General features: G+C 43.7%; 3 protein-coding genes across 3 annotated transcripts in view; 2 read left to right on the top strand and 1 right to left on the bottom strand.

Annotated features, from left to right (window-relative positions):
* The window catches only part of LOC311243295 (uncharacterized protein), an 11,222-nt gene extending 8,783 nt beyond the window's left edge, over positions 1 to 2,439 (bottom strand). Inside the window, exons 1-3 of the mRNA XM_084332469.1 lie at positions 2,261 to 2,439; positions 1,332 to 1,684; positions 1 to 85 (exon numbers count right to left, since the gene is read on the bottom strand). The exon at positions 1 to 85 is cut by the window's left edge and continues 190 nt beyond it. Coding sequence (XP_084188595.1) covers positions 1 to 85; positions 1,332 to 1,635 — 389 coding nt within the window. The 5' untranslated portion in view covers positions 1,636 to 1,684; positions 2,261 to 2,439. The remainder of the gene's footprint in view (positions 86 to 1,331; positions 1,685 to 2,260) is intronic.
* Positions 2,440 to 3,345: 906 nt separating this feature from the next.
* mif (macrophage migration inhibitory factor) lies at positions 3,346 to 8,441 on the top strand. Its single transcript, XM_084332493.1, has 3 exons — positions 3,346 to 3,572; positions 7,214 to 7,386; positions 8,181 to 8,441. Exons 1-3 carry the CDS (start codon positions 3,465 to 3,467, stop codon positions 8,245 to 8,247), a joined length of 348 nt encoding a protein of 115 aa, XP_084188619.1. The 5' UTR covers positions 3,346 to 3,464; the 3' UTR covers positions 8,248 to 8,441.
* Positions 8,442 to 32,200: 23,759 nt separating this feature from the next.
* Positions 32,201 to 57,716, top strand: LOC311243292 (uncharacterized protein). Its single transcript, XM_084332466.1, has 5 exons — positions 32,201 to 32,367; positions 36,762 to 37,159; positions 41,678 to 41,817; positions 44,393 to 44,450; positions 53,029 to 57,716. The coding sequence occupies exons 2-5, from the start codon at positions 36,814 to 36,816 to the stop codon at positions 54,489 to 54,491; spliced, it is 2,007 nt and encodes a 668-aa protein (XP_084188592.1). The 5' UTR covers positions 32,201 to 32,367; positions 36,762 to 36,813; the 3' UTR covers positions 54,492 to 57,716.
* Positions 57,717 to 72,089: the final 14,373 nt, after the last annotated feature.

Raw genomic sequence — 72,089 nt, forward strand, 5'->3', positions numbered from 1 at the left:
CCACCACCTCCTCCTCCTTCCTCCCACACACCTCCAGGCCAGCCCTTGCCATAGGCTGATGCCGGGCCCTGCTTCAGCTTGCCTCCTGTGGAGAGGAGAGGAGAAGAGAGGAGAGGAAGGAGGAGGGGGGGGGGGGGGGGGGGGGAGGAGTGGCAGGAAGGAGAGAGAAAGAAAGAAACGTGATGGGGGGAGGTTGAGGCACAGAGGGGAATGGGAAAGTGAGAAGTGGGAGGAGAGGAGAAGGAGGAGGAGGAGGGGGGGGGCAGGGGAGAGATGAAGGAGAGAAGGGGGCGGAGAGTTGGTGGTGGTGGGGGGCAGACAGAAGAGCAGGAGGCAGTGGGGGAAGGGAGGAAGGGAGGGAGAGAACATGATGAACGAGTGAGGAGAGAAGGGGGCGGAGAAGGACAGACAAGAGTGCAGGAGGGAGGAAGGAGAGGAGCACACGTGACAAGAGGAGAGGAGCGGATGGAGAGAGAGAGAAGTAGAGGTGGTGGGGGCCAGGGAGAGGAAGAGAGGAGAGGGAGGACGTGATGAAGGAGAAATGGTAGGGGGGGGGGGGTAAGTGGAAGTGGAGAGGGAGTGTGTAATTATGGAGGGTGTGTGTGGAGGGGGGGGCAGAGAGGAGCGGAGTGGAGGAGGTGGGGGGAAGGGAGCGATGGAGGGGGAAGAGGGAGTGTGTGCAACGTGATGAAGGAGAAGAGAGCAGGAGAGGAGGAGGGAGGTGGGGGCAGGGAGAGGACGGATAAGGAGAGAGCGTGAAGGAGAGAGGAGCGGGGAGGGGAGGAGGTGGAGTTGGATCAGGAAGAGAGCAGGAAGGGAGAGAGAGAGAGAGAGAGAAGTGGAGGAGGTGGGGGTAGGGAGAGGGAGCGCAGGGAGGGAGGGAGGGAGAGAGGGAGAGTGTGCAAAGGCACAGGAGTGGGAGGGACAGAGAATGCAGCGGAGAGAGGAGAGGGGGAGGTGAAGGACAGAGGGAGCGAGCATGAAGAGGAGGCGGGGGAGGAAAGGAGGAGGGAGAGAGGAAGGAGGGAGGGAGATAGCTCTTGCCAGATGGTTTCCAACAAAACAAGTGCGTCTTCACATAAGCATACAGTCTGCAATGCACGATTCCAACTCTATATTTCTCCCATTTAAAAAAAAAAACAGTGAAGATAATGACGATAATCTCACATTCATATTAAAATGAGGATCATTTGTATTGAGGGCTCTGAGCCTGCTGCAGTGATAGATATAGGACACAAGCCAAAGGTGAATTGTGTGTGTGACGATCTTAGATGTTTCTGAGGCCAACAACAACAACAACAACAACACACTCACAAAACATAAACACTTACGAGTCTCGAGTTTTCGTTTCTTTCTCCCTCCACCACCACTGTCCTCGTTGTTCACAGCCAGCCCGGCACTGCGGCGGTTCGCAGCCCACCCCATGCCGTACTTGCGCTCGCTCCTCAGCTGGTTCTCGGTCAACCTCAGGCGGAGCTTCACGGCCTCGTTCTCCTTCCTGTTCAGGGACAACTCCACCAGGTAGTCGTTGACCGTCTCCTGGAAGAGCTTGGTGATCTCGCAGACAGACGCACGGATGAGACTGTCCATGACAGCTGTCAGGTGGGTCTCGAACGTGTTCACCGACTCCTCCATGGCCACACGGTTTCGGCTGACGATGATGATGACGATGACGGGACTCGATCTATAATGACGGTTGCCAACAACGACAATGCATACTTTAGCATAACAACGTCAGCTAATCGGTTTGATTGATTGATTGAAAACTGTATTAACAGATTGCAGAATGGGTACAGTACAGCTCAATACACACAATTGTTAAGGGGATGCAGACCAGAGAAAGACTTTCGTCTCGTTGTTATTCACGTAAATAACACATGCATAACAATCACGTTAGTGTGGAGGCGTATTTTGTTCTCGACTAATATCTGCTACTTACAAATAAGCGCCAAATACAACAAGCAAGTATGGCAGGTCTCAATAATAACCCAATACATACTCTATTCACGTTAGCTATCATAACTTATTGAAAAGACTGCAGCTCACGTGGCTGCTGTATTCACTCAGCACTAAAGCAGTACAATAGTAGCGATAGCTAAATTGTCAGCCCATGTAACCTTAGCTAGTTAACTTGCTGACTTGTTATATATTGTGATCGACAGAAGAGGCTAAAATGAAGGGGACAGTAACGTCCTCTCCGTACTAGAAAGTGGTGGTGCTAGCAGTCTGGCTAATTTAGCCTGGGTACGTAGCCGCCTACCGTTTTGTTGGTTGAAATCGGGCGATCTAGAAGTCAAATAGCGAAATGTCAACTGGTTTCAAAAACCGTCGATGCGTCTGGCCGTTGTTGATGAGCCGAAGGACGAAGTAACAAAGGGGGGGGGAAACATCCAACTTATTATGTCCGCTCCCTTCGAAGCTACTGTTTTCCACCTCCTCGCCTCCTTCAACACGGCTTGAGGATGCTTGAGGAGACCGAGCTGCGTGCGCAGTACCGTAATTACCCGAGACTCGAGAGCAACCGCACCCTGAATCCTTACTAGCCCCCTTTCGTGACTGTGATGCACCGAGTCACAGTCACTTGCTCCTCAATAGGAAACCAACGTATGTTGACCATGAAGGACTGGTTATGCCCGAACCGTTCGTTATACAAGTATCACAGAGACATTTTCAAAAGGTACTCCCAGTTGCACGAGGGTTTCGGACAGAAATACGTGATGGTTTGAAAGCTCGGCGTTGCTAATAAACATTTTAAATATTTTTTTATAAACTGGTCAACACTGCTCAAAACGGCATTATTTCCGGCGTTGGCTGCCTGGTGTGATCACAGCGCATGCGCATCATGCACCCAACGCCGGAAATTAATGCAGTGTTGATCAGTTTATAAAAAATATTTAAAATGTGTATTAGCAACGCCGAGCTTTCAAACCATCACGTATCTCTGTCTGAAACCCTCGTGCAACTGTGAGTACCTTTGACACTTATCTGTGATAGTTGTATAACGAACGGTTCGGGGCCGGGCAGAACCAGTCCTTCAGGGTCAACATACGTTGGTTTCCTATTGAGGAGCAAGTGACTGTGGATTCACTCGGTGCATCACAGTCACGAAAGGGGCTATAAATCCTTCCGTGAGGGCTTTCTCGCTCGCGCACCAACTGCCGTTATTATTCTTAACATTATGAAACGCTCGGATAATTTGTGTAATTTCCACGAGGGTAGCGTTTTGAATAACTTCTATCAACAACGTTGGGTTACTCTTTAATAAAAAAAAATAAATAAATAAAAATGTATCTTCCAGAATGGAAGGAGGAGGCGCTGTGTTCGTCATCAGTTGTCACATGATCTCATACGCGAGGAAGACAAGTGGTCCCTTTTCAGCTTGCAAGCAGAAAGCAACACTGCACCGTGCACTACATACGTCTGGTCCTCTTGCGCAAAGAGAGAACACTTGAAACGGAGCAATCATGCCGATGTTCACGGTGAATACTAATGTGGCAAAAAGTGATGTTCCACCTGCACTGCTCTCCGAGGCCACAGCAGAGCTGGCCAAGGCAATGGGAAAACCGGCACAGGTAGGCTAAATTTATTATAAACATTAGCAACCGTAACGGTAACAAAAATGCGTCAACGGTGTACTATTCATTCTTGAAATGGTTAAATAACGTTAATATTTGTGTGGAGATATTGACAATAAATTAAGGACTCCCTCCAAAACAAATCCCTTCGATGAGTTTGAGACATTTGAGCATGCGCAGACAGACTCTAGTATGCTCCACTTCTAATGGCACGACCAGACCCATCTTGCAGCCTACTGCAATGATTAATGCATCTCCAATAGTTAAGCTGTACTAGCTGCGCCTGCTATGGCGGTATTATTTTGTCTCATAACTGTTACATTGCAGTAATGTTTTCACTAAATTAATTTGCAGCATGGGGATTTTCTATCAGACAGATGTTTATCTTCATCAAATGATTGAGCAGTTGGTGGAGAGTATCACTACTCAACTGTACTCTGTAGGGTACATTTTAGGTACTTGCACTTAACCCTTTCACTACCGCACTACCAAAGGGTTAACCCTTTCACTGCTACAATACAGACGGTTCACCCTTTCACTACCACACTACAGACGGTAGTGAAAGGTTAACCTTCTGTAGTATGGTAGTGAAAGGGTTCATTTGAGTATTTCTACAACATAGCAAATACCTTACATTTTACTTAACATGTGACACGTGCAGTAATCAGTTGGTTTGAAGAGAATAGAATAGAATACTGTTCCTAATTTATGCAAATGACATGTCGTCAGCTTGTGACTGCAACTTGTTCTTGTTTGCAGATGACTCAGCCCTGCTGGTCTCTGACAAGAACAAGTTACAGGTTGAAAAAAAACCTCAGCTCGGAACTAGGCAGAATCTGCATATGGCTCGCTGATAACAAACTATCATTACACATGGGCAAAACAGAGTCCATTCTCTTTGGTTCAAATAACAAACTCAGCAAGACCGACGGCTTCTCAGTTACAGTGGGTGACAATATTGTCACAAGGAAAGATGAAATTACCTACCTGGGCTCCATCCTAGAGGCTAATCTTTCCTGTGACAAAATGGTATCCAATGTAATAAAAAAAAGTCAACCAACGAACTCGATTCTTGTACCGGATCTCCTCTCTGGTAAACAAGAACACCCTGAGGACTCTGGCAGGAGCACTCATACAAGGGTACTACGACTATGCTTGCACCTCATGGTACCAAAGCACCTCAAAGGCGCTAAAAACTAAATTACAAACATTGCAAAACAAACTGGTCAGACTACTGCTTGACCTTACTCCTAGAACCCACCTCACCCCTGCCCACTTTGACAACCTAGGATGGCTTAGAGTAGACGACAGAGACAGTACAGCAACTTGCAATGGGCCTGGTCTACAAGATGCACTACACGACCAAGGTACCCATGTACATGTCAAAATACTTCCCAAAGGTCAGTGAATACCACGATCACAACACCAGAGGGAGCTCCACAAATCATGTTAAACCCATATTCGGCTCAAACAAGGGACTAAACAGTCACGTTTCGCAATTATGCCACATCAATGTGGAACGCCCTACCCAAAGCTGTAAAGGAATGTGAATCACTACCCCCCCCCCCCCCTCAACCCACCCACCGAACCACCTCCAATGTACAGCCACCACCCACCCCACCTACCCAACCTCCCCCAATGTACAGTTTTTACGTCAAATGTATATACTTTTTTCTGGACTCTTTTTGTATCACAATGTTGTTGTCATAAATGTATAGATGTAGCAGTACTGTATATCTGTATGTCATGTATGTCATATATGTCCTGATGAATTGAAAATGGGGGACCCTGATGTAAACAAGACGAAAGTCTTTCTCTGGTCTGCATCCCCTTAACAATTGTGTGTATTGAGCTGTATTGTACCCATTCTGCAATCTGTTAATAAAGTTTTCAATCAATCAATCAAACTGTTCCTAATTTATGCAAATGACATGTCGTCAGCTTGTGACTGCAACTTGTTCCTGTTTGCGGACGACTCAGCCCTGCTGGTCTCTGACAAGAACAAGTTACAGGTTGAAAAAACCCTCAGCTCAGAACTAGGCAAAATCTGCATATGGCTCGCTGATAACAAACTATCATTACACATGGGCAAAACAGAGTCCATTCTCTTCGGTTCAAATAACAAACTCAGCAAGACCGACGGCTTCTCAGTTACAGTGGGTGACAATATTGTCACAAGGAAAGAAGATATTACCTACCTGGGTTCCATCCTAGAGGAAAATCTTTCCTGTGACAAAATGGCATCCAATGTAATAAAAAAAGTCAACCAACGAACTCGATTCTTGTACCGGATCTCCTCACTGGTAAACAAGAATACCCTGAAGACTCTAGCAGGAGCACTCATTCAAGGGTACTACGACTATGCTTGCACCTCATGGTACCAAAGCACCTCAAAGGCGCTAAAAACAAAATTACAAACATCTCAAAACAAACTGGTCAGACTACTGCTTGACCTTACTCCTAGAACCCACCTCACCCCTGCCCACTTTGACAACCTAGGATGGCTTAGAGTAGACGACAGAGTACAGCAACTTGCAATGGGCCTGGTCTACAAGATACACTACACGACCAAGGTACCCATGTACATGACAAAATACTTCCCAAAGGTCAGTGAATACCACGATCACAACACCAGAGGGAGCTCCACAAATCATGTTAAACCCAGATTCGGCTCAAACAAGGGACTAAACACGTTTCGCAATTATGCCACATCAATGTGGAACGCCCTACCCAAAGCTGTAAAGGAATGTGAATCACTACCCACTTTCAAAAACACTCTCAAAAAACACCTAAGGGAGACTGCAACCCGAAACTGGCCCCTGTAAATGTCCGAACACAACCCCCTCCAATGTACAGTAAATTACCAAGTATGGTCTTGTCAATAATCCAATGTACAGTGTTGTTTGTACAGTTGTACAGTGTCCCCCACCCACCCCTCCTACCCAACCCCCCCCCCCCCACTCCTACCCAACCCCCCCCCCCCCTACTCCTAACCAACCCCCCCCCCCCCCCCACCCACCCAACCACCTCCAATGTACAGTCCCCCCCCACCCCCACCTACCCAATCCAATGTACAGTTTCCACGCCTAATGTATATACTCTTTTCTTTCTGGACTCTTTTTGTATCACAAACAGTACTGTAATTGCAAATCTGGTATGTCATAAATGTATAGATGGAGCAGTACTGTCTATCTGTATGTCATGTATGTCATATATGTTACGATGAATTGAAAATAGGGGACCCTGATGTAAACAAGACGAAAGTCTTTCTCTGGTCTGCATCCCCTTAACAATTGTATGTATTGAGCTGTACTGTACTGTACCCATTCTGCAATCTGTTAATAAAGTTTTCATTCATTCATTCATTCATTCATTCATTCATTCATTCATTCATTCATTCATTCATTCAATCAATCAATATAAGTACTTGATTGATCCCGAGGGAAGAGAGGGCTTAGTTACACATAAAACATTTGCCATTTTGAAAAACGTCTGCAATTGTGCTTCGCCCATACACCGGCATCCATTTCATGCCCCATTCAGTCAATTATTATCAATTATAAATTATTCTAATTTAGCTATACAAATTAAGCGTATGTATAATTGCTCATTTATCATAATTTTTCTTTCTATTTCAGTACATTGCCGTGCATGTCAACCCTGACCAGATGATGATGTTCGGGGGAAAGGGAGACCCCTGTGCTCTCTGCTCCCTCCACAGTATTGGCAAGATCAGCGGGGCTCAGAACAAGCAGTACTCTAAACTACTGTGTGGACTGCTCAACAAACACCTGGCTCTGTCTCCTGACAGGTGGAAAACACACACACACACACACAACACCACACACCATTCACGATATTTATTTGTCATATGCACAGTTAAACAGTTACACCGTGCAATGAAAATCGTACTTTGCTAGTCCCCCCCCCCTCACCCAGAATCACAAAATATAGACTTAAACTAGAATAAAAATATATAAAAAAAGGGATAAATAAAGTAGAAAAATAAGGCATGAGTGACAGAGTAACAGTATTCCATATTCAGTTCACAGTGTAGGAGTGACAGTGGCTCGGGAGGTAGAGCAGTCGTCGGGTAATCCGGAGGTTGCCGGTTAGATTCCCGCTCCTCCCGGGTGGCATGTCAAAGTGTCCTTGAGCAAGACACTTTACTGATTGATTGATTGAAAACTTTATTAACAGATTGCAGAATGGGTACAGTACAGTACAGCTCAATACATACAATTGTTAAGGGGATGCAGACCAGAGAAAGACTTTCGTCTTGTTTACATCAGGGTCCCCCATACTGATGGGCAGGTTGGCACCTTGCATGGTTGCCTCTGCTGTCTGTGTGTGAATGGGTAAAATGTGAGGAACAAATTGTAAAGTACTTTGGATAAAAGCGCTATATAAATGCACCATTTACCATTTAGTGGTAGAAGGATATAAAGTGCACTATGCATTGTTGCAAATAATGGTAGTGGAGGTGACAGTGAAGTCACAGCAGCAGTCAGAGTGTCTTGTGTCGACCCCTGAATCTCATTACGCTTTGCCCATCATTCGTATTCCGTAGACGATAACCCCATTCACTTTCCATCTCTGTTACAGGATATATATTAACTTCACTGACATGGATGCAGCCAACGTGGCTTGGAACAACTCCACCTTCGGCTGAACCGGAGGGCCGTCCACGCGTCTTAAAGGAACACCGTTCTAATATTTCCCTACATTGTAGCGTCATCATAGTTGGAAGGAGGCTAAATGGAAATGTAATGAATGCACTTAGGCTGGACCCTTTGCTTTACAATGGACCCTTATTTTGCACTGGACCTTTTGCTTTGAGCTAGAATAAAGTGACCCGGTTTTGATCTCAAATTCTCTGTTTGCCTGGTACTCTTATTGCTTCCCAAGGTTTCTTTGAGTTTGTTGTGGTAGCAAGGCAGGATTAGTAAGTAAGACTGTACAATATTGCAACACGAGCACTGTAAATGTGTTACTGTTGGGGAGATCTATCTGGTATAGAATATAAGTACTTTATTGATCCTGAGGGAAATTCAGCACTACAGATCACTCACAATAAACATTTAGGTAGTAAAAAAAAAAATAATCAAATATACAGTATGCAGCCTGATAGGGAAATTCACAGACACACTTTTCTCTTTCTCGCTCTCTCTCTTTCTAACACACATGCACAAACACATTATCTCTGTTTCTCTTACTATCACACAAACACACACATGCACAATTGCATCACTCCCAGACATCTATCTACCCACACTATCAGATATCATTCACGCCTTCATATCATCACAACTTGATTACTGTAACTCCCTGTACCTGGGGCTTAATAAGTCGACCATAGCCCGCCTACAGCTACCCCACAACGCCGCTGCTAGATTGCTCACAGGTACTCGGAAGAACGCTCATATCACCCCTGTTCTTGCCTCCCTTCATTGGCTCCCAGTATGCTATAGGATAGAATTAAAAGTTATTTTATTTGTCTACAAAGCTCTTAATGGTAAGGCCCCCTTTTACCTAGCAGACCTCCTCACCCCCTATACGGCAACCTGCAGCTCTTTAGCCACTCAGGTGCGGCTCCCTGGTCAAAATATATAATATTTTTTTTTGTATCTCTTATTTTGTAGATCGATGTCATACTGTGACACTGAAATAAAAAAATATTTCATCAACTAAAATATACAGTACGTCACACCCCGAGCCTCTCCCTGCCGTCTGCAAGTGGCTAATCTTGAGTTTCCGACCCCCCAGTAAGCTAACCATGCAGGATAAATCCAAAAAAAGGAAAGTCTGAGGAAAATAGAGGGTTTAATTCAGCGTGGACAGATTAATTTGCTTTCACGACTAACGATGCAGGCTTGCCTGTATGCCTGATATGTGGTGAGAAATTGGCGAACAACAAAACATTTACTTTTTATTTTATAGATTTTCGACAAATAAGGGAAGGACTCAAATAGAGCTGCATAGTTCAGGGTTTTATTTCAAAGTAGGTCTACAGATGCCTCTTGATGATGAATAGATGATGAATCGTTTTATTTTCGGTCTTTGTTTACAGATAAATCAAAAACACACATGCAGACTTTCAAAAGGAAAAGAAAAAATCACAAATGTACATATTCAAAGTAAGCTCACACACAAAATCCAAACTCAATGACCGAAAAAAGGAATAGGCTGAAGCACATGCTTATTTTTGCCTATCCTTTACAATTCTTAAAAACTAAATATACTTTAATATAAGAAAGAAAGATTTAAAATATGCTGCAAGATATACCTTTTTTTTTTCTTTAAGAGAAAATAAATGTTTGATGTTTTACTCAACTGTACTCCTGAATTATGTTATCCTTCAGGGCCTTTTTTTTATTTATTTTTTTGTAAATGTTTTTATTTTCACTTTCAAAACACATAGAACAAGACATCACAATACAATAGATTTACGGTAATAATAATAGAGACACTAACAACAACACTAACAATAATAACAGAAATGATAGTAAAAATAATAAAGACATAATATAAACTATAAAAGTACATTATCAGACATGACAAACAACAAAGACATGGCTCAAATATTCACATGTACTGTATATACAGCAGAAGTGGCGGTTAGGGAGTCAACTCCTGGTCCACGATAGCACCCAGTGTACTGATAAACTGTGTGTGTGGAGTGTGTACGTTTATTTTGTATATGTGTGTTTTATATGTGTGCGTTTACATTTACATTTAGTCATTTAGCTGACGCTTTTATCCAAAGCGACTTACAAGTTCTGTACGACAAGCCATCAGGAAGAGCACAACTCTATCAGCTGAGTAACAATGTTCATCAAAGTGTTGAGTGCTACAGTGTAGGTTAGTTTATTAGGACAAGTGCATGACAGTATGGTTAGTTAGGGTTAGATTTTTTTTTTTTTTTTTTTAATTCAGATAATGGTTGAAGAAGTGAGTCTTTAGTCGACGGCGAAAGATTGGACGTGTTTCGGCTGTCCTAACTGGGGTGGGTAGTTCATTCCACCATTGTGGGGCAAGGACTGAGAATAGGCGACTTCTCTTTGATGACCCTCCCGGAGCTTGGATAGGAGTAGGTCTGAGGCGGCCAGAAGATGCAGAGCGTAGGGGTCTTGAGGGTGTGTAGTTAGAGACCATTGACCGGAGGTAGGCGGGAGCAGTTCCCTTTGCCGCACGGTATGCTAGGTCAAGGGCCTTGAAGCGGATTCGTGCAGCAATGGGGAGCCAGTGCAGGTCCCTAAGAAGTGGGGTGACATGGGCCGACTTCGGTAGGTTTGAGATCAGGCGGGCCGCTGCGTTCTGAATGAGTTGAAGAGGCTTAGTGGCAGTGGCCGGGAGGCCAGCGAGCAGTGCGTTGCAGTAGTCGAGGCGGGAGATGACTGTTGATTGGACGAGGAGTTGGGTGGCTTCTTTTGTCAGGAAGGGGCGTATCCTTCTGACGTTGCTCAGGAGGAATCGGCAGGTTCTGGTTGTCGCTGCGATGTGAGCAGAGAAGTTCAACTGGTCGTCGAGGACAACACCAAGGTTCTTGGCGGTCGGGGACGCGGTCACAGCTGCATTCTCGACTGTGATGGAAAGGTCGGTCAGGGGGGAGGATTTGGCCGGCAGGTGGAGCAATTCTGTTTTGCTTAGGTTCAGTTTGAGGTGGTTGGTCGTCATCCAGGCGGAGATGTCGGACAGACAGGCCGAGATCCGCTCAGAGACGTGGATATCTGAGGGAGGGAAGGAGAGGAAGAGTTGAGTATCGTCGGCATAACAGTGGTAGGAGAAGCCATGAGACGTGATAATGTTACCCAGTGATTTAGTGTAGAGGGAGAAGAGAAGGGGTCCTAAAACCGAGCCCTGGGGGACACCCGTCCGCAGGGGGCGGGTGGCCGACAGGGTCCCTCTCCATGACACTTGGTAGGAGCGGTCATTGAGGTATGATGACAACCATGTCAGCGCAGAGCCAGCCACTCCCATTCCTGCGAGGGCCGCGAGGAGGATCTGGTGGTTGACTGTGTCGAAGGCTGCAGATAGATCTAGGAGAATCAGGACAGAGGAGAGGCCTTTCGCTTTTGCTAAGTGAAGTGCCTCTGTGACCGCAATGAGGGCTGTCTCTGTGGAGTGACCAGTCCTGAAGCCTGACTGATTAGGGTCTAGGAGGTCATTCTGTAAGAGATAAGCAGTAAGTTGGTTGGATACAGCACGTTCAAGTGTTTTAGAAAGGAAGGAGAGAAGAGAGACAGGACGGTAGTTGCCTATGACGGTAGGGTTCAGGGATAGTTTTTTTATGAGGGGCGTGACTCTGGCTTAGTATGGATGTGTGTTTTATGTGTGCATGTTTTATATGTGAGTGCACGTGTTTCGTGTGTGTGTGTGTGTGCAAACAGGCATGCACTTCTAAGTACATTATGATACCCTCTGCAACGACCCAAAGCATCTACACACAAGACATTAGTGATCTCTAGGGAGGCTAAGAGTAATGGGGAAATCCGGCGAGTACAGTGGTGGATAGCGCAGGTCCAATATGAGATAGATATGGGTCCCATATTTCATAAAAAGTGTCCGACTTGGAGTGCAGCATACACGTGATGTATTCACAAGGAATACAGTCCATAATAATGTTGTGCCATGACCTCTTTGATGGGACCTCGTCCTTGATCCAGAACAACAGAATGTTTTTCCTAGCAGCAAATGTCAACAAATTGAACAGTCTCCTATGTTTGAAATTGGCAATATGAATATCTGGGAGGCCTAGTAAGAGGCAGAGGGGATCCAGTTCGATGGGGGTCTGGAATATATCAGATAGTTCCTCTACGATGTCGAACCAATAGCTCTGGAGCTTTACACAGGACCAAAAGCAGTGGACGTGCTTTCCAATCTCTATCTTGCATTTAAAGCAGAGTGGGGATGCATTGGGATCCATTTTACTCTTAAGGGCAGGGGTAATATGAATGCGGTGTAAGATTCTAACTTGGATAGACTTGGTGCGGTTGCAAACAGAGATTTTTTTTGCGTAGGTCCATGCATCCTGCCAGTCCTCGTCCGTGATCTCTATGTCCAAGTCTTTTTCCCAGGACTGTTTAGTGACAAGGGAAGATAAAGATGAATTAAGGTTTAGAGTACTATAGAAGATAGATATTTGTTTTTTAGGAATCTGCAAGGAGAGGGCTTTCTCCACCTGCGAGGTGGAACTGTTAATTAACAGTGAGGTGTCCTCGGTGATAAACTGCCTAATTTGTAATTATTTAAAAAAAAAAATCGTTTTCAATAGGCCATACCGCTGCTGCAGCTGTAGAAAGGACATTAGGGTCTGGCCATCAAACAAGTGGCCAAGATCAGTTATGCCCTGCGTATGCCAGGTCTTGAAGCCGCCGCCAATTTGGTCTGGCTTAAAGTCAGGATTGCCTACGATCAGGGTGAGAGGTCAGCTTGGCCCTCCACCTTACGGACAGTCTTCCAGGCCTTGACGGAGCATAGTGTGATGGGGTTAGAGCATATTTTCCTAACAGACTTAAAGTCTTTGATAAATAGTAGGTTCCACAGGAGGGACTTAGATTGTGAGGATTCAATGTCTAGCCAGATTGATAGTGGGTCTGATCTGAACCAACCGACAAGTACCCTAAGGTGTGCTGCTAGTTGGTAATGTCTTATATTAGGTAGGTCTAGACCCCCATCTTCACCATCCATCTGTAATTTGGCCATTTTCAGACGCGGTTTCTTCCCATTCCAAATGAATGAGCTTAGCCAGCCTTCTAGCACCTTGATAACCTTGTTTGTCAGCAGCACTGGAATCATTTGGAGAGGGTATAATAATCTGGGGAGTACGTTCATTTTGACGAGGGCTATCCTACCCAGCCAGGAGATTGGTAAAGGGGCCCATCTAACTAAGTCTGCCCTTATGGTGTCTAAAAGGGGCGGAAAGTTGGCCTTAAACAATGTATCATAGGTGGGTGTCACAAATATTCCTAAGTAAACAAAGCCGGAGGGCGACCAGCGAAATGGGAAGGGCTCGGGCAGGATCGGAATGGATTTAAGTGTCCCAAGTGGCATTGCTTCGGATTTGAAAAAGTTAATTTTGTACCCTGAGAAGGTTCCGAATGTGGAAATCATGCGGGTTAGACATGGAATGGAAGAGTCAGGTTTAGATATAAAGATCAGTACGTTGTCTGCGTAAAGAGTGATTTTGTGCTCCCTCTCGCCCACCCTATTACCTGAGACCGCGGCTGACTGCCTAATGGCCTGAGCGAGTGGTTCTATGGCCATGTCAAATAGTAAAGGGCTAAGAGGGTCCCCCTGGGGGTTCCCCCGTTGTAGAGGAAAGTTGTTAGACCTAAGCCCGTTAGTCAGAACCGCCGTCATCCGTGAGTTGTAAAGAACCTTGACCCAGTCAATAAAAGTGTTTCCTAGGCCAAATTCAGCGAGGGTTAGAAACAAATACGGCCATTCTACACGGTCGAATGCCTTCTCCGCGTCGAGAGACAGAACCACCGCGGGGTGGTCTATCTCACGAGTCATTTGGATGATATTAAGGAGCCGTCTCATGTTGTCGGTAGAGTTCCTACCCTTAATAAAACCAGTCTGATCTTCGTTAATAATGAAAGGGAGCACTTTTTCTAGGCGCATGGACAGGATCTTGGAGAGCAATTTTTGGTCCGAATTAAGTAGGGCTATAGGCCTATAGGAGGCGCACTTTTCAGGGAATTTACCCTTTTTAAGGAGAAGGCAAATATTAGCCTCCCGTAGGGACTGGGGTAATATCCCAACCTCAGAGGAATGATTAAGCATTGCCAGCAGGGGATCCAAGAGAATATGACCGAATTCCTTATAGAATTTACATCCGAAACCGTCCGGGCCCGGAGCCTTACCAGATGGCATACCCTTAAAGGGGAACTCCACTTTTTTTGGAAATTAGCTTATTTAACATCTTCCCTGGAGTTAGACAAGAAGATGCATACCTTTTTTGTCTCTGTGCGTGCATTTTAGCTTTGGGAATAGACGCTCCGTTAGCATAGCTTAGCTTCATCACTGGAAGTGAGGCAGGACAGTAGCCTTACAGTGCCTTACAGTGTATTGCAAGGTCTGACATTGACCAAACTTGATATGCATGACCTTGGTGGGCTCTAGGTCAACTCCTGAAAAGGGGGTCAATGTCAGACTTTGCAATCAAAAGTTAGGGGGCTAATAACCCTTGCCATAATTTCAGTGCGCCCCCTAACTTTTGATTGCAAGGTCTGACATTGACCCCCTTTTCAGGAGTTGACCTAGAGCCCACCAAGGTCATGCATATCAAGTTTGGTCAATGTCAGACCTTGCAATACACTGTAAGGCACTGTAAGGCTACTGTCCTGCCTCACTTCCAGTGATGAAGCTAAGCTATGCTAACGGAGCGTCTATTCCCAAAGCTAAAATGCACGCACAGAGACAAAAAAGGTATGCATCTTCTTGTCTAACTCCAGGGAAGATGTTAAATAAGCTAATTTCCAAAAAAAGTGGAGTTCCCCTTTAAGGGCGCACAGAGCTTCTTCCTTCGTAATTGGGGCGTTAAGGAGCAAGTTCTGATCTTTCGATACCTTAGGGAGGTGCAAGTCAGCAAAAAAAGCTTGCATGTCAGAGAGAGCACCATCGGGTCGTTCAGTCCTATAGAGTTGGGCATAGAAAGAGGCAAACTCTTTATTAATAGTTTTGGTGTCAAAGGACCTGACCCCGTTTGAGTCCGAGATTGAGACTATTACTTGGGTGTCAGCCCTCTTTTTTGCCAAGTTAGCTAGGCACCTGCCAGGCTTGTCACCGTGTTTGTACATTCTCTGTCTGGCAAATTTAAGAGAGTATTCGGCGTCCTGGATCAGAAGAGTGTTTAACGCAGTTCTGGTGGCCGTAAGCTCTATAAGCACAGCCGGGGCTGGGTTTGAAACATGTTGATTCTCAAGGTCGGCTAGTTTGGATTCAAGAAGTTTGCATTGTTCATTTTTCAATAAAACAATACTTCCGATTGTGCAGGACGATACTAGAAAGAGCTTAGAGGAAGGGATGAAGAAATAGTCTATTCTACTGTTGCTCTTATGTGGGCAGCTAAAAAAGGTGAACTTCAGTTTGGCTGGGCAAAGGGTTCTCCAGACATCTGAGAATCCGATGTCTGTACATAGGGAGGAGAGCATCTTTGCTTGCCTAGAGGGGGAGCCAAACTGGGTGGGAGTTTGTCAAGAGATGGTATAAGGTGACAGTTAAAGTCTCCGCCCACAAAAGCATTCTCAGAGGCCAGGCCATTAAATTCAGTAAATACTTTGGATAGAAAGTCAGGGAAGTAGCATGGGGGACAGTATACATTCATAAATGTAATGTCTTTACCCTTAAGAACCCCTTTGATAATCACATAGTGACCTTGGCTATCTAAAGAGGAAGTTATGAGTCTAAAGGGGAGATTTTTATTGATCAGTATGGCCACTCCCCTACTAAATGTAGAATAGTTTGTGGCGAAGACCTGTCCCACCCAACTCTTTTGGAGTTTAGCGGGTTGGGTCCCATATGGGTTTCTTGTAATAAAGCAATAGAAACATTCTCCTTTTTTAAAAAGGTCAGAATCGCCTTCCTTTTCGCTAGTTTCTGAAGACCTCAAACATTCCAGGAGCAGAGCTTAAAGCTCTCAGAGTTAGCCATAGCCATAGAATATTAGGGGATGTGTAGACAGGGCAGACCTAAAAAGGCATGTGGGCACACCAAATTCACCTATTTTAACCACTAAGCATATGTACCTAGAGCCATACCCTCAAACCTACCATAAGTAGATTACTCTCTCAGTGGCTGCTTGCCACACTCCCAAACATAAACAAAAAAAAGAAAAAGAAAAAGCCTCAAAACGTAGAGTAAATGGAAAAGTTCACATTAAACCTTATAAAAACATGGCTAGGTTTAAACAAGAAACCTAGAACAGGAACCATAGCAAGAGAAAAAGGGGGAGTAAATAACCTGTGTACTGCCTGATAAACGTGTGCAGTACGTCCACCAGGCCGGAAGAGGGCGATACTCTGCTGACAGGTCCGTTGTTTCCTATGGTTCACACAGAGTAGCTTGCTGCCTTGTCATAGCGCAATTAGGCCGGCGTGTCAGGAGAGGGCGCTGTGCAAAAGTTCGTCTGACATTTTAGCGGCCTAGCAGGTCAACAGCAGATGATGACGCCTCTGGCCGCAAACGCGACCATTTGCCATGTGTGTGGCTAGCAGAACGTAGCTGGAAGAGGGTGGCTGATGGATCCATGAGACCCCAGGCCAAAAAAATATGTACACACACACAAAAGAGAAAGAAAAAAAAAGCATCACAGAGGCATTAAGCCAAGTCGTGACGAGGCGTAAGTGACACGCATAGAAGTCCTAGGTCATTTAAACAAAGCTAGCGCTTAGCTCCCTGGCATATAGTGGATGTAAAAAACAAACAAAAAAAATAAAGTGGCATTATGTAATAGTTATACCAGACCAGGCCAACCCCCCCTTAACACATTAACTGCCACGGAGTTTGATCATCTTATACCATTCTCTGCCAGCACTCTATGGAGATGTTCACCTTCTTTGCAGGGCTATTTTTAAATTGTATTGCTAAATTGACATTACTATGGCCCATTCAACATCGATTATCTATTGTTCAGGATGTAGGAACGTTTAACTTTTTCATTCACACATTCATACGAAAATACCGTCTAGAATATAAATATGTTTTTATCGTTTTCTGCAGTAATTCCTAGAACGTGAGATATAGGCATAAATGCATATATAGATTATCAAATGCCGTTTGATACCGATCCACGCTATATTAAAAATTTCAACTGTACATGGTCCTAAACGTTATGACTGATCATGCGCGGGTGAACGGGAAGGGGGGGGGTCGTTTATAATTCCGTGATCGTCGTTAAATGCTTTATGGAGTATGGGTGATATATAGATCAGAGCAGTTTGTATGGATAATAATAAACACTCACGCTGAAAATGACGTCAGCCTCCTCTTACCGTTGGGCGATGAGACTGGAGCAAAAAGATCCCAGTTATTTGATGGGGATCGAGTAGATCAATTTCCGGTTTGTATAATACTAATACATGCCCAAATCATGTCGATTATTGAGTTATGGCAGCGATCCATATCCACGGTGTGTGGCTAGAGTCCTGCGACGATATGCGAGTGGCCGGACGGATTTAGGAGACGCACCGATATCTAACCGGCCATTTCCGGTTTGGCAACTCGCCGATCATCCACCAGGGGGCAGTATTGAAGCGTTGCAGAGTTGTGTCGAGTCCCACTGCATCAGACAAGGCTTGTACGCCGTGATCTGGCAGAATTAGCATGAACTTGAAACACCTCGTAAGCCGTTTCCAGCGTGGGATGTGTTAAGTTAGACGCAGAGAAAAATAAAGCATCCAGGCGATACCTAACGTCACACAGTCAACCATATTTATAAGAACGAAGAAATATAGAGTGATATGACGCTCGGCGCGTTAGCCATAGCGAGGTGCTAACGGCCCAAAATCAAGCTACTACCGCGTTTGGTACTGGTGAGGCCAGTGTTGAGGCCCCTCTACGCCGGGTTTTCAAGAAGTCCACGGCGTCCTCAGGCGATGAAAGATGTTTTCTCGCCCCGTCCTCGGTTGTGATGATAAGTCTCGCAGGGAACTGCAGAGACGGCTTGAGTCCTAGCTTGTAGAGGGGGGCCATGACGTCTTTGTAGTGGGAACGCTGCTGCACGACTTTGGGACAGTAGTCTTCAAAGATTAGGACTGGTTTCCCTCTGTATTTCAGCGTTCCCCTCCTCTTCCGTGCCTCCCAGATAATCCTCTCTTTTATTCGATAGTGATGTAGGCGAGCAATAACCGCTCTAGGCCTGGAACCGGGTGCTGGCTTGGCAGTAAGGGCCCTGTGACACCGGTCCAGCTTGGTGGCGTAGGGAGGACCTCCTTCCCCAGAATTTCAACCAGTACCTCAGCAAAAAAGTCGCTGGGCCGGTCGCTATGAACGGACTCATCCAGTCCTAATATGCAAATATTAGACCGGCGACTCCGGGACTCGACGTTAGTTAGCTTAGCCTTTAGCTTGTCATTGTTCTCTTCTAGCGCCGTACACCTAGCCTCTAGCTCGTCCACCCTGCCAGTCCAAGTATTCAAGCCGTCTTCCACAGAGGTCAGACGCTCTGCATGGTCGTTAACCGACGTCCAGAGGCTGTCGAGTTTGGTTTCGAGCAAAGCAGCGGACGCTCTGATTTCGTTGGTTAAGGACTGCCTGAGCTCTTCAATTAGCCCAGCAATGGCGGTTATATCAGCGGGAGCGTCGTCCTTCTTGGATTCATTTCTCAGTTGTCTCGTCGCCATTATGGTTTTTGCAGCCAAAATAAATAGGTAGAAACATAAAGGGGGTATATACAAAAAGGTTTAACCGAGTTGAAAATATAAAAAGAGGCTTTTAGGACTAAATATAAAAATACGGCAGTCACACATCGTGGCAATGAGCGACTACTCCATCCTCGACCCAGAACCGGAACCCCCTTCAGGGCCTTTTTAAATCTCCCCTGGTACACAACTTCAACCCATCACTAAGACTATTCCACAATTTAACTCCCAAAATTGAAACACATCTAGCTTTTACATTAGTTCTTACCTTTTTATATGTTTTAAGAATACACAACCCTCTTAAATTATACTTTCCTTCTCTTGGTTGAAAGAGACATTGAATACAAGCTGGTATACTCTTAGCACGAAAAATTATCTCCAAGGTTTTTATGTAAACCATATCTACACATTTTAATGTGCAGGACTTTATGAATAATGGATTTGTCGATTCAAGATAACTAGCTTTATTTTTTGTAGTTTAATAATAGGATCTACATTTGTTTTATTTTTATTTTTTATTTTTTTTATATTTTTTGTACAAATCTCTCCAATATTCAACACATATCTTTCCACATCACAATATGCAACATCCAAGATTAGCCCTTTTCTTTTTTGTAAGAACATACAAAACATGTAAAAGACTCATACAAATACATTAAAAACTGACATGGAAATTAAAAAAATACTTACGAAAAAAAAATACTATACATTGTGCATATATCCCTGTAACTGAGGGGTACAATTCCCTGACTGTATTGTTAGATATGATATTTAATACCACTACCTCATGTACTTTAACTTCTGGCCACCCAGTACAAGATATAAGTATGATGAACACTTTCCCACCTGATGAAACGAATCCACACAAATGTACCAAATCGAAGGTTTAATACAGCAAAAGGTGTATACAACGATCACTTAATTACATTTATGATTTGAAATATGAAATATGCACTTTTATGGCAAATGAGTATTCGTAGGTAAATCAACATTGAATGTCCAATCTCTGGTTGCGCAGGGAGTAAGTATACAACCTGGAATATTTAGGAAACGATAGCGATGGTACTTAAATGATTATAGCTGGATACACTAAGGGGGGGGGGGGTCCCGCTGGTTGTAAGACAGTAGGAGGGGGGGGTTAGAGAAGCCGCTGGCGGTATCCCATCTGGCCGACGGTGTCTTGGGAGAATCCAAAGTCTTGGACACGGTGCCCACAGAACCTCGGACCGCAGACGAATACAGCTGGACCCTCTGTGGAACGGTATCTGCCGGTCCACAACGGAAAGACGTGAGGCGACCTCACGTGTAGAGCGCCGTCTCACCTGGAGTCCTCTCCGGGGGGTAATTCCAACACTCCGCAGTGTTGGCCTTTATCCATGGAATAATCAAAGCACACAAAGCATAATCCAAGCCGTGGAAGGCTCGCCGTCGTCCGGGTAGAGTAATCCAATATACAGGTCCAGTCGCTCTTGGCCCGGAGCTCCTCGGATGCAATCACCACTAGGGGTCTGACCAGCCTGGTTAAGCGTCCAGATAACGTCAGGAACGATGGGGGTACTGATAACTTTAGAACTCTAACCGAACGACGCACCATACATAAATAGACTACTATTAGCTTAATAGAATACGTCCAACTCGACGGTATAGTGCCAAACTATGACTATTCAACTATTAATCTACACGATATCTCAATGCCTATTCTGGGCCAAGTAGGCCTTACTACACCGCACGTGCGTCGTGGGGAGGCTTTGCGTCTGTCACTCTGTTGGAGGGTAAAGAACTGGACTAAAAGGAAGTTCTACTTTACTTGCGCCATATATATATGCGCTATGAACAAATAGTACCATTCGTATCTCGCCCGACATATTACTGCGCGGAACCGGGGGTTGCCACGACATGTTAGGCGGCACGATTGAACTTGGACCTAGGGGTATGGCAACCTGGCGCCAGGTTCTCGTCCAATGGTAGAATGAAACTATTATGGGCTGTTTAGTAGAAACGGGGATATTCAATGCATATTGTACAAGGAATATACAGGGGATATCAAACGATATACAAATACAATTAAATATATATATATAAATAAATATACATATTCGGTTTAATCTGATCCTTCACAACAATCCCTGATGCACATACTTTACATGTAGACCGATCTACCTGCGAGCAGGTATGTGCTGCATCTTCTATCGGGATGCCATCCTTCTCCATATTGCATGTGAGAGAATGCGTCTCAGATATATGTAGGTGTGCATGAGAGCATGCATGCATGTGTGTCTCAGATATATGTACGTGGGTACGTGTATCACGTAAGTATGTGTGCATGCCTCATACGTGTGTGTGTGTGCATCTTTCTGGTGTGTGACTGTACTCCTACCTCTTGTGTGTGTCTCGTATTCCATGTGTGCCTCTGCCCCCTATGTGAGTGTGTATCTCAGGTATGTATATGTATGTGCGTCTCAGCTACGTATGTGTGTGTCCCCTATGTATGTGTATATCCCCCATATGTGTAAGTGAGAGCTTATGCTTCAACTATGTGTATATGTACGTGTGTGTATGCCTATTTCCTATAAATGAGTATGTGCATGTATGTGTGCCCCTGGCATGTATATCTCAGCCTTGTGCATATGAGTGTGTGTAAATCTATTATGTACACATACGAATATGTGTATCCTAGATACGTGTATGCGGCTAAACATGCGCATATGAGAGTGTGATAGAGACGGTGGCCATTCTATATTTGTTTTATAAACATTCTCCCAGACCTCAACACAATATGACTGGCACCACAAGTGAAAAATACAATATATGCAAACATTTCTGGTTTAACAGCTCCCTTGTTTTGTACAGAATGCCAACAGATTTGGCTAATTTACCTTTGATATATTGTATATGTGGCTTCCAACAGAGTTTGTGATCTATAATCACACCTAAGAATTTTGTTTCATATACTCTTTCAATTTCGGTTCCATTTAAATTCAGTTTAATTTCACAGTCGGTAGGAACACCACCAAATACAACAAGATACAAGATACAAGAGTTTTATTTGTCATGGCATACAAGTATACAATGAAATGCGGGGGGTCTTGCCCGCAACAATGTGCATAATTACAATAGTAATATATAATAAGAATCCAATAGAACGACATTGTGCAATAACAAGTAACAAAGTAGGGCATATCGGTATCTGTACAAGAGTTATTTACAGAGCATGGTAGGACATGCTAGGTCCTGTGGTAGTGCAATACACTGTTAGCTACGGATGAGGCACTGGGTCTTACTGCTATACAATGCTATATTTTACAATCTCAAGCTATACTATAATATTCTTAAAGTGACCTTTCCTTCTGTAAAGTGACCATAAGTGTGAGCGTGTGCAGCATGAGTGTGTGTGTGTGTGCTCATGTTAAAGTGGCTGCTAGTGTGTGAGCGTGTACAGTGTGTGTGTTGTGTGTGCTGTGCTCATGTGTGCTTGTGCGTGGAGAGTTCAGTGTTCAAGGCTCTGATGGCCTGGGGGAAGAAGCTGAGCCGAAGTCTCTCTGTCCTAGTTACTGGTGTTTGCAGGCGTTTGCCTGACCGCAGCAGCATGAACAGGCTGTTGTTGGGGTGGTGAGGGTCTTTCATTATCCTGCAGGCTCTGGATTTGCACCTCTTGTTGTGTAGGACCTGCAGGGTTGGTAGTGCAATACCCGTGGTACGCTCGGCTGAGTGCACCACTCTCTGTAGGGCCTTCTTGTCCTGTGCCATACATACCATACATACATACCATACATTTTGTTTTGTTTTCATTAAGAGACAACTTATTCCTATCAAACCATTTCTTTAACTTTATCAATTCCTTTTCTACTGTTTTCAATAATTCTTTTATGTCCTCCCCTGAACAAAGTAAATTAGTATCATCAGCAAACGTAACAATTTTCTAAATATTCGATACTGTAAAAATATCATTTAAATAAAGTATAAATAACTTGGGTCCCAATACGAATGAATGAATGAATGAATGAATGAATGAATGAATGAATGAATGAATGAATGAATGAATGATTGCAGAATGGGTACAATACAGTACGGCTCAATACACACAATTGTTAAGGGGATGCAGACCAGAGAAAGACGTTTGTCTTGTTTACATCAGGGTCCCCCATTTTCAATTCATATCGACATTTATGACATACACAACATACATGACATTTATGGCATAGGGACATACAGGTATTTAGTACTGATACATTTGTGACATAAACAGTATTCAAATATACAGTAGGCCTACTGTTACCCATAGATCCTGACAGAGTATATACATATGATGGGGAGGGAACTGTACATAAGGAGGGGTTGGTGGGTGGGAGAGAAATATACATACGGTGGGGTGGAGACTGTACATTTGGAGGGGGTGGGTGGGTGGGAGAGAAATATACATACGGTATTACGGCGGGGAGAGAATATATACATGCGGTGGGGAGGAGACTGTCTATTAGGAGGTGGTGGGGGGTTTGGGCATTTACAATGGCCAGTTTCGAATTGCAGCCTCCCGTAGGTGCTCTTTAAGAGCGGTTTTGAATGTGGGTAGGGATTCACATTCCTTTACAGCTTTGGGTAGGGTGTTCCACATTGATGTGGCATAATTGCGAAACGTGTTTAGTCCCTTGTTTGAACCGAATCTGGGTTTAACATGATTTGTTGAGCTTCCTCTGGTGTAGTGGTTGTGGTATTCACTGACCTTTGGGAAGTATTTTGACATCTACATGGGTACCTTAGTCGTATAGTGTATCTTGTAGACCAGGCCCATTGCAAGTTGCTGTACTCTGTCGTCTACTTTAAGCCATCCTAGGTTGTCAAAGTGGGCAGGGGTGAGGTGGGTTCTGGGGGTAAGGTCAAGTAGTAGTCTGACCAGTTTGTTTTGTGATGTTTGTAATCTTGTTTTTAGCGCCTTTTGCCCATGTGTAATGATAGTTTGTTATCAGCGAGCCATATGCAGATTTTGCCTAGTTCCGAGGTGAGGGTTTTTTCAACCTGCAACTTGTTCTTGTCAGAGACCAGCAGGGCTGAGTCGTCCGCAAACAGGAACAAGTTGCAGTCACCGGCTGACGACATGCCATTTGCATAAATTAGGAACAGAACCCTGTGGAACACCACAAGTTACTCTTCTAAGATGTGATTCTGTATTATTAATATTTACATATTGAAACCTATTATCTAGATAACTTCTTAACCAATGATGAGTGACACCTCTTATTCCATAACGTTCCATTTTTTTAAAGCAGGGAATGATCAATTGTGTCAAATGCTTTACGTAAGTCAATAAATACACCTATTGAGGGTTGTTTTTCATTAATTGCTGTTGATATATTTTCCACTAAATCTATTACTGCTAAGGATGTTGATCTATTGCCCCTAAAACCATATTGATGGTCACTCAATAATCCATATTTTCCAATAAAGCCATCAAGTCTATTTATAAATAATTTTTCGAGTACCGTATATTTGAAAATTGAGGTAGCAATGATATAGGTCTATAATTTGATATATCCGCCTGACAGGTGAACCACCCACAGTACCACTGAATTCATTCAATTGGCTATACAGATAAATCATAACATTCCCATAAATCATATCCTTCTATTGGAAATAATAATAATAATAATAATAATAATAATAATAATAATAATAATAATAATAATAATAATAATAATAATAATAATAATAATAATAATAATAATAATAATAATAATAATAATAATAATAATAATAATAATAATAATAATAATAATAATAATAATAATAATAATAATAATAATAATAATAATAATAATAATAATAATAATAATAATAATAATAATAACCAAAACACTCATATGGCCTTTACAGTATGTATGTCACCACTTTTAAAGATTGGAACCACCTTGGCCATTTTCATTTCATCAGGAAAAATACCAGTCAAAAAGGATTTGTTACATATATAAGTGAATGGTTTGAGGACTGAGTCAAAGACTTCTTTTATAGTTGACATGTCAATAGTATTACTATCAGTGGATTTCTTTTTCTTAAACTTTCTAAACACTTCTAGCACATCACTCTCACAAACTCCACCAAGGAACATTGAGTTGCTGTTTGATGGTGAATCAGAATAAGTTTCACCATCTGTAGGGAGGTCAATTTCATTAGCCAAATTTGGGCCCATTAACAAAATACTCATTGAACTCATTTACAATTTCCTCTATACTTTGAATAAATGTATTGTAATTTTTTTTTGAAGTATATTGGAAATTCCTTTTTACTGGACTTTTTAATGATGTCACTAAGCACACCCCAAGTAGCCTTAATATTATTTTTATGCATTTGCAACAAATGATTATTTATAGTAGTCTTTTTTTTGTGATCTCATAATATATGTCAATCTGTTTTTATAGTTTTTGTACTTGTCCTCCTTATCCTTTGTTCAATGTTTGATAAATTCCCTGTAGAGCCTATTTTTCTTAGTGCAAGCTTTTTCCAGACCCTTGGTTAGCCATGGTTTCACCCTCTTTTTAGGATTTTGTCTGCACTCCTTCAATGGACAATGTCGGTCGTAATATGACAAAAATGTACCCAAAAATGCATTGTATGCCTCATTGGTATCCTCTACATAAACCTCCTGCCAATCATGACTCAAAAGGTCTGCCTTCAGAGCCAGAGCTCTTCTGTGTTTTATTTAAAAGTTGGTCTACACAGCCAGTCTTTTTTCTCCTCTTCATAAGAGGTTGAGGTTTTCCTTTGTTATAACAGGTAAAAACAGCAATAAAAAGTATTTTTTTTCTTTTTGTTGCTATATAATTCCATTAATGCAACAAACTGTGTGCTATAAGTATAAAGTATAATCAATCACAAATTACTTTAAGTATGCAATCGTCAGGCATTTTATGCTAAATGGGGGGTATGCTTGGGGATAACTATATATAAAATGTTATACACTGTTATCTTCATTTTAAGGGTAAATTGGTTTTGCGGCTCCAGAGGAATTTTATTTTGTCGGAGGGGGGGGGGGGGGGGGGGGAATTGCTCTTTTGATAGTAAAGATTGCTGACCCCGGCCTGCCCTATACCAAAGTCGGGGCCCTCAGATCTGCTGATAAGGGTCTCCTAACCACCCGTAAGTCCAACTTCAAGTTTAGGAGGGGCGTGCTTTTGCTGTCACAGCCCCTGACCTCCGGAACAGCATCCCCACATCCATCAAATTTGCCCCCTCCATCGAATCCTTTAAACTCCCCTGTATTCCTTCGTTCCCTGACTCACTCTGACTCTTGCCTTGTTTGTTTTGACGTGTTGTTCTGTTTCTTTGTTTGTCTGTTGGTTGTTTATTTTCTGTTTATTTATACTTTAGGAGTACTTTTTTTTTTTTTTTTTTTTTTTAGCTATACGCGACCCACTGTAAAGCACTTTGGTTGACAAATGTCATGTTTAAATGTGCTATATAAATAAATTTGATTGATTGATTGACTATCCCCCTCTCGCTCTCTCTACACATAGCCTTCAACTTCTACACACATGCACACACACAGCTGTCATAAGTATACATCATCATCCAGATATCTCTACATCATATCCATAATTCATATTATGCACGTCAATGCCCCATTGTTTTCTCTACTCCTGTATAAATACTTTGTTAGCTCGTCATTCTTTAGATGTCTATAGGCTATAGTATAGGGTCCATTGCTGTAACTTAGGTCTCTCCATGTTGCAACATGTAACTTAAGTAAACTGACCTTAATCAAAGAATCCATTGTCCGCCTCCGTGGAAGATGGTCAAATTATTCCACATCACAGCCAATGAGAAACACATTCAAAACACTGATGTTGAGTGAGAATCCCTGCCTTAATAATTTGCTACACAGTGTAACCCGGTTAAAAAAATTTAATCAAAAACTATTCATACAAGTGAGCATCCATTTTGGAAGTGTTTTTCAAGACACAAAGCATCTTATTGGTTATGTGTGCTTGAAAATGCATTTTGATGAATAGGCTTGATGTATATCTCGGGAATGTGACAATCGACTGAACTTGGAAGTTGACTGGCCCCATTTGTGTGCTATGTGTCAATTTTGTTTTCCAATTGCATCTTATCTGTATTTATTAAATTAAAAGTGGAGCACCAACTGAAATATCAAGTTACAGTAAGTTTTAAAAGTTATTGATAAGGTATTTTATCGACCCATCTTGTATATATATTGATGTATATCAAAAGGGTGTGATTCAAACCCTTAACCCTGACTGGTAGTGCCACGTCGGACCCCTGTATATTCACACACATTCTTGAAGATCTGATTCCATCTGTTGATGGAAAATACATTAGTTGGAACTTTCTTAAAGCTTCAAATCAACTACTATGAAACATGTCTCCATTCCAATTTCTTATTTTACGCTTGGATCAGTGATTTGGCCTATAAGACAACAAATATCTGGATAACGTACTAAATCACTTACTTGGGCCTTTAAATTCCCTAAGGAACATAGGCCATAGATGAAATCCCTCCATCTTCTCTGGTCCTGTGCCCTCCGATCCAGTTGTTGCCATGACAGCCCTTCTGCCTTCATCTCCTGTTCTGTGATTGTTCTCCAGGTGGTTCTTGGTCTTCCTCTCTGCCCTGTGGGTTCCATGTTAGAGCCTGCTATGTGATTGATTTGTTTTGTCTTCTGGGTGTGTGACCTATCCAGTTCCATTTTCTCCTCCTGATTTGGCTTTCAATTATGTCTTGATTGATGAGTTCCCACAGATAGCCTTCTTAATTTCTGTTTTGGGGGCAGGGGTTGCAGTTTATCTCCAACAGGTTTGCGTCTGGTGGGATCTCTGCTGTCAGTTGAGGAGGCTGCCAGTCAAGCAGTGCTCCACAGTGTTCCGTCCACCTCTGAAGCTGGTCTCCTGTGTTGTAAGGAGTGTACCCTGTGGATTTTTAATGTGTACTTGATTTGTTTGAATTTGCCTGTGAGCTTTTTGTGGTTAAAGGTGCTGTAAGTGGTATTCTTTTGTTAAAGTAAGTTAAATATCTCTACATTCTGACAGCCATCATTGATTATGGGGGATCAATAAAGGAATATCTTATATTATCTTATTATGAAGTGTTTGGTCAGTAACATGGGTCTCCCAGTCCCTCCGCTCTGCAGTAAACACTGAAAGTACACATTACACATTTCCTGGTATCCTGTTCTCACTTTATCCAATCAGGAGAGAGAACCTTAGATATTTTTTACTTGTTTCAAGCACATATTTTCCAGTGTGATTGGATAAAGTGTATTTTCTGTTTACTGCAGAGCGGAGGGACTGGGAGACCCATGTTACTGGCCACCAGACACTCTATATCAGTGATGGCTGTCGGAATGTAGAGCTATTATTTTAACATGTAGACCACTTATTTTAACAAATAAATACCACTTACAGCACCTTTAAGTAGAGTTCCTTCAGATTGTTTCCCCCCGCTGCTTCCTCTGTTGTGCTTCTTTTTGTCCCCTTTCTCTGGTTGCAGCTTCATATTCTTTGCTCTGGTTTTACTTCCATCCAGTGCCTCCTTTCTTCCCCTCTCACTCACCATCAGACAACATATGTTTCCATGGATGTCCTTCTCCCTACCACTTCTTTGCATGTCTCTTTCCATAATCGTTTTCAGACCTTTCCACGTATCCTCCAGCGATCTTGGGGTTTCTCTGTCTTGGTTTTGTAGTACTTGTAGTGCTTGAACCCGGTTGTGTAATGTGGCTCGGTAGAGTTTCCAATGTGCCTATATCTCTGTATATTGGATTTGACTCTTCTTTCTCTGGGTTTTTGAGCGTTTAAATTTCAGCTGGATCCTTAAAGGAAAACTCCAACATTTTGGGAAATTAGCTTATTTGCCATCTACCCTGGAGTTAGACAAGAAGATACATACCTTTTTCTTCTCTGTGCATGCAGTAGGAGTAGGAAGACGTTGGGAACTAGGCTAATGGAGGAACCTACTTCCAGTGACTGACGCTAAGCTAGGCTAACGGTGCGCGTCTTCCTACTCCTACTGCATGCACAGAGAAGAAAAACGTATGTATCTTAACACTCCAATATTTTGGGAACCCTGGAGTTAGACAAGAAGATACATACCTTTTTCTTCTCTGTGCATGCAGTAGGAGTAGGAAGACGTTGGGAACTAGGCTAATGGAGGAACCTACTTCCAGTGACTGACGCTAAGCTAGGCTAACGGTGCGTGTCTTCCTACTCCTACTGCATGCACAGAGAAGAAAAAGGGTATGTATCTTCTTGTCTAACTCCAGGGTAGATGCCAAATAAGCTAATTTCCCAAAATGTTGGAGTTTTCCTTTAAGTGACAAGGTGATGGTCAGATCCAGCGTCAGCTCCTTTAACATCCAGCTGTGAGCGCCTAAACTTTGGGCTAATGCCGATGCGGTCGATCTGATTCTCTAACTGAAACCAAGTTGCTTCATGGACTGACTACCTTGTGTGGGAAAATCAATCGACAGACGACCAACCTGTCGTCTGCACAAGCCGCTGCAAATCTTTATCGGTTTTCGTTCATGCTTGTTTGTGGTCACTGTTGTTTCCTCCTTTCTTTGCATTAATGTCTCCCATCAAAATCACGATGTCCTTTGCTTTCTCGTTCTGGAATATGTGATGTAGTTGGCTGTAGAACAGTCCATTCTCTTCGGATCAAATAACTCAGCAAGACCAACGGCTTCTCTGTTACAGTCGGTGACAATATTGTCACAAGGAAAGATGAAATTACCTACCTAGGTTCCATCCTAGAGGCAAATCTTTCCTGTGACAAAATGGCAACCAATGTAATAAAAAAAATCAACCAACGAACAAGATTCTTGTACCAGATCTCCTCTCTGGTAAACAAGAATACCCTGAAGACTCTGGCAGGAGCACTCATTCAAGGGTACTACGACTATGCCTGCACCTCATGGTACCAAAGCACCTCAAGATTACAAACATCACAAAACAAACTGGTCAGACTACTACTTGACCTTACTCCTAGAACCCACCTCACCCCTGCCCACTTTGACAACCTAGGATGGCTTAGAGTAGACGACAGAGTACAGCAACTTGCAATGGGCCTGGTCTACAAGATACACTACACCACTAAGGTACCCATGTACATGTCGAAATACTTCCCAAAGGTCAGTGAATACCACGACCACAACACCAGAGAGAGCTCCACAAATCATGTTCAACCCAGATTCGGCTCAAACACGTTTCGCAATTATGCCACATCAATGTGGAACGCCCTACCCACAGCCGTAAAGGAATGTGAATGATTCACTACCCACCTTCAAAACCGCTCTCAAAGAACACCTACGGGAAGCTGCAATTCGAAACTGGCCCCTGTAAATGTCCAAACCCAACCCCCTCCAATGTACAGTCCCCCCCCCCCCACCTACCCAACCCCGCCCCATCTACCCAACCCCCTCTAATGTACAGTTTCTTCCCCCTCAAATGTATATACTCTCTTTTTTGACTATTTTTGTACTCACAAACAGTACTGTATATTTGTAGATCTGGTATGTCATAAATGTCTAGATGTAGCAGTACTGTCTGTCTATCTGTATGTCATGTATGTCATATATGTTATGATGAATTGAAAATGGGGGACCCTGATGTAAACAAGACGAAAGTCTTTCTCTGGTCTGCATCCCCTTAACAATTGTGTGTATTGAGCCGTACTGTATTGTACCCATTCTGCAATCTGTTAATAACATTTTCAATCAATCAACCAATCATACAGATATACAGTAGTTACATCCAGACATGTATGACATACCAGATATACAAATATACAGTACTGTCTATTTACAGACAGAGTTTCTAAAAGAGAATATATACATTTGAGGGGGAGGAAACTGTACATTGGGGGGGTTGGGTTTTTTGGACATTTACCGGGGCCAGTTTCGAATTGCGGCCTCCCGTAGGTGCTTTTTTAGAGTGGTTTGATTGATTGATTGATTGAAAAGTTTATTAACAGGTTGCAGAATGGGTACAGTACAGTACAGCTCAATACATACAATTGTTAAGGGGATGCAGACCAGAGAAAGACTTTCGTCTTGTTTACATCAGGGTCCCCCATTTTCAATTCATCATAACATATATGACACACACGACATACAGATAGACAGTACTGCTACATCTATACATTTATGACATACCAGATTTGCAAATACAGTACTGTTTGTGATACAAAAAGTGTCCAGAAAAAGAGTGCATATACATTTGACGTAGAAACTTTACATTTAGGTTGGGTGGGGGGGGGGGGGGTTGAGTAGGGGGTGGGTGGGGGACACTGTACATTGACAAAGCCATACGGTCATTTACTGTACAACTGGGTTAGGACATTTGTAGGGGCCAGTTTAGAATTGCAGTCTCCCGTAGGTGTTCTTTGAGAGTGTTTTTGAAAGTGGGTAGTGATTCACATTCCTTTACAGCTTTGGGTAGGGCGTTCCACATCGATGTGGCATAATTGCGAAACGTGTTTAGTCCCTTGTTTGAGCCAAATCTGGGTTTAACATGATTTGTGGAGCTCCCTCTGGTGTTGTGATCGTGGTATTCACTGACCTTTGGGAAGTATTTTGACATGTACATGGGTTACGGGTACCTTGGTCGTGTAGTGTATCTTGTAGACCAGGCCCATTGCAAGTCGCTGTACTCTGTCGTCTACTCTAAGCCATCCTAGGTTGTCAAAGTGGGCAGGGGTGAGGTGGGTTCTAGGAGTCAGGTCAAGCAGTAGTCTGACCAGTTTGTTTTGAGATGTTTGTAATTTGGTTTTTAGTGCCTTTGAGGTGCTTTGGTACCATGAGGGTACCAGAGACCATCCGTTTGGGATGGGAGAAGGCCCAGCCAGCCTCCACCTAATATTACCAATCGTGGGGGTTACCAACCCACCCACACCACAAATTCAAAACGTTTTTTTAATTATTTACCAAAATAATCGAAATGTATCAACACTTTTGTTTTTATTTCATGATACGTTTATGGCTTAACTTAATGGAATAAGAAAGCTCAAGAGATTCCAGCATTGCCTGGCTGACCCCATTGAAAATTTCCCACAGTACAACACTATACTAGAGACAAAAAATACTTGAACTAATAGCTCTGACATGGAACGATACCTCGTTGGCAAAAAAAATTAAATAAAAATTGTGTAAGTGAAAAGATAAATCAATCTGGAGAAAAGGGGCTGGGCGGGGAATGACACAGGACGTGACGTACCATCTCTCTCGTCCCCTTGTGGTCCTCACGGTCGGAAAGATGGCAGAGGGATTTTTTTCCTAGACACCAGTCGCTAGATAATTAGTTTGTCAGTAGCTAACAAAAGAGCACATGGTCCATTAAATTGGAAATAGCTCGGTCTACGGGGGACGCACTTTATCCCGGTCGCCGTGGGATTCACTCGGAGTTGCAGCTCGTGCGGGGTGGTCAGTATATAACGTTACTTCGCATCGTTCACATCCGAGCTAAAGGATGGTCCAGTGACTGCCATGTTGTTTACTTGATTTTCGCGCGTTAATGTTTCAGCACTGTTAGTAACATACCTATTATACATAAGATCAACGTCAAATGAGTAGACACTGTAGCTCAGATATTGAGTGCTGGCTGGGCCCTCTATTCTGTATTGAATACGAACATCGTGAATCGGACAGTCACTGGATCTGTTTACAATAACGTTGGGAGGGTTTTAAGGCTCCATGCCCTGAAACAGTTTCCCCAGACTCCTGTTGGCTAGGTGGTCGTGTTGTGAGTGACTGAGTAGCCAGTCTTGTTCTTTCTTCCTTTTTAATGGCAAATTCCAACCATTATCGCCACCAGCTGTTGTGTTATATTTCACACAAATCCTCGAGTAGCCCGTGCTTTGTGTCTTGCGTCTTTAATTTAATAATCTTGGAACGTTTTCACATGAATACATGTCTATATTGCCACTCTCTATCGCCAATTGATATGACACAGTAGTGATTCTAGCTCAACCGACAGGGACAAGTTACAGGTTGAAAAAAACCCTCAGCTCTGAACTCAACAGAATCTGCATATGGCTCGCTGATAACAAACTATCATTACACATGGGTAAAACAAGAGTCTATTCTCTTCGGATCAAATCTAACAAACTCAGCAAGACCGACGGCTTCTCAGTTACAGTGGGTGACAATATTGTCACAAGGAAAGATGAAATTACCTACCTGGGTTCCATCCTAGAGGCAAATCTTTCCTGTGACAAAATGGCAACCAATGTTAATCAAAAAAGTCAACCAACGAACTAGATTCTTGTACCGGATCTCCTCTCTGGTAAACAAGATTACCCTGAAGACTCTGGCAGGAGCACTCATACAAGGGTACTACGACTATGCTTGCACCTCATGGTACCAACATACTTCAAAGGCCCTAAAAACAAGACTACAAACATCACAAAACAAACTGGTCAGACTACTGCTTGACCTTACTCCTAAAACCCACCTCACCCCTGCCCATTTTGACAACCTAGGATGGCTTAGAGTAGACGACAGAGTACAGCAACTTGCAATGGGCCTGGTCTACAAGATACACTACACCACTAAGATACTAGGGGTGGCAATCACCAGTTTCATCACGATACGATATTGATTCTTTGGACAACGGTACGATTTTCCGATATCACAAAGTCTGCCACAATGCGATTCGATTCAGGTGCCTGCGATCGATATGAGACTATATTATATGCCCATTTAACACAATCGGTAATATTTAAATCAACAAAAAAAAGGCAATGGAAATATCATTTGACATTTTTATTTTTGAGCTCTTCCAGACATTTAAATGAAAAACAATCTATTGTTTTTAATACAAAGACCTCCTGTTAACTGTTTTTGGTTAGTTTTTTATATATATTAATATCCTATTCACTGTCACAGAGCTGTATTTTGGTTGGAAAAGGCATATTGGGAGTCCGAAGGTGCAGTACCGGCCAGATCCTGGTAGTGGCGCTGTCTCGAGAATGCAGTAACCCCCCTCCTTCCCAGTCCCCACTTGGCTCTGGGTTGCTTATAGCTTATCCGCAACAGTAAGTGACTTCCGGGGTAGGCCTGATTGGCCCAGACAGGCACGTGACGCGCAACTTTCTCTGCCGCGCGGCACGCTCCGCGGAGCGGAGCGGCAGAGCTTGCGGAATGATGTAACCGTCCAAATCCGCTATGACTTTCATTCGGCGCTTTAGCTCACCTCGCAGAGCAGCGGTCCTCTGACGTTGTTGATGAGTTCGAATCCCATCAAATTTTTTTTTTTTAACGTGATTTTTTTTTAACGTGTATTCTTTCGCCGGTTAAGGTTAGGCAAGGTTAAGGTTAGGCATTGTTTCGGAGTTGGTTAAGGTTAGAACGGTTAAGTTTAGGCGCTGTTAAGGAGCTGGTTAAGGTTAGAGTTTGTGTTAGAGAATGGCAATATTCTTTCTATGGTTAAGGTTAGGCATGGTTAAGGTTAAGGTTAGGCATTGTTTCGGAGTTGGTTAAGGTTAGAACGGTTACGTTTAGGCGCTGTTAAGGAGCTGGTTAAGGTTAGAGTTTGTGTTAGAGAATGGCAATAGACAGCCTATTTCCGCGCGACAGCTCTCAGCAGCCTCGTTGCGCGTCCTGAGTTTGCCGCGTCACGTGCCTGTCGGGGCCAATCAGGCCTACCCCGGAAGTCACTTACTGTTGCGGAACAGTTACACGCCTCTGGGTTAGCTTGTTGTTAGCTTACGCTAACGTAACGTTAATTTTTTTTTTTTTTTTTTTGGTCTTTTTCCCCCTCCATTTTCCTCCGATTTTCTCCCATCCCAATGTTAGTCGTATGCCAATTCCCAGTCCCTTCCTGGTCGCTGCGCACTTACCCCCCACAGTCAGATCATCTGGGAGAGTGGAGGCTACCACGTGCTTCCTCCGACACACGTCCAGCCAATCACCGCTTCTTTTCACCTGGCAGCGCGGATTCTCATTGAGAGGGCGTAGCGTGTGGGAGGACCACACTATCCCCCTCACGTCCAATCCGTGCTTAGCAGGCGCCCCGACCGAACTGTAGGAGTCGCTGTTTTACAACGACCCGGACCCACCCCGCCAGCTTCTCCCACCCTCTGATACAGCCAATTGTATCAGTGCAGACGGCCAGCCAAGCTGGTGACAACCCCGGAGCTGTGAGCTGGATTCGAACAGGCAAATCCAGCTCAGCTCCGGGGCTGGTGACGAACGCAATCTCCGCTCGGCCACCTAACCGCCCGTAACGTTAATTTCTATCTTTAACGCGACATGGGCATAATGGAATGGCGAGGATTGCAAAGCAGGTTAGATGCATTTGACCCGTTGTGGAATAAAACAGCAGGGACTTGTTTTGGGTCGCAGAATAGGCACACTAGCCTTGCTTTACTGCTGTGTGCTGTTGATCCGAGCCGAGCGGATACGACACGCCATGGGATTTTCAAAATAAGAGTATCGCTATATGGCGTATTAGATTGGTTGTGTTGAACGCAGCTCTGTTCTTTCCTCCACGCGGAACGTCCGCCTTGCAAACATTGCAACTGGCTATTGGACTGGCTTCGGTTTCAATTTTAAAATGCTTCCAAACTTCTGACATTTTGTCTAGCTGTTCCGAGTCATCAGGTGGACCTGCCGGTGTTGCGGGAGCGACGCGTTGTGAGGTCTGCTATTTTTGGCATACGTCACTGTCGTGCGACGGTGTAAATCAAAGGAAATGCGTTTGCTTTGGAAAATTCTTCTGCTCTGTCCGACAATAAATAACTGAATGATGATATGTAAGACTAAGGCCTCAGTATGAGTTTAAGATGTGAACATGGTCATGTTTATTGAATAAAAAAAATATCCCGATTTCACCCCCCCCGATCTTCTGAAAATCATGTGATCTTCCCCCGATCACGTGATCGGATCGGGACATCCCTACTAGTCTGGATGAAACTACTGGATAGGGGTGCACCGATGTATCGGTCGGGTATCGGTATCGGCCGATAAGTGCCTTGTTGACTGCAATCGGCCTATCGGCCAATAAGCTCGAATGTGCCGATGGCAGTAGCCGATAAATATCCATCAATTTGTGTAGCGTCAAGACAAAAAAAAGTTCACTCGTGACCTGCACAACGCCGTCCCCAGTCCCCCACACACACACACACAAGCTACTGCATCAAAGTTACTACTTATGATTAACAACACTGGATATCTGTATGTCATAAATGTCTTGATGAATTGAAAATGGGGGACCCTGATGTGAACAAGACAAAGTATTTTTCTGGTCTGCATCCCCTTAACAATTGTTGTATTGAGCCGTACTGTATTGTACCCATTCTGCAATCTGTTAATAAAGTTTTCAAGCAAATCAAAACCCAGTTCATGAATGTGCTGTCCCAGGAAAACCATCTGGCAGACACGAAGTGATGCATTTTACGTCAGCAGCAACAGCAGCTTGTTTGGAATGAATAGAAGGCAAACTCGGTAATTAGCACGGATTTCCAAGATGGAAAGCAAGTCAATTACAGTGCAAAAATGCAATGGCAATGACCGGCTTATCACAGATATATTTAGCCAAAACAGATACAATTGTATTTTAGTGTCAACAGAGCCACTTGTGGACACTAGACTCTAATCTTTCTCTAATCTCAAAAAAGAAAATATTATTTTTCTGGCTCTTATCATCCAACTTGGAGACCAGCGGACTTTGATTAAATACTGGCTCATTTGATCAGTAGCAGAATGATCTTAAATTCTCTTAATGCAGATGTTGATTTATCAAGCTCTGTCCTTGACAGTAACCCCTCCTACCAGTTGACACAAACGATACTATTTGTCTCCCTTTCTGCGCCTAGATCTGATCCAGGACGCGGGACAAGAAGAGGCTGTCGTCTGCGGGCCGCGGAGATGTCGGACTACGTGAGGAGGGCGTTCAGGGCCCAGCTCAACTCCACCTTGGACTCGTTACTCAGGACTGCCGTGGTTGAAATCAGCAGGATCTTCGAGAGTAGCATGTGTGACCACCAAGTGGAGCTGGCGCAGCAGGCGGACGAGATCTCCGGCCTCCAACGCAAGCTGGAGAAAGTGGAGCGGAAGCTGAGGAAGAGGAGTGGAGGTGACTGGGAGAAGAACGAGAACCGCAAGGATGAAGATAAAAGAGAGTCCACGGTTGCCACGACGGTTGCGTACCGGACCTCTGGCTCCTCTTGCTCCTCGGTGGTGGTGGTGGCGGCTCCCGAAGTAGATGCTGAAGGTACATCACGTTATTACAATAGAATATTTCTTAGTGTGCACATAAGCATGGGGAGTATTTATTCTCCCAGATCGAGTACTCGCATGAACGAGTACTCGCCTTTCACCAATGTCACTGGTTTGTTTCAGTTGATGCACAGCCACCACCAGGATTGGAAATGGATGTTTTTCTATAGGGAGCATGTGAATGGATTTTGGGGCATGTTGTTTGGCATTAATCATTTCATGAAAGAGTAATTTCATCAAAGCATAGGTTTAAAAAGGGACCAACTCTCCCATTATTATTATAATTGTACCCGCTGTGGGTATACAAAAGGCCTACTTAACTTTTTCAGGGTGATTTTTTTGCACCCAGTGCGGGTTTACTGCTAAGAGTAGTCAAATGGAACACTTCCGGTACTTATTCTAAATCGATAGATCTGTGTTTTTAACAGAATTTTAATCATCACCATTGAAATATCACTTGTGGTAGCCGACTCAAATTACATATCCAATAACAAGGAGAGTACCAATGCTAGAATGAGTGGGATTCATCATTCAACAAACCTGGGTAAGAAGAACAGATTTGGACTTTAACACATTGGGTGCCACGCCCCCTTCCGGGAAGTGCATAGGCCTTGCCGCCCATTAGGCCTAACAAAAATTATGGTTTGTTTCCGGTTGCCGACCGACCCTGCCGAGTTAAGTGTGACCCAATTTATTGTATGAGTTTAAAAAAAATATATATATATATATTATTTTTTTTTCCCAATAAAGTTTCATTTAAATCTTAGTCAAACCTTTAGTATTATGGATATTAAACATGCTTTCAGAGTACATGCATCCATGTTGTCGTGAACATTTTAATTAAATAAATAAATTCCCTATCCATAGCCATCCATCCATCCATATCATCGCCGTGGGAAGATATAAAATAAAATAAATTCCCTACCTACTCATGGCCTTAAACTGACAACCAACAGGAACCAAACAATATTTTTTTTTATGCCTGATCAGTAACTCATTCAGTCTATAATTCCAGATTAGTCGACTAATTGTCAAGGGGCAGCAGCCCTACTGTAAACACACTCACTTGTACACAGTGGGGAGGGAGGGGGCTCATCTCCCTCCCTTGACCCACCTCAACACCATCTCCAATCACAAACCATCTGCTGTTGTCATTCATCTCTCAATCCTACCCAGCGGAACCTGCTGACAGTAGGAGTCTGATGACTGTATGTCAATTGTCTCAATGATATACTGTACTTATAAGTAGATAACTTTTCTCTGATCGTCTTTGGTGTCTTTACTTGCTGGATCTTTACTCCTAACCCTAAGATAACTACCGTAAGAACTAGAGTACTGGAGAGAACTAGAGTACTGGAGAGAACTACCATGAGAACTAGAGTACTGGAGAGAACTACCATGATAACTAGAGTACTAGAGAGAACTACCATGATAACATACGGTTATCTATATAACCATAGTTATATGAGTAATAGCGAGCGCTCTGCGCTCTACTGGAACATATCCCATATTAGCCTATATACTGAATAAATGTCTCCACATGTACCTGTACACACCCATCCGCCTGGCCAGTGGCCACACCCCCATCCGCTCCTCTACATAAGCAGGGGTGTGGCCATACTAACAGCTCCTTCCCAAGTCTTTCACCACCAAAGGCGAACAAATATATTCTATATATATTGTATTTAAAAAAAAAATGCACACCGAGCCGCTAGAGGTCGGCAAAGTGGCGCGTTGTGCCGGTGGGCAAATCGTCCTCGACGGCCTGTGTCCCTTTAAATGCCATTTTAAAATGACAAATTGTGTTGGAAAAGTCCTTGAAAGTCCTTGAATTTCATTTATCAATGTCTGTGGGAAACCTGTTTAAAGGAACATGCCAACTTTTGGGGAAATTCGCTTATTTGCCATCTACCCTGGAGATGAGCCCTGTTTTTTTTTTTAAAAGAATTTGGCTTTTGAGGTGATGAAATCACTGCGCCCAGGCAGCAGTGGTTCGGCAAAAAATTGTTCAGAGTATAATCTGCTTAGAAAACGAAAATATCGGTGCGGCCGGCAGGGATGGGTACCGAATTAGGTACTTTTAAAGGTACCTACCGAATCACGTCGGTACTACAGAGTACCGATTCACGTGAGATCCGTCGGTGCCAGATTTTGGTACTGTAATTTTTTTTTATTTTTTTTACGTCAACGTTCACAAGCACAATATACGCTTACCTAGGCTTTTACTTGATTCAACAACAAAGCAGTCGGGGCAATGGCAAGCCGAAAACGGTCGAAAGTGTGGTTATTTGAAGTTTAGATATTTTTTTTCACAACTGAGGTAGGTAGATTACATTTTTAGAGACTAAAGTACCGGAAAAAACGTACCGATCGATTCACAGGTACCGGTACCGTATCGGTTCAAATGTGAACGGTACCCATCCCTAGCGGCCGGGTAGTGCAGTGGACTAAGCGTCTGTCTACCACCACAGAGACGGTGGGATCGAATCCAGCTGTGGTGCTTCCGGGTTGGCTGACCGTCCATACTAACACAATTTGCAGTGTTAGAGGGTGGGAAACCCGGCGAGGGTGGGTCCTGGTCGTTGTAAACAGCGACTCCTACAGTTCGGTCGGGGCGCCTGCACAGCAAGGGAAGGATCTAAGAGAGGTAGTGTGACCTTCCGTTACACTTTCCCGGTGAGAGTCCGCGCTGCCAGGTGAAAAGAAGTGGTGGGCCGGCTACACATGTGTCGGAGGAAGCATGTGATAGTCTCCGCCCTCCCGGACCGACGGTAGGGGGTAGAGTGCGCAACGACCAGGAAGGGGATTGGGAATTGGCATAATGACTAACTAGGGCTGGGCGATTAATCGATATTATCGATAATTCGAATGAATGATTTGGGACGATTTTGAAAAACTAAAATCGATTTTCAAAAAAAAAAAATCTTTTTCAAGAGTCACCTTTATTTTTACAAAAAGTGATGTTTGGTGAAAGTTAGATTTGCACTTTATTAATCCCAATAGGGAAATTCATTCTTGTTTGATGATCAAGAGGCACCTTTTATTTGTTTTAAGTGAAGTTTGGTGAAAAAGCAGGCACACCTACCGGTACTTCCAGTGAATGACGCCAAGCTAGGCTAACGGAGCGGCTGTTCCCTAAGCCTAATGCATGCACAGGGAAGAAAAGGGTGTATCTATCTGCTTGTCTAACTCCAGGGTAGATGGCAAATAAGCAAATTTCCCCAAAAGTTGGCGTGTTCCTCTTAACAACAGTTTAAAAAGTACTAACTTTCATGCATTATCAGGCTATATTCGGCTATGCTGGAACTAAATGAGTGGACTGGAGAAACTGTATACATATACAAGACTTATTGTTAAATGTTGCAGCAGGATTTAGTGAGTCACCTGAATCTGTGGTTGTGAACCCATGGCAGTGTTGTCACTAGATGGGAATCGAGAATCTGAATCGATTGGGAACCGGTTCCTAATTGTCCGATTCCTGGAATCGCATGGCTCCGTGATTATCGATTCCTCTTATCGATGCCATGTTTTTCCGACAGTTGCGCATTTAAAAACAATAACGTTAGCGCCACGCATTCAGCCATAGCAGACTATTTGATTCCTTGACTAGGAAAACCTAAACTAAGGGCTCGATATTGCAACCGTTTTGTGTGTGCAGTGAAAACTGAAAGTGCTTTGCATCCTAGTCATTCATTTACATGGTAAAGTAACGTTAGCCGCTAGCTAGCTAAATAGCCATGCTCATTGCAGAGCGAGAACACCGAGCTGGCACGCGTGGGGGCTTGGGGGGGAGGGAGCCGTCTCTGTGTGTGTGTGTGCATGCGACATCAGAGGAGGTAGAAGCCTCGCAATTTCGGTACGTGAATTGCTTTCCTAGATGTTACTTATGTGTCAGTTATGTTTTTACTTTTAACCTTTATTTATACAGGTAGGTTATTGCTAACAAATTCTCTTTTGCAATAACGACCTGTTGAATGCAACTACAGTTCAATAGATTAAATTAGTTCTCAAATACATTATTTTATTTAAGTGTGTAGTTCATTTATTTTTTACAGTTTTTGTATTTTTCTGACATGGGGGCTCAACAATAAATGATAAATGACAATCAGAAATGTCAAGTTGCATGTTGTTATTCTAACCAGCTTAGTTCTGTTGCATTTCCAATTTATTTATTTAAATTACAAATGTATCAGGAATCGATAAGGGAATTGATAAAGAATCGGATCGATAAAATCTTATCAATTCCCATCCCTAGTTTTGTCACTGCATCACTGTGGGGAATAGAGTGCTCTCGTTTGCCCAAAGGCGGAGAATATGTAAAGCACAATTCAGAGTGTCCACGCCTAAAGACTGGCATTGTAGAAGTTTCAAATACATTAAATTCACATTGAACATAAATGGAGTCCAGATGCAGTACTATGAACACCAACATCTAATATTGGAACATGCCAATTTTCTCCCATAATTTCCTGTATGGTGTATTTAATGTAGTCTTCTGTGTCTGTTTGTGCAGCGCCTGATGACTGGTGTGCCCCCCTGGGCTGTGAAGACGTGCAGCCACACAAGAAACTGCAAGAGGAAACCGAATGTCCAAGTGTGTCTTTGCGGCCACTGTCGGTGTCTCTGTGGCGCATTCCTGCCATTAAACAGGAGGTGAGCGAAGGAGGAATCCTCGTGATGTGATATTAGAGAGGAAGGAACAAGCCGACATTATGGGAAATGCGCTTACCATCTCCTCCAGGGTCAGACAAGAAGATTGATACCAATTTCCTCTCTGTGCGTTCAATAGAAAGCTATCCAGCTGCAAGCGAGCCTGGCTTAGCACAAATGAATGGAAGCGGATACGGACCACTAGCCTAGCGTAAAACTCCGGGAGGTTTTTTTGGCCAACAGCTAGCCTAGCTGGTCCGTATCTGGTTCCATTCATTGTGCTAAGCTAGGGTAGTCTGCACGGAAAACTATTTAACACAGAGAGGAAATTGGTATCTAGACGCTAAGCGCATTTCCTATAATGTTTGTGTATTCCTTTTTAAGGGGCTGATAAATGCCACCCATAGGATATTCTTAGAATAACAGAGGCATCCACAGTGCTTTTGTTTGGCTACAGATAACAGCAGTTGTAGCTTTCATGTCATTGGCAGAATGTTCTGGGCTTCTTCTTCTTTCGTGTAACGTCAGAGGTCCAACTCCGTATCTTGTAGCCATGCCCTTAACTCTGGTCCCACATCAAAGAGGCTGGCTTCCGAGGGTGGTTTGTATAGGGGGCAGATGGTCAGGATGTGGTCAACAGTCTGCTCAGGGTCTCCACACTCACATGCAGCGCTGTCTGCCAGGCCCCACTTCTTTAATGATGCTTTAAAGCGACCGACCCCAGATCTTAAACGGTTCAGCAGAACCCATTGCCGGCGTGGAAGATCGTCTCCTGTGGCGCCATCTCCTGGATCCCAGATGTAGTGGTGGATACGGGTTGGCCCAGCACTCTCCCACTCTCTCTTCCAGGCTGCCGCCAGCCATCCATTTCTGGATAGGTCATCAGTGGTGGAACGGAGCATCTCTTGTGCCACCTTGTTGTAGGGGTGGCGGGACTTGAGTCTGCTCATAGGTGCTGTTGTTGTTGTTGTGGTGTTGTGTAGGGTGTGCCAGTCATGCTTCACTGCTTTCCTTGCTAGGGCGAGAGTGGCAGCCTCTCGTCGTAGGCCAGCTGGTGCGATTCCTGCAAGGACTGGCAGCAGGAAGATGGGTGTAGCCTTCAGGCATCCAGTGATGATCCAAAGGGCGTTGTTAGTAGCCGCATCAACTTTTTTAACATGTGGGCTTCTGCTCCAGACTGAGGCACAGTACTCTGCTGCCGAGAAGACCAGGGCTTGGGTGGATATCCGAAGGGTCTTGGCAGTGACTCGGCTCCCCAGGTTGTACCCGCGAGGCGTCGGATCAGCGCAACCCTTGATGTTGTCTTTGCCCTGACATCTTCGAGGTGTTGTTTGAAGGACAGTGTCCGATCCAGACGCACACCAAGGTATTTAGGGGCTTGCTGGGACTCCAGACGCTTGTGGTCAGCATATACCTCCAGTTCCCTCTTGGCGTCTCTGTTGCAGAGATGGTATGCTGCTGTAACGGTCTTGCTGGTGCTGAGCTGTAGGCGCCACTTTTGTAGATAGGCTACTAGGATGTCCATGTCTTGGTTAAGACCGTCCTCCAGTGCCTTCCATGTGGGTCTTCTCAGCATGATGGCAAGATCGTCCGCAAAGCCGTACTTTCTGGATGCTGTGACGGGAGATCGTAGATGTAAATATTAAACAGCATCGGAGAAAGGACTGACCCCTGTGGGACACCGTTCCTCAGTCTTCTGAGGTTTTTTGATTGGTTGAATGTTTCAGCTACCAGCCGATCTCACCCCTGTCTCTCATGCCCCAGTGTCTGCTGTGTTCTTTTACTATGTGTTCTGTTACTATTGTGTGACAAGAGCCACTAACCATGTTGGCTTGCTTGTTAACTAACTAAGATAGCTATCATGAAAATGATTTACATGGCAAAGTAAACCTGCCATTGTGGCTCTTAAACAAAAGCTTCTCCAGTAGCAGTTTTGCCATCCTGAGTTCAGTAAAATATCGTCGTTAATCCCTTTTGTGTTCCTAACTGAATAGAATTGCCTTGGCCATCAGGCTGTAGTAGATATCTATAAATGAGGTTGTGCATAAAGCTGAGCTATTATGGTTATACTCTGTGGCCTATTCAGACCTGCAAATGCTCCGATACACATTTAGTTGTTAATGTAAGGTTTGGTACCGTTGGAATCGTTTTACATAAAGGAGAAGCCATTCTAAATAGAAGCCACTTCAGCATAATGCTGGCATACATGTTTCCAACCACACAAAGAAAAAGAGTGTGGCAATATTATATATTTGAGGAAAAGTACACTTCACGATCAAATTGGAATGTACGCATGTTTCATGAATATGCATACAATATACCTAAAGAGTTTGAATTTGTCCTTATGTGATGTCATCAAACCTTGTGTTGTGTTAATTACAGCTCAATGAAATTATAGAACGAAGATTTGTGGAGAGCTATTGGTGAAAGGTTTTATGTGTTGTTGTAGGTGCAATGTCATTATAAGTGATTTTGCTCTTCCAGATGGGCAGTGTTTCATATGTAGCTAAACAATATTCTTGGTTTCACATTGGTATATTATTAATTCCTGGAGATGTAACAAATGTCTCCGTTTAAGGTGGAGGACGATGACTTTGAACCCCACCTGTTATCCCTTGAAAACAATCCCAAGATAAGTAAGTATATGATTATTGCTGTTTTATGAGTGTGTAATTTGTTGAGCGCATGTAATCTGTTGAGCACTGTGGGTGGGTCACACAGTGAATTGCCTTACTCTCAAATCGGCATCTTTTGGCTCTCTGGTGAGTGTATGCCTGGATGTGTGTAGGTGTAGGTGTATGAGTGCATGATACAGCATGCACTTGTTAAGAGTCTGTGGGTAAAGCGAGGGTGTGCCCACCACGCAGGGGGAGGAAAACATAGGGAGATAAAATACCGTAAAAAAATTGATAAAATACAGTAAAAAGAATCCGATACAATAAAAAAACAATTATACCCATAAAAACCCTCATTCCCCGCCAATGACGAGTATACTCGTTATTGGCCGCCAATCATTGGACGCCAACGAGTATACTCGTTGTTTGATCGTTATTTTTATTTGCTATTTCCTGCGCAGTGATTGATTGAATGAAAATGTTATTAACAGATTGCAGAATGGCGGCTAGGTGGTGTATTGGGCAAGGCGCTCGCCATCAACGCCGGAGACGCTGGGTTCGAATCCAGCTCTCGGCGTTGCTATCAGCTTGGCTGGTCGTTCATACTAACACAATTGGCAGTGTTAGGGGTGGGAAAGCTGATGGGTGGGTCCTGGGCGTTGTGGACAGCGACCCCTACAGTTTGGTCGGGGCGCCTGCACAGCGAGGGTAGGATCTGGGGGGAGGTAGTGTGACCTTCCACACGTTACACTCTCTAGGTGAGAATCTGCGCTGCCAGGCTGGCTGCACATGCGTCGGAGGAAAGCATGTGACAGTCTCCGGCCTCCCGGACCAATAGTAGGGGGGAGAGCGCAACAACCAGGAAGGGGGTTGGGAATTGGCATAACGACTAACAGTGGGATGGGAGAAAAATCGGAAAAAGCAGGGGGGGGAAAGATAATAATAAAAAATAAAAAAAACAGATTGCAGAATGGGTACAATACAGTACGGCTCAATACACACAATTATTAAGGGGATGCAGACCAGAGAGACTTTCGTCTTGTTTACATCAGGGTCCCCCATTTTCAATTCATAATGAATTGTAAGTAAGGGTGCAATTAGCACCGTGCAATCCATTCTTTGTGGATCTAGCCCTTTGTGTATGGGGCTGTGTGTCGATGAAATTCCCCCGGGCGGACTTTTCTAGTAACCTGGACCGAGGGCTTTACCCGATCGCATTGAATAGTTTTCGGGACCCCCGATTCATTATGCTGTGGTGGATTATGTCGTGGCCCAAATCGACATACGATCTACCAGATGGCAATCAAATAATTGGAATATTCTTTTTGGAATCTCACCGGCCACAGGTAAGAGCAATTTAACGTCAATTTCAGCTTCATTGTGCCTTGTTTTCATAGCCATCGCCCTGATCAGCGTATGCTGTTGTACTAACGAATGCCGTTATTGACAATTAATTAACACTTTAACTGCCGGAAAACGCTTTACAGCGTCATTCCCGACCATGCTCAAGTTGCCGAAGGGCGCTTTACAGCGTCTTTAATATCAATATTTCAAAAATCTGTGATCGGATTCATATTTCCCCTCCGCTGGCCTGAGATCCACCAGGAGGACCCACTGAGCTCTCTGGCGGTTCAGGAGCGCCATCTGGTGGCCGATCGGCGCAATCGCCAAACAGGAAGTGCTGTGGAGGTTGTGCTGGTCGGCCATATTACTTCCGGGCACTCGGTACATGTCCCGGGACTCTGGCTCGTCACAATATAATAGCGATCCATTGCCAATAACTCGATAAACAACATGATTTGGACGTATATAGTATTATACAAGCTGGAAATGGTTCATCAGGATAAACATCCCGTAATCAAACGGTCTACACCACGCTGATCGTCCAACGGCGCGAGGAAGATCCAGTAAGATCCAGCGTTATTTTCTAACGTATTCCATATAAACTGTTATGATGAACATATGACCCACACTAGATGAATGATATAACGCTGCCCACGGAATTATAAACGATCCCCCGCCCATCCGGTCATCATCAGATCATACGTAGATCATTCTAGAAGTACGTCCAATTGAAATTTTTTATATCGCCCTGATTGCCATCAAACTATTTCGTCATCAATATAATGCATTTGGGGCTATAGATCATGTTCTGGAGAAAGCTGCAGAAAGAGATGAAAACATACTTATACATTAGACCATACTTTACTATGAATATGTGAATGAAAAAGTTTAACGTTGCTACACAATGAACAATACATATAGGACTTTGAATGGGCCCTAATAATGGCAATGTAGCAATAGAATTTAAAAAGTTATAGCCATGCAAAGAAGGGGTACTTCTCCATAGACAAATAGAGCCGGCAACCTATGGTATAGAATGAATTTAACCCATGGCACCCAAAGTGCCCAAAATCCTTGCATGCATGCATGATGGAACATAATATACTGATCATATGCATTTGAATTTTCTATTGTAGCGTGTATAGGGACGAAATGCCAATGGATTAAGTATAATATGCGTCGCAGCCTATTACTAGCCTCCCAGGAATGACCCTAAACCGCTCTAAAACATACTTATATTCACCACGGTATAAAACGGGAATGTATGGATGGAAAAATTATTCCTTTTTCACATCTTTAACGATAGATACCCGATGTCAAATGGGCCATAGTATTGCATCCATAGCTATAATATATACTGTATATAGTTATAGCCCTGCAAACAAGGTGAGCGACTCCATTGGTTTAATCGTCATATCCCGTTCCCAGCATAGCAGTCAATGAGTTAAAATACCTTATCCATAAATAAAAACAACTAAGATAAATAAAATACAATTAAACCCATGTTTTGCTTCTCCTGATTCAGCTCTTTACTTTGCCTTTAAAAGATGAATAGGGACTTATTAATTTAATGTCTGCTGGTAGCCTATTCCACTCTACTGCCGCAGAGTACAGGAATGAGTTTTTCCCAATGCAACGTTTACATTTTACTGGGACTAAATCTGTAGGGCTCCCTCTAGTGCCGTGACCATGTAAGTCACTGACCTTGGTGAAATAATTTCTGAGGTAGTTTGGAACAACATTATTGATTATCCTGTGGACCATGCTGAGTTTGATTTGAGTTACTCTCTCATCTACTCTGAGCCACTTGAGGCTGTAGAAATGAGACTATTGTAGGTCCTGGGATGTAAGTAACTGTAAAATCAGTCTAACTAATTTATTTCGCGCGGTCTGCAGTCTATTCTTCAGTGATACTGTGATGCTGGTGTACCAGGAGGAACATGCATAATCAAATTGGCATTGAACCAGGGCTCCCGCTAGGATTTCCATTGCTGACCTGTTTACATAGGTTGAAATCCTAGTGAGGAATTTTACTCTCTGGTTGACCTTAGTGGCTACCCTTTGTGCCATGTTCTCTCCTGATAGGGTGTTGCCCAGAACACACCCCAAGTAGGTGACCTCCTCTCTGGCTGAGACCTCTATGTCTCCCACCACTATCCTGAACCCATACCTTATACCTTTTATGATTCAGGGGAACCTACCCTTTATTTCTGATGCAGTGTAAAGTTACCATCATACATTACCTTTTTGCGTGAGCATACAATATTTGACAAAAAAAAATAAACCATGTCTATGGTTTACCAGGGAATAATTTTTCAACGTCTAAAGTTCTATTTAGATGTTTTGAACCTCCATGTGAAATTTGGTGCAAATACACCATTTCCTCAGTGAGCAATTTATTTTGATATTGTTCTGGGTGTTTTCTTTAGCAGACAATGTGAAAATATACCAATTCTGAACCCCCCCCCCCCCCCCCACACACACACACACACAACAGGCCTGCATCATAAAGGCCTCTGAATGATGAATTGATTGATACAAGAATAGGCTACTTCAAACCATAGCTTCAAACGCGTCAAATCCTGTTTTTGTCGTCATCACAGTGTCCCAGCTACCTGGTTCAGAGTCCTTTTCATTTATATTATCTGGATCGTTCTCAACATCCACAACAATTTCCAATGCTAGTTGAGCATTATACCTCTTCATGTCTTTTTGCCATTTTATTATAAAACCAGGGACAAGCTCCTCTCTAGCCTTCTGTTATGTGCGGCCACGCGTGTCTTGTCTAAATCTTGGATGGCCATCGTGGCTGCTAAAAACAACTTATACGTTACCTTGACTGTGGCGGATCAATGTGTGTTGCCGTGTGGCAGCCGTGTCTTACTGGATGCACAGTAGACTAACTGCCCTGTCCTGCGACGAGAGAGAGAGGGAGACGGCATGCTCTGGCAATGACATCACCTTCTGGTGACACACGTGACACACATTCACTAGTTCAACAACAATTACAAAGCCTTTTTGCGGTTTTATATAGTTCAATGGTTGCGGTAGACTACAGTAAACAGACGCCCCTTTTATATGGAATTCCTCCACTACTAACGTTAACACTTTGATCGCCATGGTTAAATTCATAATTTACCATCCCTAGCCAGCTCTATTTGTCTATGGAGAAGTTCAAAAAGTCAAGATAGACTGCGCTCACAAATTATAACACTGGGTGCTGAAATCCCGTCGAGTATAATAGAAAAAGAAAGCAATACGCTTGGACCAGCACTCACAGATTTTGGTATATTTAATGGCAGCCTGAAACAAACATGTTTCGGAACAATTATGTTCCTTCCTCAGTGTTAGCCATCAACACTGAGGAAGGAACATAATTGTTCCGAAACATGTTTGTTTCAGGCTGCCATTAAATATACCAAAATCTGTGAGTGCTGGTCCAAGCGTATTGCTTTCTTTTTCTATGGAGAAGTTCCCCTTCTTTGCAGGGCTATAACTTTTTAAATTGTATTGCTAAATTGACATTATTATGGCCCATTCAATGTCCTATATCTATTGTTCAGGGTGTAGCAACGTTATACTTTTTCATTCACATATTCATACTAAAATACGGTCTAAAGTATAAGTATGTTTTTATTGTTTTCTGCAGCTTTCTCCAGAACTTGATTTATAGCCCCAAATGCATTATATTGATGATCAAATACAGTTTGGTAGCGATCGGTGCCAGATAAAAAATTTCAACTGGAGGTACTTCTAGAAGTTACTACGTATGATCTGATGTTGACCGGATGGGCGGGGGGTTGTTTATAATTCCATGGGCAACGTTATATCATTCATCTAGTGTGGGTCATATGATCATCAGAGCAGTTAGTATAGCAGACATTAGAAAATAACGCTGAAACTCACCGTATCTTCCTCGCGCCGTTGGGGGATGAGCGTGGAATAGAATATTTTCTATTATGGGATGTCGAAATATCCGATCCATTTCCAGGTTGTATAATAGTATATACGTCCAAATCATGTTGTTTATCGAGTTATGTGCACCGATCGGTGTTCACTGTGTCAAGACGGAGTCCTGCTAATGACAGCGAGTGCCCGGACGAAATATGGGTGAGCACCACTTCATCCACATGACTTCCTGTTGGGCGATCTGCCGATCGGCCACCAGATGGCGCTCTTGAACCGTTAGAGAGTTGAGTGGAGCTCAGCAGTATATCTCAGGTCCCCGGGAGAGAAATATGATTTCGATCACAGATTTTTGAAATATTGATATCAAAGACGTGTTGCGGCGTCTTCGGCAGAATGAGCATGGCGGGCAATGACGAGTTCCGGCGATTAAAGTGTTAACAATGAAGGGGGATGTGTGGAAAACTTGGTTACTGGGGCAGCAGTACCAGTGAGGAAAAACAAAGAAAACAAACTGATATTTCAGCGAGGCAGCAAGTATTAAGTACACACTAGTTCAAGTTCTTTATTTGTCAAATACACAACAATACAGGGGGCATTGCAGGTAATGTAATTCTTGTGTTTCGAGCTCAAGACTCAACCGTGCACATTAGGAAACGTCAATTAATACAAGAATGGTAACAATAGGTAGTAGTAGTAACATCAAATAAAATATAAAAAGAGGTAAGATAAAATAGTCAGTAATAATAGTAAAATGGTATTTACAGAAACTGTCTTGCGTGTAGTGTATGTGCATGATGAGGTGCAGGGTGTGTGTCCAGTAGTAGTAGTAGTAGTACGATAAATAAAATATCAAAATGAGGTAAGATAAAATAAAGGTACATTTCTACAGAAATTGTCTTGCGTAAAAGTGTATGTGCATCTTAAGGGGCAGTGCAGGGTGCATGCGTCTTGTGTGCGTGTGTGTGTTCAAGAGTTTTTAAGAGGTGTGAGTTCAAGAGTACACTACTATTCATGTTAGCGTTACATTGATCTGTTGTGTCTCTGTCCTTCTGGGGCGGTTTAGGGGGTATCCATTTGTTGGTCTGAGGTGATCCTGTGCACAATTGTGTCCGCCAGATTTGTGTCCATTTTGATGGTCAAAAAGATTCAGAGAGGATGAACTTTTGGACGCGACGGATACGTTACCATCCACAAAACTGTTGTTTCTGCAAAGGCGCGATTACGTTGGGTTCTAATATATATATATTTTAAACGGAGTAATACCTTCCGTCAAATGTCTATCCGTTCAGTCCAAATCAATGTTATTTTTATTTTTTATTTAGCCTAGGCTATGGGCGTTGCTGTTACAATTACTGGCACAAGCTAATTATGATATTTGAAAAGATCGCCTGTACTTTTTGAGACTGTTGATTTCTCATAATAAATGGATAGTACAGTGTTTTGTAATGAAAGGGGGGCAAACAAACGATTAATAATGCCACTCTGCTTAAATCCTTGCAGCCCATTTAGCACTATGTACACCCGACTGTAAACCTGCTTCCTGCAACGCAGAATGTTAAAAAAAAAAAAACGCCAAAGTGGGTCTGGTCAGGCTCTTGTTTTGTCCATTGTGGTTAGTCTGTCCTCTGCAGATGGATGCACTCCGTGCCAAGTCTTTTACATAGGGTTCAGGGTTCCATTGCCCCGAGAGCAGCCCTTTCTTGTTTTGTAAACATCAGAGCAGATACACATTGGTATATGAATTTATTTCGGTTCGTGTATTCCATGTGTTCGATAACTTGACTGAAGTTTGTTTTTTTGAGACTACCTAAAGTTACCAGTACTGGAGTCGGGGAGGGACAGGAGTCGGGGAGGGACAGGAGGCGTGGGGGGGGGGGCTGGGTCGTTTTTTTTGATGCTCTGATTGCCAATAACGGCATACGTTGTGGAGTAACATTACAGTAACACTTTCGGATTGCAATGAATGAAGGCATGCTCGGATCAATGCAAGATTGATTTCATATAGCCCTTACCTTGACTAGGATGTGCCCCAAAAAGAATATTCCAATTATCTGATCGCCATCCCAAGTATTGATGTCCATCGTGACGCCAACATAATCCATCACAAAACACGGATCGGGGGTACTTGATTCTTCTCAATCCGATCGGGACAACCGCTCCACTTGCCCGACAAAGAAAGGTCCGCCCGGAGACATATAATCGATGCACAGCCCAAGACACAAGGTTTCAAATGGTGCTCGATACCGCCGCCTGGTAGGATGCGGCCGGTACTGCACCTTCGGAGTCCCAGTATGCATTTTACAGGCAACATACAGCTCCCTGACATTGAATAGGGTATTAAAATCGGAAAAAAAGGAAAATCTACCCAAAAACGTGTTAACACGTGATTGGCACTCAACGGTCGGGGCCCAGAAACGTGTTAACACGTGAATGGCACTGAATGTGTTAAGCCCTTAGACTCTGTTTATCATTCAGCCATTAGATTTATCACCGGTGATAGTTATGGTACTCACCATTGTATCCTATAAGGTTGGGATGTACGTTTCATTGGAATCTGTTTCTTTATAAAGCCATAATTCAGGGGTCTCAAACTCAATTTACCTGGGGGCCGCTGGAGGTAGAGTCTGGGTGAGGCTGGGGTCGCTGGGCTGCATCAAATATTCCACAAAAAACGAGTTTCAAGTATTCCAAAAAATTATTTTATTATGTATGCATCAGAGAGAGAGAATGTCTTATTTTTCTGCTGCCTGCTGGCGAAACTAGCTACATTTATCTCACGGAGATAAAACTGTTAAATGTATTATTATTATGTGCGCCCTTACTCATTTGTGTTCTACAGAGGGCGATGTTCTTCATTCAAGCGAGGCATTCAACACAGCTGTTTGGCAGAGCACCAGCCGTCCCCCATTCCTTTGCTCGCTCTAGTCACATAACGTTGAACGCACACGGAACGTCCGCCTTGCAAACATTGCAACTGGCTATTGGACTGGCTTCGGTTTCAATTTTAAAATGCTTCCAAACTTCTGACATTTTGTCTAGCTGGTCAGGTGTTACGAGTTATCAGGTGGACCTGCTGGTGTTTCTGGAGCGACGCGTTGTGAGCTTGTAGGTCTGCTATTTTCGGCACACGTCACTGTCGACATTCAAAGGAAATGCGTTTGTTTTGGCAAATTCTTCTGCTCTGTACTGTGACAATAAATAAATGAATGATATGTAATTTAAAACCAAAACTAAGGCCTGTGAATGTAACATATCAACAACACTGTACATTAGTTTAACTACTCAGTGTATCCATCGAGTATAAATAACGATTGACTGAATTTGCCTCCGCTCTCCTCTTCCTCAGGGCCCTCGCCGGAGGAGAGACTGCAGGACAGGCTGAAGCGCATCGAGGACATGAGCCTGCCTGTGCCCGCTCCGGTGCGTCGTGGTCCGGGGCGCCCACGGGGACGCAAAACTAAGAACCGTCTCCAAGCTATTATCAAAAAAGAGGAATCTGAAGTACCAGTTGCCACGGGTCGTGGACAGAGGGTCAAAGGCCCGGTCAAAGGCCTGCCACAAGAGGAACCCGAAGTACCAGTTGCCACGGGTCGTGGACAGAGGGTCAAAGGCCCGGTCAAAAGCCCGGTCAAAGGCCCGGTCAAAGGCCCGCCGCCGCAAACGCAACAAGTGAACTGTGTAACGAAGAAGAGTCCGGTCAAGAAAAAAAAGATTCCAGCGACTGAATCTGTCCCGGAGCCAGCCGAAGGGAAAGCCACCACACCGATTAAAAGAACGGGGCAAAAAAAAACAAAGACCTACACCTGCAAGTTCTGCCGCAAAGACTTCGACACACAGTTCGGCCGAAGCGTGCACGTGCGGTCGCACAAGAAGTGCCCGGGCTGTCTGAGGACCTACCCTTACCCAAGCTCCCTCCGCGTTCACATGCAGACGTGCCGCCAACACAAAGCTCTGAACGCCGCCAGCAAGTTGCAACCCACGGGGCCCCCAAAGACTGAGCCCGTCGCCACGCCCATTAAAGACGGGCAGACCTCCTTGCCCAGTAGAAAGGAGACCTCCGCTAGGAAAAGCACACCTACCTCTCACTGTGATGGCTCCGTTTCCCCCACGACAGACGTGTCTACCTCCTCCAAGAAAGTGAAACGCTACTCTTGCCCGGAATGCCACAAAATGTTCGGGTACGTGTTTACGCTCCGGGACCACATCCGCCTTCACACAGGCGAGAAGCCGTTCGGCTGTGCCAAGTGTCCGCAGAAGTTCCGCGTGAAATACCTACTGAAGATGCACATGCAGAAAATCCACAAGGAGCAGAAGGTGCCGAAGTACGCCGAGGCCAACGGCGACTGGACCGTGCCGGTGGAGGAGAACGCGGACGAGCAGGTCATGCCCAGTTTGCCGGGCCAAGACCTCCTGTTGGCCGGGAGTCCGAAAATAAAAAGTGTTGCGTGGGAAGAGATGGGCAGGCAGGTCCCCAACGGTTTCAGCTGCTTGGTGTGCGAGAGGGTGCTGATCAGCAAGTACTCGCTGATACAACACTTCCGCATCCACACCGGGGAGAAGCCCATCGTCTGCGAACGGTGCGGAATGAGGTTCCGCTGCCATCCCCTGATGAGCATTCACCGCAAGAAGTGCTGCGGCCCCTGGATCAAGTGTCAGAAGTGTGGGATGAAGTTCGCCAGCCAAATGAAATTTACTAAGCACATGGTCGAAGTTCACAAGGACCGGGGGGGGTACGAGTGCCAGCTCTGCGGCAAAGGGTTCACTAGTGCACGCCGCCTGACCAATCACTATGAGCGGGCCCACGTGTAGGCCAGGGTTAGAGGAAGGCGACACAGAGGAAATTATATGTAATTTAGTAGACCCTGGGGGTGAATGTGCCAAGTGTACGGCATTGCAGAATACAAGTGGCTGTATTGGAAATGGCTACTCTGTGCAGATATATTTCCGGTTTTCCAAAGTCTGGATCCTATATGGCTGCTTTTTTTATATAGCGCTTTTATCCAAAGCGCTTTACAATTTGTTACTCACATTTGACCCATTCACTCACACATTCACACACCGATGGCGGAGGCAACCATGCAAGGTGCCAATCTGCTCATCGGGAGCAATTAGGGGTTAAGTGTCTTGCTCAAGGACACATCGACACGCTGCCCGGGAGGAGCGGGAATCGAACCGGGAACCTCCGGATTGCCAGACGACTGCTCTACCTCCCGAGCCACTGTCGCCCCGACTTTTTTCAGCTTTCTGAATTATTGCCTAAGGACATCATTTTGACGTAGGGCTGGGCGATATGAGGGGGAAAAACACATCGCAATATTTAAAAGGACTTTTGTCTTAACACTATATATATCGTGCCTTGCTAAATTATTGAGACCTTTGACAAATTCTTTAGAACGCAAATAGGGCTGTCCTCAAGGAAAGAAATCCATGATCGAATAGTCATAGGATTTTATTGACTACAATAGTCCCTTAGTTGAATAATTGACACATTTGTACAATTGTCTTTCCCACATGCCATCATGCAGAAGGACATCTGTAAATCTAGTGCTTACAAGAGATTTGATAGTAATTTTTCAGGAAAAAGCCTAACTCATTCAGCATGGAAAAAGAAAAAAAGAACACTAATCAACACCAAATTGACAAATTTTACAACAAATTTTGGGCATCCCTATAAATGTTTAGTTTATCACTTTCCAGAATATAAACTAGACTGATAGTAATAACAACAGCGTAAGCGGCCAGAAAGCGTAAGCGGCCAGAAATCATCAAACGGTTAAATAATAATAAATTTCTTTTTTACTTATTTATTTCCATGAATTTAATTCATTCTTGTCTGGCTGAGCTAGGTGGCTTGCTCTGCTCGGTTAGGGTTGGTTTTAAGTGTTTGTCAGTGAAATCATCAGCTCTTATTGGTCTACTGTTCAGCATGTGATGTCAGGTCTACTCTATGTAGTTAGAGATGGCTTCAGGCCCTTCGGGCTCACGCCACAGAAACACCATACAATAACACGATAAACTGAACAGCTATATATTATAATATAGGCTAATATATTAAGGATGAATCCTGAATTCCAGACTTGAGAAACCGAAAATATCCATGCAGCATTGCCATGTCCAATTCATAGGTCTGAAATATTTGCCTAAAGTGCTACTAAATTGAGATGTATGTTGTTTTGTGGTGTTCCCTTCCTTTAAGTGTCTAAGGATCGTGTCTGAATATCATCTTCATCGACTTTCAACATTTGGAAGTTGTTTTTTTCTGACTTCGTATCAAATCTTTTGCTGGACTATGAAATTGTGTTCTCGTGGAAAGGAAAGAGATGTTCCCTTTCTAGGCTAACTAGGCTACAAACAAAACGGTTGAGTTCTGTCTAAACAAAGATAATGGACACCATGCTCGTGTCTTCAATTTCTGTAATACAAAGTGGACTGATGTAAAGTCTGAACATTTCATTATTTGGTTGCTGCAACTACAGATTACTTAACAACATGACATTCATGCCCATCCCTACTATCTGTCGGACTAGACACTGCCATGCCATCTGTGTTTGAATGCATTTGAATGGCTTGTCCGTTTCCTAGCTATATTGAGACGTTTTGATGTTCTGTTGGTTCTAAGATGTTTTTGGTAACACTCGAGCATATATCTATAATGGATTATAATGTGTTGTCATACTGTATGAGCCATTAGAAGTTATTTTAACAGACTTATTGTATGTTATGTCTCTTTGTTTAAGGAACGGTTCACCTTGTGAAGGAATTCGATTTTTCACCAACTGGGAGTCATTTCAACCTATCCAAAAAAAAAACTGGCACCAGTGTTTGTGTTTTTTAGGTATTGGAGGTAGACATTGTTAGGTTTTATCAATGCTAGTGGAAGTCCATTGTGTCTGTTAGCATAATTAATTACAGCTAAATCACATGTAGCACCTTCCAAAGAACTTACTAACACATTTCAAGCTGTGCCCCCTTTTCTTTCATTCCAATCACAAGTGGTCCCCCCCCCCCCCCCCTCCCCCCACCATGTTAACGGACCTCCATTGACTTAATTTTTAAGGCAAAACTCCTGTGTCCAATCCTTGTGAGTTGAAATCCTGACAAAGCTCTCAAAATGTGAATATGCTTGCAATTTACTGGCATTTCCTTAGTTCTCATTCTCTGCTGCAGGGTTATTATATATATATATTATTTTTTTTTCAGTTTAGTTTGCGAAGTAAGTTTCAGTTTAGTTTTTATGTTTAGTTTTAGTTTCAGTATCTGTTTTCAGTTTCAGTTTTGTTTAAATTATAATATGGGGGGTATTGACATATTTCCGGCTGCTCTCGTCTCCAAAATCTCCTGCAGCTATAGGAAAATTAATGGAATGAAAAACAAGGCACACAAACGATACAAAACATAGTAGCTCAGGGGCTCAACACGGCATGGTCAGGAAAACAAGGTGTCAACACAGCATGGTCAGGAAGACGAGACGGTGTCATGCTTATTTTTTAGTCTTAAGGGATATTTCACTTTAGTAGAACTTATTACCTCTATCTAAAGTCATCTACATCTAAAAGACTCTCCATGTTGTCCGATGCCAACCACCATTCTTCCCGGTTGTCAGGCTCCTCATTCACTTCCATTCATTTTGATTACCATGTTTTGATCATAGTCCTGTAAATAAACTATTCAGCAATGTTATTCTGTGTAATATTTATCTGTGTCAAAGGTACTTTTTTTTTTATGTAATGTTGCCATTTACAAATGATCAGTAAAGGAACTATTTCTCACTTGAGGTGTAGTTTGACCAACTGTCAACCTCAGAATGATTAGAATCAATCTTCCTACCATGGGTAACCACTCTCCAAACATTCCATGCAGGGCGAAGTTGCATGGTACACTCAAACCTACAACAAACCGACTCTTTTTAAGGTAATACATCTGTAGGGTGGCTACGTGGTGCAGTGGGCAAGGCGCTCACCATGAATACTGGAGACGCTGGGTTTGCCTGTTCGAGCCCAGCGCTCCACATTGCTTTCAGTTTAGCTGGTCGTCCGTACTAATACACATTGGCAGTATTAGGGGGTGGGAAACTGATGGGTGGGTATCGGACGTTGTGGACACCGACTCCTACAGGTCGGTTGGTGCGCCTGCGCAGTAGAATCAGGAAGCGATGGGGGCGGCGCCCCTCCAAAGCCCAGACCTCTGACGCTGAAAGATCGCGCCACGCAGGTGAAAAGATGCGACTGCTGTTACCTCGAGTATCGGAGGGGACTCGTGCTATGTATGACTTAGTCCACATTGCAGCCGGCTTGTGGGAGGCATGAAACAGCGTTCGAGACAGGGGAGGGTTGAATTGGATGATACGAAATTGGGATGGGAGAAAAAATAGAAAAAGTGGATAAAAAAAAGGTAATACATCTGTAGATGCATCAAATGACAAAACAAACAGTTGACTCAGAATTGTCTGTTTTATCTAAATCTGCACAGTAGTAGTTTATTTCTACTTCAGAAGTATGATATAATTGTCCCCAAAATTAATGTAAGTGAATGAGGAGCCTGACATCTGGGAGGAATGGTGGTGTTGACAGAGAAAGCAGTGGCAGTAGCTTACTTGTAGATGATCTTTAGATCGAGGTAAGGCTGAGGAATTTTGACAAGTTCTACTAAATTGTAATATCCCTTTAATGGCTTTACAGTTTACTGGATTTAAGAGTTTCTAAATATTGTTTAAATATATATCTGAAGACAAATAAGTTGGGTCATTGGGCAGATAATTTGCTGGCGTGCATGATATTTACCAAAAAATAAAAATAGATTGATAATGTACAAACCTCATAAGGTCATTTTTTATCTTGCTCCGAACAAGATGTTCCTTTTCAACATTGAAATTATTGATGTTTCCCGTGTTATTTATATCAGTCCCGAAGATACGGCTATATCATGATGTACATTCCCAGAAAATATTAATTAAAATGTCGTCGTTTCTACAAAAACAAGCCAAAACAAGCTTAGCAACATGATCCCGTACATTTAATGTTAGCAATTTGGCTTTAAAAAATTGGAACATTAACCAAACATAAAATCTAATTTTCCCCAACCCCACATGCAGTGTAGGTGACTAAATTACAGGTAAACTAGAATGGAAAACACTGATCATTTTCACCATCGGTGGAAAAAAAGGTCCAGTCTCAATAGAAATGATGCACCAGCTAGCTTGCTGTGTTGACTAATTTGACTAAAACTCAAATACATTTTATAATATTTTTTATTTTAGTTAGTTTTAAGTACACAATACCAAGTCATAGTTTTCTAAAATGTTTTTTCACACTTAGTTTTAGTTAACCATAATAAATAACGACATTGCGGGCGGCTACGTGGCGTAGTGGGCAAGGCGCTCGCCACGAATGCATAGACGCTGGGCTCGCCTGTTTGCGCCCAGCGCTCCACATTGCTTTCAGTTTAGCTGGTCGTTCATACTAATACACATTGGCCGTATTAGGGGGTGGGAAACTGATGGGTGGGGATCGGGCGTTGTGGACAGCGACTCCTACAGGTCGGTTGGTGCGCCTGCGCAGTAGACTCAGGAAGTGTCGGGGGCAGCGTGACGCCCCGAGCTCACTGCTAACGAATGAATTTCACGCGCGGCTCCCTCGTGAGATCGCGCGCCTGGTCAGGCACACTGGACCTACGACTTGAGCGTGCGGAAGCGCACCGAGGAAGGCATATTTACATTGGGACAGCTGTAAATGCCTAGTCTATATGCGAAGTCAGTCATTTTAGAATGATGATTAGTGTGACTGTACTCCTGAAAGAGCAGCGTGTAGCCCCAGCAGCAGCAAGAGCTTATTATTATTATTATTATGCAACATTGTAATAGTTATAGGTACTATAAACAAACATACATACAAACATTCAAGGCGTTTATTTGCAGATACAGACACAGCTGGTTGAACAACATCTATATCTGTGGTAATAATGCAGATATTCAATAGACCTGTCTCAAACCCTGCCCCTTTTCTTGATCCTCCAATCACAGCTGTCGCTTACCTCTGACTTCCTCGTACAAGGAAGTCGGAGGTAAGCGACAGCTGTGATTGGCGGATCAAGAAAAGAGGGCAGGGTTTTGAGACGGGTCCATTGTATTTCTGTGACAATGCGCGTGGCGCGCCGCCTCAAATAGGATCGAGGCGAAAAAATTGCTTGCCACTCGCGAGCCAGTGTACCTACTATCGTCCGTTAACATGGGAGCGGAAGTGAAGAGGCAGCCGCCCGTCCGTGTTCATTCGTCAGCAGTGAGCTCGCCGCGTAGGCGTTGTCGCGGCCAATCAGGGAAAACGCAGAAGCACTCGGCAGCACTCTTGGGCTGGGATTAAAGAATAGGCCTCCGACGTCGCGCGGCGAAGGTTTGATTGATTGATTGATTGATTGAAAAGTTTATTAACAGTTTGCAGAATGGGTACAATACAGTACGGCTCAATACATACAATTGTTAAGCGGGTGCAGACCAGAGAAAGACTTTCGTCTTGTTTACATCAGGGTCCCCCAGGTAACCAAAGTAAACGCAGGTCGTTGGTTGCATGTTGCATGGTTTCTGGAAACGAGTCGAGTGCAGCGCGTTCTCGAGTGCATGCCCGCGCACATCCGTGCATGTGCGTGCATGGCACGCGCTTCTGCTCACAAAAGCTGGTTGCCCGGCGCGCAACCCTGTCCCATGAGCAACGCACCTCTGACAATAACCCAAGTAATTTGCAATGACCGCGCCGTTAATGAACTACAAACAAACCCGAAGTATCTACAAAGTGCTACTTTAAGCAGATTATAAACATTTATAAATAAAATGTGGGGATAAAATGAATGCTAGCCGTAGCTACAACAACTTGTCAAGGCTCTAATCAACATTCATTCACGTGCTCCCTTTCCCCAATTGTGGACTCGCTGGTGAATTCCTACCGTGTATGCACGCAGGTACCAAGGTAAACAGCTTACCTTGAACTTGAAGTACATGGGCCCATATCGAACTACATTGGCGCGTCTTTGTGTGATTTGTTCCTAGATAGTAATGTACCTGCTCAATATGTTTGTTTAGGCCACACTATGACCTAGCGCTTGCCTAATACCTGTTATTTCATACTGGCTCTGCGTTTGGGCTGGACGATATAACGATAAATATTGCGATATATTTTAATAATCGATATCGAATATCGAAAAAAAAATATATACCGATTTATTTTTTTATAATTATTATTATTATTTTTTTGACCTGCAACAGGGCAGTTTTAAAACCAGAGACAGTGGACATACTTGTCTTTCTTGCCTGCAACTTAAAGTAATGGCTTTGCTTGTCCAAATGACAATACTGACCAAATTGAGATTTATTTTTCTCTTGTCCATTTATTTTGTTTGCTTTCTAATTTAAAATACAGTTTGAAACCGTCTGTACACAGTCGGCTATGTGTGCTAGCAGAGCTAGACTCCAGTCACGAGTCACGGTGCACATGTGCGTGGGTTTGTCCACCAAAAAAGCGCCAAAAGATCGAAAATAAACTAGCAGAGCCAGAACTGTTCAACTCCCCTGGAGCCACAGCCAGCAGAGAAGTCGGTTTGCGTACTTTCGCTTTTAAACCAGCTGCAGCCTGAGAACTGGAGTGTGAGGGGATGTAACACTAAAGATGGCGGCAACGACAAAGAATTGCTGCAAAATAAACATACATCTGTTGTTTAAAAAAAATAAATAAAATGTATTTTTTTTCTTTTTTTTAATACTTATAACAATTTCGATAATTATCGATATCGAGAAATATGATAACATTATCATATCGTTATCGCGATATGATTTTTTGCCATATCGCCCAGCCCTACTCTGCGTCTTGCTTCCACTAGGCCCTATTGGACTATGCTCGTGCGGCTGGCCATCCTCAGTAAATACTATCGAACTCCTCTGACCTCATCTGGTGTTTTCAAAGACCAGAGTTGGGACGGGCGGGCAGACACACACAGAAAGGGAGAGTGGCTTATATGCAAGCGCCCATTAAAACTCATTCAGGGCCAAACACATCCACCGTTTTTAGATCCTTTGATATAGTGTACAAAAAATCTAAGCAAATGAATAAAGGCAAGCATTTTTAACGGCCAGCATAGGCTACCGCCCAGCGGACATTTGTGCTCTACTGAGCGCACTCCTATAGTTTGCATACAAGTTACAGAAGACAAAAGAGACACTGCAGTACTTCAGTGACTGTGTCAGATTACAGGCCAGAGAGGAACAAGGATACGGATGGAGTCTGGAATGCTGGTGTCTAGGCAGTCAAATATTCCCTGCAGCTCCTCTTGCAGGCCTGGGGTCTGGAACAAGTCCTCCTGGAAGATGGGCAGACAAAAAAGGTAGATAATTATATTTAATACCCCATTTTACAGTTGTGTTACTATGTAAATGGAGCATCTCATGGAGGAGGGTTAGCTGGTCATAATGAATGCATTTGACCATTTTTAGCGATTGCAACAGTGCTTTATCAGCGGCACTACCACTAACAATGGCTAGACTGGAGACTTTTGAGATATGATCCTATTGTTCCTCTACCAGGCTCCGGACCTGGGGGACAGGTCTTTTGCTGCAGCCTTCCTCTGGAATGTCCCCCCCCCAGCCACATCCAGACTGCCAACAACCTACCGTCCCTTAACTCATTCGGCGCCAGCTATTAGTTAGGGCCCGCTGTAGCTAGGCCGCGCTTTAAACAATAGGACTGAGTCACCTTGTTTGTAGAGCTATAACTATATTCTATATAGCTATGGATACAATACTATGGCCCATTTGACATCACCTATCTATCGTTCAATATGTGAAAAATAATTAATTTCTTCATCCATACGTTCCCGTGTTATACCGTGGTGAATATAAGTATAGTTATAGCGTGGTCTGGGGTAATTCCCGAAAGGCTGAGTAATAGCCTTAGGTCGCTTTCACATATAGTTTTGGTGGACTCGGTGCGGTTCTGGTGGTGAAGTTGCAACATTGTTGCATTCATCATTTGGTTCGTCTGCGTTCACAATAGCAATTTGTCAAGCGCACCGAACTTTCTGAACAATGTCACGCGGTCGAAAAGGGCGCTCGTCCATTGGACACAATGGAGAGTGGAAATCCCTCCCCTTCAGAAAGTGAAATGCGGAAATACACAAACTGCGTAGCCGTGAGCATAGATATATATATGTTCTATAGATATCTATGGCCGTGAGCAGGCGTGATAGTAGCAGAGGCGTGGCTGAGTGGAAATGTGTGTGTGTGTGGCTGCGAGCCCGTGTGTGCACGCGCGCGTGCGTGTGTGTGTGTCTGTATGTGTGGACTGCGAGCCATGTCTGACTCCAGATCAGCGGATCACCCAAGTCTGTCCACGAGACATGTTTACACAGTGTGCTTGTAATGCCGCGCTCCGTGTGTGTGTGTATCTGTGGCTGTTTGCCTACGTTTTTGACACAACAAGTCAATGGTGAATATGTTCGGGTGATGCTGTAGCACACACGTTGTGAGGCCTGAGTTGATCCGTGAAGAGTTTCTAATTGAATTTAGGCAGGGCCACGGTATTAATAATAAGCCGTGTTTTTTTCTTCTTCCTTCTATCCAAGATGCACAGATATATAGATAGATAGATAGATGCAGTGTGCTGCGCACTGCGGTATTAATAATAATAATAATAAGCTGCGGTGTTCCTTCTACCCAAGATGCAGTTTATCAGGTGACTTCCTACGTTTGGTCCGCGTTTGGTTCGATGAAGCCGAACCGAGACCTACGTTTTCAGGCGGACCAGAGTTTGCGTGTTTGGTCCGCGGACCGAGTTCGACCTTTTTACAATTCTACTATAAACGTTGCCGTTTCTTGCCTGTACACGCTACTATTCCCAAATCAAATATATATCATAGGTATTATGTTTCATCATGAATGCATGAAAGGGGGGGGGGGGTCGTTTTTTGATACTTTGATCGTCACCCACGGCATACTTTGTGGAGTAATGTTACACACATACGTTGTGATCGAGGTGAAGACATGGTTGGATCAACGCAGGATTGATATCATATAGCCCTTAGGATGTACCCCAAAAAGAATATTCCAATTATCTGATCGCGAGTCCCAGTATTGGTGTCGATCGTGTCGCCAACATAATCCACCACACATCATGCATCGGGAGCATTTGACGCTTCTCAATCAGATCATTATAACCACTCTATTCGCCCGACAAAGAAAAGTGAACCCGGTGACATTTTGCTCAGGCCAAGATACAAGGTTTCAAAGGGTGCTCGATACCGCCGTCTAGCTGGATGCGGCCGGTATTGCACTTTGGACTAAGAAATTATTACTGTACATTGGAGGGGGTTGGGTTAGGACATTGACACTGTCAATCACTCCATTCTGATTTACAAGCCAAAAGCAATTGGTTTTGATAGTCCATCAGTTTGCTGGATGCAATACCTGGAGGGGTGGATGGTGGAGGTAAACGGTACTCTACCCCCCCCCCTCCCAGTGAGCTGTGGTGTTCCACAAGGAAGCATACTAGGACCGCTACTGTTCATAATTTATGCAAATGACATGTCGTCAGCTTGTGACTGCAACTTGTTCTTGTTCGCGGACGACTCAGCCCTGCTGGTCTCTGACAAGACCAAGTTACAGGTTGAAAAAACCCTCAGCTCGGAACTTGGCAGAATCTGCACCTGGCTTGCTGATAACAAACTATCATTACACCTGGGTAAAACAGAGTCCATTCTCTTCGGATCAAATAACAAACTCAGCAAGACCGACGGCTTCTCAGTTACAGTGGGTGACAATATTGTCACAAGGAAAGATGAAATTACATACCTGGGTTCCATCCTAGAGGCAAATCTTTCCTGTGACAAAATGGCATCCAATGTAATCAAAACAGTCAACCAACAAACTAGATTCTTGTACCGGATCTCCTCTCTGGTAAACAAGAATACCCTGAAGACTCTGGCAGGAGCACTCATTCAAGGGTACTACGACTATGCTTGCACCTCATGGTACCAAAGCACCTCAAAGGCGCTAAAAACAAGATTACAAACATCACAAAACAAAATGGTTAGACTAGACTACTACTTGACCTTACTCCTAAAACCCACCTCACCCCTGCCCACTTTGACTACCTAGGATGGCTTAGAGTAGACGACAGAGTACAGCAACTTGCAATGGGCCTGGGCCCTCATTTATCAATAATGCGTAGAAAGTGTTCTATTTTCGTTCCTAAGCACGGAATTTAGAATGTCTCTACTCACAGAAAAATCTGGATTTATCAACCGTGCGTACGCAGGTCGTACGCACACTCCGTGTTGATAAATACCATTTGTTCTTACCGTCTATGCTCGTGCATGATTATCCATATATGGTAATGAAACACCCCCATGGGATGTGAAATAATGGACTAAGCCGAGCGAACTCTGAGAAACTTCACGAGCGAGATAGTTCACGGAGGTCTAAAACCAACTAATTTAACGCACTGTCGAACCAAGAAGACACAACGCGTGTTACGGGAGAAATACACGACAGGCTGACAGACTTGTACACGGTGATGTTGGATATCAACGACTCCCTAAAGACCATTGCTGCCGGGGCAGCGCAAAATACTAATAAAGACCGTTAACCTGTTTGGCGTTGGTGTCTTAATAACAATGCTGGAATATGAATGCCTTTTTTCGTTTCGTTCTTTTAAAGTTCGATTGGCTACCTGGTATAATATGATTTGTAGAGGCATACAATCTATTTTGATGTTGGTATTAGGTAGTATATAAATTATATATAATAGCATAGCCTACATTATGCAACAGAGATTATGGCACAGACACAGAGCCCTGCGAAGCCTGCATAAAGTAAACTAACTTGATCGTTAATCTAACTGTTGTCCTTGGTATCTTTACGTTTATGAAAACATTAAATAATATGTATAGGCTATAGGCCCTCGTTTGGCCATAATAATAGCCTATTCTCAAATGGCTATCCGCTGTGGGCTATCTCCTCGCTGACGGACCAGTATACCTATATCATATCATATTCCTATGTCTCCAAGGAATCGCGGGGCTCTGGGGAAGAAAGGTTGGGAACCCCTGCTATAGCCTATATCCTTTATTTATTTTTTGTATCCACTTTTTCTCCCCATTTTCAATTTTTCTCCCATCCCAATTTTGTGTATCCAATTCTTCCCTCCCCTGTCTTGAACGTTGCTAGACTATGCCTCCCACAGGTCGGTTGTAGTGAGGACAGAAGCCTTGCATCACGTGTCCCCTCCGGTACACGAGGAGGCAGCCTGTCGCATCTTTTCACCACAGCAGCTCGAACTCTCAGTGGCGAGGAGTAACGCGTGGGAGGCTCACGCTGCCCCCGCTACTTCCTGCTTCCGTCGCACCGGCGTCACCAAACCTGTAGGAGTCGCTGTCCATAACGTCAAATCCCCACCCACCGGCTTTCCCACCCTCTAACACTTGCCAATTGTGTTAGTATGAACGACCGGCCAGCCGGTAGCAACGCAGAGAGCTGGGCTCGAACCCAGCGTCTCCTGCGTTAGAGGCGAGCGCCTTGCCCACTGCGCCAATCAGCCACCCAGCCTATATCCTTTATAATGTTATAGGCTATTTTATTTATAGTAGTCTATTTATGATTTGTTTCCATAGCCAGTCTCAGACAGTTATGCATGTGGCTGAGACGGATCGGGATTAGAAGCTGCTAAAACTGCTTCTCGGCTACGAATTAAAGCCACGATTGAAAATAATGTACTTCCTTTCTTGACAATAGCCTATACTATAACAATAATACGAGAGCATACAAGAACAATGAATCTCACTGCCATGTAGCCTACGCCATGTGTAGCCTGCGTATGTGATCAATAAAAACTCGAACTTGAATTCCATCACCTCTGTGCGGGAGCGCACAAATAGACTGTTGTCACAATGTAAATAAAAACGTGCACTGAAAAGTTACAGTATGTAGATGGTTGATTATTTGTATGACAGTCAGTAAACCCTTGCAAAAAGTATCAGTTTTATTTAATGAATTGATATTTAAGTGATATTTTAATTACAGATACCCCAGTAATAACATTACAATTTAATGCGTTCCTCCCGGGCCGGCACCGGCAATGACTTATCAGCCAAATGCAACGATAAATAAATAAGATGCATTCATTTGGAAAGACCTATTCCAAATGCTATTTATAGGGTTTGACAATAATTACACTAATGTCGCTATTTTACAATTAACTATAATGAATTACGGGTCATATGAACACGCCAGTGTTGAAACTAATGCACGAAAGCTTATTTCCGTGTTGCAGTCTTCATATTCTACCGCTGGGTGCCAGGTACGCACGGTCTGAGCTGTTCGTAGATATACGCACAATGTCAAGCACACGTTTAAATTGATAAGTCCCACACTTTGCTTAGAAATTATAATAGTATGTTAGTCTTCATATTCTACCGCTGGGCGCCAGGTACGCATGGTCTGAGCTGTGCGTAGATATACGCACAATGTCAAGCACACGTTCAAATTGATAAGTCCCACACTTTGCTTAGAAATGATCGTACGCACGGTTTACGCACATATCTGTGCGTACGCACCATTGATAAATGAGGGCCCTGGTCTACAAGATACACTACACTACACCACACAGGTACCCATGTACATGTCAAAATACTTCCCAAAGGTCAGTGAATACCACGCCCACAACACCAGAGGGAGTTCCACAAATCATGTGCAACCCAGATTCGGCACAAACAAGGAACTAAACACATTTCATTATTATGCCACAACAATGTGGAACGCCCTACCCACAGCCGTAAAAAAATTTGAATCCCTACCCACATTCAAAACCGCTCTTAACGAGCACCTACGGGAGGCTGCAATTCCAGCGGTTTTGAGGATATATAGTTATATCCTTTACGACACTGATTGGCCGAGAGGTTGTGCCTTTCTACCTATCAGTCTCCCTGACAAGCTGAGAGAGAAAGCTCGTCACAGGGAGAGGGAGGGGGGAGGGGGGAGGGATTTCCCTGTCTCCCACACCATATTAGGGTAGGTGTGACACAGGATTTCCCTGGCCATTCCATCGCGGTCACAGGCGCGTTTTTTTTCTTTTTTTTAACTTAAATTTTTATTAACATTTATAGACAAACAACACTTACACAAAAATGAAACTAACAACACAATAAGAAAGAATGCAGTGTACATAAATGGTTACATGGTTAGCATGGTTAGTTATCTGGTTCCACTTCAGTTGTTTTTCCAGGTACTAATACAAAGACTGATTGTGTACCGCCCTTAAACAGGTATACAAATATAATACCTACTCAAAAAAAATTAAATACTGACTAAGGCATACATGTGTGATATGGGTCCAGAGACCCTACTTGAACTTCTTTCTTCCCTTATCCTTCGCCCTTTTTTTTTTTCTTTTCTTTTTATTAAATTTCTCTTTGCCTTTTGATTCACCCATATACAAACCACATCATCCCTGAATATTAATACTACACTGTTAAACAGACATAAATAATAAAGTACAAAAAACATAAAACAATTGTAATACCCAAAAAAAATTAAATTAGAAAATACTAACTAAAGCAAAAGTGTGTGACATGGGTTCAGAGACCCTCCTTGAACTTCTTTCCTCCTTTACCCTTCGCCCTCTTGTGTTGCATTTGGTTCTTCCTCTGTGATGTCGTTTTCGTTCCCTTTATAATCCTCCCACTTTCCCCATCTTTCCCCAAATGTCTCTTCCTGTAGCCTCAGCATGTGCGTTATCCTCTCCATATCCTGTATCTCCTCTACTATTCCTACCCATTGTGCTATTGTCGGTGGGTCTTCCTTGTACCACAGTCTCGTTATTGCTTTTTTGGCCGATATCAACATTATCTTTATTAAATACTTGTCCCCCCCCTGTATTCCCTCGTGTGTCAGGTCCCCTAAGTAAAGCACCAGTCCCGTTTGTGGTAATCCGTATCCTAATATTCTGATCATTGCCTCCCCTATCTCCTCCCAATACCCCTTCAAGTTTCAAGTTTCAAGTTTCTTTAATAGTTGTCATACAGAAGTACAGAATACTTTTATACAAAATGCTTCTTACTGTTACGCTCCAGAGACTGTGTGAGTCTCAGCTTCTGACATCCCCAGAATATGTGCGTGTGATTTGCCCCCTCCTTCCCACACATCCTCCAGCATGCTCTTTGTGTTGGTGCATATTTTCCCTTCAACTCTGGGGTTATAAATAATCTGATTATGTTTTTCCATCCAAACTCTTTCCATATCCTCGATCCTGTTGTTGAATGTTGCACCTCGCATATCTTACCCCATTCCTTCCCTGTTATTCCTATCTCTAGTTCTCTCTCCCATTTCTCCCTTATGTAGTCTGTCGTGTGTCCCTTGCTGGTCATTATAGCCCGGTACAGTGCTGATATTACCCTTCCTTTCCCTCCTTCGTATGCCCTTACTATCATCTTAATTATTCCATTCTGTTCTTCGTCCTTGTCCCCTCTTATTTCTTTATTATAGTAATCTCTAATCTGTAGATATCTGAAGTGGTCCCTGTTTTCTAGTCCAAATTTCTCCTTTAATTTTTGTAATGTTTGCATTTCCCCCTTCTCTATCATTTAGCATATCGCTGTTGCCCCCCCCCCCCCCCCCCCCCCCCCCCTCTCCCACCTCCTGAATCCGTGGTCCAACCTCCCTGGCTTGAATCTCTTGTCATGTGCTACCCATCTCAGAACCCCTGTCTGTTTCTCCAATTTGTGTGTTTTACTACTCTGTTCCATATGGTCAAGGTGCATTTGGTGATTGGATCTAACATTCCCTCCTTTTCTTTGAATAGTTCCCTATCCCCCACCAGAGCTTGTATCTTGTATCCCTCCCCTTCTTTTTCAATGTCTTTCCATCTTGCCTCATATCTGTCGTTACACCAGCACGTCACTGCTCTCAGTTGTGCTGCATAATAATAATCTTGTAGGCTGGGTACTGCCATCCCTCCCTCTTCCTTTGGTAGTTGTAGTGTTTTATATCTGACCCGTGATCTTCTCCCCGCCCATATGAACCTCGATATCAGTCTGTCCCACTCCCTGAATTGATTCTGTGGTATTTGTATCGGTAGCGACTGGAACAGGTACAGTAATCTTGATAGTATGTTCATTTTAATGACCTCTATTCTTGAATTGAAGTCCAAGGGCATTACTGTCCATCTCTCTAAGTCTCTCTTGATGTTCTGATTTATCTGTGTATAGTTCACCTCAAACAGTTTCCCCACCCCTCTCGTGATGTTCACCCCTAAGTATTTAATCTTGTCCATGTCCCATCTTATCCCGTACTGTTCCCTAATTTCCGTCGTTGGGGTATAGTTCCATGCTAAGGTCTGTGTCTTTGTCACGTTTAGTTTGTATCCTGAGTAGTGGCCATATTCCTTCAGTAGATCCATCAGTGCCGGGAAGCTCTTGTCTGGTTGTCTCATGTATACTATCACGTCGTCCGCAAATAGGCCTAGTTTATATTCCGTTCCCTTTATCCTTACTCCCTTGATGTCCTCGTTCTGTCTGATCAGTTGTGCCAATGGTTCTATGAAAACTGCGAAGAGCGTTGGTGATAGACAACATCCCTGTCTGGTAGCCCTCTCTAATCTGATTCTATCCGTCAGGCTGCCATTCACCTTAACCCTCGCTGTCGGTTCTTGATATAGCGCCTTGATCATCTTCATTGCCCTCCCGTTCAGTCCGAATCTCATCAATGTTTTATATAAAAATGTTCAACTCACACTGTCGAATGCTTTTTCTGCATCTAGGCTAATCAATACCGCACTACCTCCTTGTTTTTGTATCTCCTCCACTATGTGTAATGTCTTTCTCACGTTGTCCTGTGTCTGTCTCCCTTTAATAAATCCAGTTTGATCTTCATCTATAATGTCCGGCATAAACGTCTCGAATCTTTTTGATATTATTGATGTATACATCTTGTAATCCACGTTGAGTATGGACACAGGACAGGCGCGTTTTCTTATTGGCCATGAGACATATCCGTGAGTTTCAGGGCCTGTGCTACAGACCGCTGTCATTGTAAAAGTTAGGTGATGCAATGCAGTCGACACTATTTGTTCTTCTGCTCTGCTCTCTATCAGTAGTGTTTATTGGGTTTTGTCACTTAGCCCAATTATCACATAAGCCTTTTTCAATTGTTTTTACTCACGTTGAGGTCTCTCTGGGAAAACCGCTGTCTTCCCCTCTTACATAAAGAGCAGAATTGACGCGGTTGTTATTCCCAGGCTCGTCGTGTGAGGACCCGTGTCTGTGTCTTTTGTAGACCGGCTTCCTGCTGCTCGTCCCAGACAGCAAGGGGAAACATTGTGGGGTTCTTTCTTATTAGAAATTCACCGTCACTGTTCTCGGGTTCTTTGCGAGCATACACACTGTTTTATGAAATCAGTGTGTGGTCTTACGAGACCGATCAGCGCTGGCCCAGGGTGTTTTTTCAATGATTGAATACGCTTTGTGGGACCGGCGCGCCTTGGTTGCCCAACATCATAAAAGCGGCGTTTTTTATGCGGTCGGCTGGGAAGGAGATTTTGTCTCTACCGAGCGTCAGTGCACTAGGTTAGACTCGAGGGCTCGGGTACATCTTCGGGGGGAGATGACGGAGTAGATCAAAACATTGGCAGGGGACGCCGGTGCGGCGGAAGCAGGAAATAGCGGGGGCAGCGTGAGTCTCCCACGCGTTACTCCTCGCCACTGAGAGTTCGAGCTGCTGCGGTGAAAAGATGCGACAGGCTGCCTCCTCGTGTACCGGAGGGGACACGTGATGCAAGGCTTCTGTCCTCACTACAACCGACCAGTGGGAGGCATAGTCTAGCAACGTTCAAGACAGGGGAGGGAAGAATTGGATAATACGAAATTGGGATGGGAGAAGAATAGAAAAATGGGGAGAAAAAGTGGATACAAAAATAAATAGAAACATTGGCAGGGGGGTCTCACGGCCGTTAGGTGGGCCTTGTCCTGGTCGCGCCGGACCGGATCAGTTTAACCCATTGTACCCCGAAGGACCCTGAGCTTTTCCGGGGAGAAAATGCCTGGGCGGGCCGGCCGTCACAGGGGTTGATGTCATGGATGTGTGTGTCATATAGATGTCACTACGAGTTGCCCTTAACACTTTGAGTGCCGGCCTCCGTGTCCTATTTACCCCGTTGAATGCCACCACCCACTTCAATGACAGAGCTCTCATATTTGCGAACGCATAAACTATATCTTAAAGGTGACATGCATTATAAATGTCTACTTTGAGTCTCTAGCATTGTATTATAGTAATAGGAGTTAGTATCAATGTGTTTTTGTGTCTACATACCATATTGGCATATTGCTCTCATTCAGGTCAGACCATTTCCTGCACACAGTTCTCTCTCTCTCTCTCTCTCC

Source organism: Notolepis coatsorum (genome assembly GCF_963971535.1).
Source record: "Notolepis coatsorum genome assembly, chromosome: 16".
Classification (NCBI taxonomy): domain Eukaryota; kingdom Metazoa; phylum Chordata; class Actinopteri; order Aulopiformes; family Paralepididae; genus Notolepis; species Notolepis coatsorum.

What these genes read in the sequence shown, in the direction of transcription:
- mif (XM_084332493.1), top strand. Translation starts at nt 3,465, where the DNA reads ATGCCGATGTTCACGGTGAATACTAATGTGGCAAAAAGTGATGTTCCA. An exon ending in CAATGGGAAAACCGGCACAG is followed by an intron (nt 3,573 to 7,213) that starts GTAGGCTAAATT and finishes TTTCTATTTCAG; the next exon opens with TACATTGCCGTGCATGTCAA. An exon ending in CTGGCTCTGTCTCCTGACAG is followed by an intron (nt 7,387 to 8,180) that starts GTGGAAAACACA and finishes TCTCTGTTACAG; the next exon opens with GATATATATTAACTTCACTG.
- LOC311243292 (XM_084332466.1), top strand. Translation starts at nt 36,814, where the DNA reads ATGTCGGACTACGTGAGGAGGGCGTTCAGGGCCCAGCTCAACTCCACC. An exon ending in TCCCGAAGTAGATGCTGAAG is followed by an intron (nt 37,160 to 41,677) that starts GTACATCACGTT and finishes CTGTTTGTGCAG; the next exon opens with CGCCTGATGACTGGTGTGCC. An exon ending in TTCCTGCCATTAAACAGGAG is followed by an intron (nt 41,818 to 44,392) that starts GTGAGCGAAGGA and finishes TCTCCGTTTAAG; the next exon opens with GTGGAGGACGATGACTTTGA.